The sequence below is a fragment of the Lolium perenne genome, chromosome 3 (assembly GCF_019359855.2).
Source record: "Lolium perenne isolate Kyuss_39 chromosome 3, Kyuss_2.0, whole genome shotgun sequence".
Lineage (NCBI taxonomy): Eukaryota > Viridiplantae > Streptophyta > Magnoliopsida > Poales > Poaceae > Lolium > Lolium perenne.
In genome coordinates this window covers 251,971,479-252,043,567 of record NC_067246.2, presented here as the reverse complement: position 1 = coordinate 252,043,567, position 72,089 = coordinate 251,971,479, and the positions used below count along the sequence as shown (strand labels likewise).

Here is a 72,089-nt window from a genome sequence, read left to right as displayed (position 1 = left end):
TTTATGTTGAGTCAGTTTACCTACTTCCTTCTATCTTAGAAGCAAACACTTGTGTCAACTGTGTGCATTGATTCCTACATACTTGCTTATTTGCATTCATCATATTACTTTGTGTTGACAATTATCCATGAGATATACATGTTGAAGTTGAAAGCAACTGCTGAAACTTATATCTTCCTTTGTGTTGCTTCAAAACTCTCTACTAAGAATTTATTGCCTTATGAGTTAACTCCTATGCAAGTCTTATCGATGCTTGTCTTGAAAGTACTATTCATGAAAAGTCTTTGCTATATGATTCAGTTGTTTAATCATTGTCTTTACCATTGCTTCGAATCACTTCATTCACTTCATATGCTTTAAAATAGTATTGATCAAGATTATGATAGCATGTCACTTCAGAAATTATCATTGTTATCGTTTACCTACTCGAGGGCGAGTAGGAACTAAGCTTGGGGATGCTTGATATGTCTCAAACGTATCTATAATTTCTTATGTTCCATGCTACTTTTATGATGATACTCACATGTTTTATACACACTTTATGTCATTATTATGCATTTTCCGGCACTAACCTATTGACGAGATGCCGAAGAGCCAGTTGCTGTTTTCTGCTGTTTTTTGGTTTCAGAAATCCTACAAAGGAAATATTCTCGGAATTGGACGAAATCAACGCCCAGGGTCTTATTTTTCCACGAAGCTTCCAGAAGACCGAAAGGGTTACGAAGTGGGGCGACGAGGCGCCGCCACCATAGGGCCGCGCGGCCTAAGGGGGGCCCGCGCCGCCCTATGGGGTGGGCCCCTCATCAGCCCTCCGACGCTGCCCTTCCACCTACTTAAAGCCTTCATCGCAAAACCCTCTGTACCGAGAGCCACGATACGGAAAACCTTACTGTGACGCCGTCGCTGCCAATCCCATCTCGGGGGATTCAGGAGATCACCTCCGGCACCCTGCCGGAGAGGGGAATCATCTCCCGGAGGACTCTTCATCACCATGATCGCCTCCGGATTGATGTGTGAGTAGTTCACCCTTGGACTATGGGTCCATAGCAGTAGCTAGATGGTTGTCTTCTCCTCATTGTGCTATAATGTTAGATCTTGTGAGCTACCTATCATGATCAAGATCGTCTATTTGTAATGCTACATGTTGTGTTTGTTGGGATCCGATGAATATTGAATACTATGTCAAGTTAATTATCAATCTATCATATATGTGTTGTTTATGTTCTTGCATGCTCTCCGTTGCTAGTAGAGGCTCTGGCCAAGTTGATACTCGTAACTCCAAGAGGGAGTATTTATGCTCGATAGTGGGTTCATGCCTCCATTGAATCTGGGACAGTGACATAAAGTTCTAAGGTTGTGGATGTGTTGTTGCCACTAGGGATAAAACATCGATGCTTCGTCTAAGGATATTTGTGTTGATTACATTACGCACCATACTTAATGCAATTGTCTGTTGTTTGCAACTTAATACTGGAGGGGGTGCGGATGCTAACCCGAAGGTGGACTATTTAGGCATAGATGCATGTGATGACCCATAAGTATAGGGGATCGCAACAGTCTTCGCGGGAAGTAAAACCCAATTTATTGATTCGACACAAGGGGAGACAAAGAATACTTGAAAGCCTTAACAGCGGAGTTGTCAATTCAGCTGCACCTGGAAACAGACTTGCTCGCAAGAGTTTATCAGTAGTAACAGTTTTATAGTAGTAGCAGTAGCGAAATAACAGTAGCAGAGTAACAAAGACAGCAGTAATGATTATAGTAAACAGCAGGATTAAAATACTGTAGGCACAGGGATGGATGAACGGGCGTTGCATGGATGAGAGACACTCATGTAACAATCAAAGCAGGGCATATGCAGATAATAATAAAATGGTATCCAAGTACTAATCAATCAATAGGCATGTGTTCCATATATAGTCGTACGTGCTCGCAATGAGAAACTTGCACAACATCTTTTGTCCTACCAGCCGGTGGCAGCCGGGCCTCTAGGGAATCTACTGGATATTAAGGTACTCCTTTTAATAGAGTACCGGAGCAAAGCATTAACACCCCGTGAACACATGTGATCCTCACATCACCGCCTTCCCCTCCGGTTGTCCCAATTTCTGTCACTTTGGGGCCTCGGGTTCCGGACAGCGACATGTGTATACAACTTGCAGGTAAGATCATAAACAATGAATATCTTCATGAATCAATAACATGTTCAGATCTGAGATCATGGCACTCGGGCCCTAGTGACAAGCATTAAGCATAACAAGTTGCAACAATATCATAAAAGTAACATCTACGGATACTAGGCACCATGCCCTAACAATCTTATAACTATTACATGACCAATCTCATCCAATCCCTACCATCCCCTTCAGCCTACAGCGGGGGAATTACTCACACATGGATGGGGGAAACATGGCTGGTCGATGGAGAGGCGTCGGTGGTGATGATGGCGATGATCTCCTCCAATTCCCCGTCCCGGCGAGGTGCCAGAACGGAGTTTCTGGTCCCGAGATGGAGTTTCGCGATGGTGGCGGCGTACTGGATGGTTTCTGGCGACTTCGACTTCTCCCCGTGCGTTTTTAGGTCGAGGGCGTTAAGTAGTCCAAAGGAGGGCGTCGGGGGCCAGCCGAGGCGGCCACACAATAGGGCGGCGCGCCCCCCTCCTGGGCCGCGCCGGCCTAGTGTGTGGGGGCCTCGGGCCCCCACCTGGCTTGCCCTTCTGGCTCCATCAGTATTCTGGGAAAATAGGACCTTTCGCATAAATTCCGAGGATTTTCCTGAAAGTTGGATTCTGCACAAAAACGAGACACCAGAGCAGTTCTGCTGAAAACAGCGTTAGTCCGTGTTAGTTGCATCCAAAATACACAAATTAGAGGCAAAACAATAGCAAAAGTGTTCGGGAAAGTAGATACGTTTTGGACGTATCAACTCCCCCCAAGCTTAGCTTATTGCTTGTCCTCAAGCAATTCAGTTAACAACTGAGTGCGATAAAAAGAACTTTCATGAACACATTTGCTCATATGATGTAAATATTCTCATGATATGGCAAATACTTAAACAATTCATAATAAGATACATACAAATAAAATCATCTAATAGCTATGTCAATCATGGAAAAGGTACCAACAAATTAACAATAAGCATCATGAATCATGTCTATCAGCAGGATTGCAATGTTCATAAAAGGATATGATAAAGTGGTATCTCGCTTGCCCGTATTTGTACAGCAAAACATAAATGCCCGGGCACCTTCGAAGTTCATGGAAAGACTAGAAGTAGAGATTATCAAAGATAAAAGCATCAAAGTTATACCACAAATTAATTATATTTTGAGACAAGCATATTATACTAAGAATGACAGTTGTGCTCTCAAGAAAGTGCTCAAAGAAAGGATGGTGACTCCACATAAAAGTAAAAGATTGGCCCTTCGCAGAGGGAAGCAGGGATTAACATGTGCTAGAGCTTTTCATTTTTCTAAAGATAGAAGTAAAATGGTTTTGAGAGGTGTTTGTTGTTGTCAACGAATGGTAATGGGTATTCTAACTACCTCATCAACCGGACTTCCAAGAGCGGCTCCCATGAAATTTTATTTTTGGGTGGCACTCCTTCCAACCTTGCTTTCACAAACCATGGCTAACCGAATCCTCGGGTGCCTGCCAGCAATCTCATACCATGAAGGAGTGCCTTTTTATTTTAGTTTTATTTAGATGACACTCCTCCCCAACTTTGCTTTCTCAAGCCATGGCTAACCGAATCCTCGGGTGCCGACCAACAATCACATACCATGGAGGAGTGTCTATTTGTAAATTTATGAAAGTTAATTAATTGGGGCTGGGAACCCCGTTGCCAGCTCTTTTTGCAAAATTATTGGATAAGCGGATGTGCCACTAGTCCATTGGTGAAAGTCCGTCCGGAGTAAATGACAAGATTGAAAGATAAACACCACATACTTCCTCATGAGCTATAAAACATAAACACAAATTGAGAATCATTTTGAAAGTTTTAAAGGTAGCACATGAGAATTTACTTAGAATGGTTTGAAATGCCATGCATAGGTATTTATGGTGGACACTCTGGAATAACTTGGTTTTCAGGGGTTTGGAAGCACGAGCAGCGTTCCCGCTCAGTACAAGTGAAGGCTAGCAATAGACTGGGAAGCGACAATCAAGAGAGCAGTAACTGTCATAATCATGCTTGCGGCAAAATAAATTAACAGAGGCATAAAAGTGATACAAGAACTCTGAGGTGAAGTAAATCATCGAGGCTTAATTGACTTTTGTTCAGTCATATGCATGCGTGAGCATGTGCCAAGTTGATTCAAGTGGATTATTCAGAGGAGGATACCACAATGTCATATCTATCTATGAATAAAGCAATGCAAGCAAATATTTATGACATGTTACTCATATTAATAGATTGGAGCTAATCATGAGAGATCATGAACTACTAAACTTTCTTAATTGACATATACCTCACATGAACCAACTAAGCATGCTCACATGGATGAGTATATGTACAAAAATGAAAACAAATAGAGTTCATACCAGCCTCTCACCACAGTCGGATTGTCGTAGATCGTCATTATTGCCTTTTCACTTGTGTAGCTTGAATAATATGGAATGAAAACCAAGCTCCAACCACCGAAGACCACTGAACTCATAATGAACTTTACAAAACCAAAGAAGAACAGCAAACATTTTTGGTGTTTTCGAATTAGAAACAAGATCAAAAGGAAACAAGCAAACAAAGCAAAATCTTTTTGGATTTTCTTATAGCAAACCAACGATAGCAAATAAAGCAAGATGAAAGCAAGAAACCAAAATAACAAATGGTAAAGAGAAACAACAGAAATATTTTTGGTCTTTTTGTGTTTTAGGGAAGAAAAAAAACAAAAACAAGAGAATGAAAACTAGAAGAAACACAGAAAAGCAGGATGGCAGAAATCTGCCAAAACCTGACAGCAGTACAGAGATCGATTTTTACAAAAATCTTCCATTGCTCAGTTCGAAAAGTGTTCAACTAACGAAAGTTAGATAACAACCTGGGGAACATGCACAAAAATTTGCAACTCAAAATAACATTCTGGCTGTGCGCACGAATTTTTTAGTAACAGCCCAGAATCTGTTTTCAGGCAGCACTTCCCCAAATATCATCTCCCTCTCATTAGAAAACCACTCAAAGAAACTAAACAAGTATATACAAGTATCCAGCAACCATAATATGCAAAGAATGAGTGATGCCGGTATACCTCCCCAAGCTTAGGCTTTTGCCTAAGCGGAGATCAACCCCAGCGAGGGTCAGGGTTCCACGCCGGCGAATCGTACATGGCGTGATCATAATAAGGTTCTTGTGCAGAAGAATAACGCGGAGGCTCCGTATAACCGTAATGTTGATGCAAGGAGCTCGCTGCATCGGATGACGAGTCGAGGTGTTCCTCGGCCTCCTCCGTGCCGCCTCTTGCCTGGTGGCCATCTCCCTCCAAGTACGCATTCAGTTCACCTTCTGTGACTGACCAATTCTTCCTGGAATCAAAGTTAAACAGAACAGGTGCAGGCAATCCTACTAGTTTTTCAGTTTTCATAGTTGTTCTCCAAGTTTTCTTATAAAATGTTATCTTGTAAAACAGGTTAATCAAGTTAGACGAATCAGAAACAAATTCATGTTTAATCATGGAGACTATATCAAGTTTTTCTACGGAAAGCTGAATATCAAGATGGTGAGGTTCTACACCATGCATAGCTAATAAATGAGAGGCGATGAGACCTCCGCAAATTCCTCCCCTCTCACGGTTAGTAGCAAGTCTATAGGCTATCAAAGCTCCCAAGTTATAAGTCTTATCACCTTGTAATGCAGCAGCTAGGAAAGCTAAATCTTGGATAGATAACTTACTTGAATTCTTTCTAGCAAGAACACACTTGGTGATGAAATAAGCAAAGTAACGAATAGCTGGGAATTGAATACTACTAATTTTACCACCATCCTCTAAGAAGCTTCTTCCATGACAAATCATTTTGTAGAGATTCAAGAGCTCTTGCGGCGATCCCCTCATCTTCTCGCACGATCCCCATTGCGGCACTCTAATGGCTGCACAGAAATCATTGAAAGGCAAGTTGACAGTTTTATTATAAATTTTGTACCGAACTGTGGGGTTAGATTGAGACCAATTGAATGCAAAATCCTGCAATACAGACATAGTCAGTTTCGCATATTGGCATGGTTCACCAATCTGTGCACGGAAGATTAGATCCTGAACATCTCGCAAGATTCCTGCACTTCTCATAAAATCTGTGCACGGGTAGTAAGAGCGGTATACTCCCTCCTCGCGGTAAACTCTCATGACTTGTTGCACCTCCAATTCTTGTTGATTTAGTTGATGACTATTCCACTCCATTTTCTGAAATTTTCAACAAACAATATAAAATTTGATTTGGTGACATAATTTGAGGGAAACTACCATAGGAACTTGTTAGAGTACTAAACATGCATCAAAACTAGTTTCTACCACTTAGAACAAGCATGCAAGCTCACTAAACATGTTACCTACAGCATCAAAATATTCAAGATATACTCCACTAAACAAAATTCTACTTGGATAATCGAAGGAGTCACATACCGGAGAGCAAATGTACCAAATTTCAGACAGAAATCTGGGCTGAGCAAAGAGATCGAGAAATCTTGAGCTCTTGAGCAGAAACGTGAGTGAGAGAAAATGAGTACGAGTTTTTTCGGGAGAGAGAGTGCAATGAGTGAAAGAGATGAAGAAGTGGGGCAAGGAGGGGCCCACACAACAGGGTGGCGCGCCCCCCTTGCTGGCCGCGCCGGCCTGTGGGGTGCCACCCTGGGGTGCCCCACTGGTCATCCCCAGGTGTTCCCAGGTGCATCGTCGAAAAATAGGACCAATGGTATAATTTTTGCGAATTTTTGAAAACTTTGAAAAATGCACATTTCTGGGTGTTAAATTTATTATTACTCGGCAGAAAAAGATTTTGAAATCTCTAATTAATTAAAGAACTTTGCAAAACAAAAGTGCTACAGCAAGCAAAACAAGTGGAGGAAGAAAGAAATGTTGTTTAGCTCTTCTATGCATATAAAATGTATTTGTTAACAAGGTTGATCAAGTCTTGCCACCAAATAATTTTACATGTCATAAGAAGACATAAACCTCAAATCAATCATATTACCTTATATTTTATTGATGCGGATCCAATCATAATAGTTTGATATCCTTCTTTAGGATCATATATAGGACAATCAATAACTCCCACTTGGACAGTTCTTGAATTGGAAATTGTATTAACTCCACATATTTTATCAGTCTTCTTGGGGAAATAGACAGTATGTTCCTTGTCATCAACATTAAAAGTGACTTTTCCTTTGTTGCAATCAATAACAGCCCCTGCAGTATTAAGAAAGGGTCTCCCAAGAATAATAGACATATTATCATCTTCAGGCATTTCCAACACAACAAAATCAGTTAATATCAAGCAGTTTTGAGTAACTTGAACAGGAACATCCTCACATACACCAACAGGAATAGCAGTAGATTTATCAGCCATTTGCAAAGATATATCAGTCGGTATCAACTTATCTAAATAAAGTCTCTTATAAAGAGAAAAAGGCATCACACTAACTCCCGCTCCCAAATCACATAGAGCAGTTCTAACATAATTATTCTTGATGGAACAAGGAATAGTTGGAATACCTGGGTCGCCAAGCTTCTTTGGAACCTTACCATTGAAAGAGTAATTAGCAAGCATAGTAGAAATCTCCTCATTAGGAATTTTCCTTTTGTTAGAGACAATATCTTTCATATACTTTGAATAAGGAGGCAATTTAATAGCATCAGTCAAAGGGATTTGCAAGAATAAAGGTTTGATCCAATCACAAAATTTATTATAATGTTCTTCTTCCTTTGATTTTAGTTTCATAGCAGGAAAAGGCATTTGCTTTTGAACCCAAGGTTCTCTTTCATTACCATGTTTCTCAGCAATAAAATCTTCTTTAGTGTACTTTTTATTTTTAGCATGCTTTTCAGGTTCTTCTTCAACCTCTTCTTTATCAGGAGTATCATTCTTATCATTATCTTTATCATGTTCATTACCACTTTCAGTTTCAGCATCAGAAATAGAAATACTATTAGGATCATTAACAGGTTCAGAGGATTCTACAACATTCTTATGTTTCTTTTTCTTTTTCTTAGATGGAGCACTAGTTTCTTTAGTTCGTTGAGAATCTTGTTCAACTCTTTTGGGATGTCCCTCAGGATATAGAGGATCCTGAGTAGAAACACCACCTCTAGTTGTTACTTCATAAGCATGTTTTTCTTTAGAATTATTTTCCAACAAGTCATTTTGCACTTTAGTGAGTTGATCAATTTGAGTTTGAACCATATGAAAATGTTTAACAAGCATCTTAACATCATTGGAGGTTCTCTCCACAATACCATGCAATTCACTAATAGCTCGAGAATTTTCCATTAAATAATTCTCTACTCTCATATTAAAATTATTTTGCTTAACAATATAATTATCAAACTCATCTAAGCATTATGCAGGAGGTTTTGAATACGGAATATCTTCCCTAGTAAAGCGTTGAAGAGAGTGTACCTCAATCATGGATGGAGGGGGAGTTATCTTACATAAATCTTCTATAGGAGGTAAATTCTTCACATCTTCAGGTTTAATACCCTTCTCCTTAAGAGACTTCTTAGCTTCCCTCATATCTTCATCATTTAATTTAATCATACCCCTCTTCTTCAGTATTAGTGTCGGGGTTGGTTCAGGTGTAGTCCAATCATCATGATTCCGGCCTATTTTAGCCAATAATTCTTCAGCGTCGTCTGGAGTTCTTTTCCTGAAAACACAACCAGCACAACTATCCAGGTATGCCCTAGACTCAATGGTTAGTCCACTATAGAATATATCAAGTAAATCATGCTTTTCCAAATCATGTTCAGGCCGAGCTCTAATAAGAGAGCAAAATCTCGCCCAAGCCTCAGGAAATTTCTCTCCATCTTCGTGATCAAAATTATAAATTCTCTGCAAAGCAATATGTTGAGCACTAGCAGGAAAGTATTTCCGGAAGAAAACAGCAAGCAATTCTTTTGGACTATTAATAGAATCAGGTGGCAAACTATTATACCAAGTTTTAGCATCATCCTTTAATGAGAATGGAAAGATTTTAGCAACGAAGTAAGTACGCTTCTTAACATCATCAGAAAACAAGCTACCCAGAGTAGACAGCTCAATCATGTGTTCAACAACACTTTCTTTTTCAGTACCACAAAAGGGTGTTTTCTCAACAATAGCTATATGAGATAGATCAAGAGAAAATTCATAATCCTTATCCTTAATATTTATAGGAGATGTGGCAAATTTAGGATCAGGAGACAGTTTATATCTAACAGTATGTTCTGCAAGCAACTTTTTAATTTTTCTTGCATCAGTAGTAGCATTGCATTTTTCAATAAAATCATCATCAAGTTCCACATAATCTTCATCAAGATCATCACTAGAGCATTCAACAGACTCAGGTGAATTAACAGGTGTAGCAGCATTTTCATTAGGAGTTTCAGTATTTTCAATTTTTCTAGACCTAGCAATTGTAGCATCTAGAAAAGATCCTAACGAACCATCATTATCAAGCACAGCAGAAGCATCATCAAAATTATAAGAGGAGTTTTCAGATTCAGCAGAAGTACCAGCATTTGAAGCTTGTGGTGGTGAAACAAGTTTACTTATCACAGATGGTGAATCAAGAGCAGCAGAGGTACTCAGAGTTGTACCTTTTCTTGTAGTGGATGGTAATATGGCGACCTTAGTATCGCGAGGTTTACCCATGATGGAGATTTGCAGCGAACAATATCAATCCAAGTGAACTTCCAAATAAAGCTATGCTCCCCGGCAACGGCGCAAGAAAATAGTCTTGATGACCCACAAGTATAGGGGATCGCAATAGTTTTCGCGGGAAGTAAAACCCAATTTATTGATTCGACACAAGGGGAGACAAAGAATACTTGAAAGCCTTAACAGCGGAGTTGTCAATTCAGCAGCACCTGGAAACAGACTTGCTCGCAAGAGTTTATCAGTAGTAACAGTTTTATAGTAGTAGCAGTAGCGAAATAACAGCAGCAGAGTAACAAAGACAGCAGTAGTGATTATAGTAAACAGCAGGATTAAAATACTGTAGGCACAGGGATGGATGAACGGGCGTTGTATGGATGAGAGAAACTCATGTAACAATCAAAGCAGGGCATTTGCAGATAATAATAAAATGGTATCCAAGTACTAATCAATCAATAGGCATGTGTTCCATATATAGTCGTACGTGCTCGCAATGAGAAACTTGCACAACATCTTTTGTCCTACCAGCCGGTGGCAGCCGGGCCTCTAGGGAAACTACTGGATATTAAGGTACTCCTTTTAATAGAGTACCGGAGCAAAGCATTAACACCCCGTGAACGCATGTGATCCTCACATCACCGCCTTCCCCCCCGATTGTCCCAATTTCTGTCACTTTGGGGCCTCGGGTTCCGGACAGCGACATGTGTATACAACTTGCAGGTAAGATCATAAACAATGAATATCTTCATGAATCAATAACATGTTCAGATCTGAGATCATGGCACTCGGGCCCTAGTGACAAGCATTAAGCATAACAAGTTGCAACAATATCATAAAAGTAACATCTACGGATACTAGGCACCATGCCCTAACAATCTTATGACTATTACATGACCAATCTCATCCAATCCCTACCATCCCCTTCAGCCTATAGCGGGGGAATTACTCACACATGGATGGGGGAAACATGGCTGGTCGATGGAGAGGCGTCGGTGGTGATGATGGCGATGATCTCCTCCAATTCCCCGTCCCGGCGAGGTGCCAGAGCGGAGTTTCTGGTCCCGAGACGGAGTTTCGCGATGGTGGCGGCGTACTGGATGGTTTCTGGCGACTTCGACTTCTCCCCGTGCGTTTTTAGGTCGAGGGCGTTAAGTAGTCCAAAGGAGGGCGTCGGGGGCCAGCCGAGGTGGCCACACAATAGGGCGGCGCGCCCCCCTCCTGGACCGCACCGGCCTAGTGTGTGGGGGCCTCGGGCCCCCACCTGGCTTGCCCTTCTGGCTCCGTCAGTATTCTGGGAAAATAGGACCTTTCGCATAAATTCCGAGGATTTTCCTGAAAGTTGGATTTCTGCACAAACACGAGACACCAGAGCAGTTCTGCTGAAAACAGCGTTAGTCCGTGTTAGTTGCATCCAAAATACACAAATTAGAGGCAAAACAAGAGCAAAAGTGTTCGGGAAAGTAGATACGTTTTGGACGTATCAGCATGCTGGATAGAGGTCTATGTACTTTTTCGTAATGCCCTGATTAAATCTCATAGTAATTATCATGATATATGTATGTGCATCTCTATTTGTCAATTGCCCAACTGTAATTTATTCACCCAACATGCTAGTTATCTTATCGGAGAGACACCACTAGTGAACTGTGGACCCCGGTCCATTCTTTTACATCTGAAATACAATCTACTGCAATACTTGTTCTCTACTGTTCTTCGCAAACAAACATCATCTTCCACACTATATATTTAATCCTTTGTTTACAGCAAGCCGGTGAGATTGACAACCTCACTGTTACGTTGGGGCAAAGTAGTTTGATTGTGTTGTGCAGGTTCCACGTTGGCGCCGGAATCCCTGGTGTTGCGCCGCACTACACTTCTTCACCAACAACCTTCACGTGTTCCTTGACTCCTACTGGTTCGATAACCTTGGTTTCATACTGAGGGAAAACTTGCTTCTATACGCATCACACCTTCCTCTTGGGGTTCCCAACGGACGTGTGTCAACTGCACGCATCAAGCTCTTTTTCTGGCGCCGTTGCCGGGGAGATCAAGACACGCTGCGAGGGGAGTCTCTCACATCCAATCTCTTTACTTTGTTATTGTCTTGCTTTACTTTACTTTATTTACTGCTTTGCTTGTTCTCTATAACAAAAACACAAAAAAAAATTAGTTGCTTTACTTATTGTCTTGTTTGCTATCTCCATATTAAAAACACAAGAAAAAAAATTTAGTTACTTGCATTTATTTTATTTACCTTTTGTTTATTTCATCATGTTTCCTCCTAAGTTCACTTTGAAAGACATACCGGTAGGACAAGGGTCTATCATTGGAAGAGATAATATAGAAGATTTTTCACTCATGTTAGTATAGCGGAAGATTTTGAAGATAGACACTTGGTAGAACTTGTTCCTACTTATGAAATTGCTGCCGCTTCTTTAGTACACATGTTGGAAGCTAGATTTGTTAATCTCAACCCCATAATACAACATATGTTTCTTACACTCTCTGATATGGAGGAAGGAGAAAAGAAAGATTTTGTCTTAGAAACCCTTCTTAAAGAATTTGGTGATGTAGCAAGAGAAGCTAGAAAAGTCTTTATTAAATATAAGATGCTTGGCCTTTATACCAATTTTGCTAATACCCTTGAAAAAATGGAAAAGGATAGACTAAAGTACACTAATAAAGTTAATTTTGAAGGGGAGATTAAGACATCAATACCTTGCAAGCTCTTAGGAATGTTCGAGGCACTAGAAAAGAATTATGGTTGGATTGTTCCTGAAAATTTGTTTGATGAGAATAGCAAGCCTAAGAGTAATGAAAAGGGGGCCTCTGAAACTTACATAGACAAGATACAATGCATAGATGAGAAAACTCCAAACCCCTCTGTTGATGATTCATCTCTCGATAATACTTGATTCACACTTTCTGCGCCTAGCTGAAAGGCGTTAAAGAAAAGCGCTTATGGGAGACAACCCATCATTTTACTACAGCACTTTTGTTTTATATTTGAGTCTTGGAAGTTGTTACTACTGTAGCAACCTCTCCTTATCTTTATTTTATTGCATTGTTGTGCCAAGTAAAGTCTTTGATAGTAGGGTTGATACTAGATTTGGATTGAAACATATTTCTTACTGTCACGAAATTGAGCAGCCCCGTCTGTTGGTAACTCAGAAAATTCTGCCAATTTACGTGCGTGATCCTCAGATATGTACGCAACTTTCATTCAATTTGAGCTTTTTCATCTGAGCAAGTTAAGTGCCCCAGAAAAATTCGTCTTTACGGACTGTTCTGTTTTGACAGATTCTGCCTTTTATTTCGCATTGCCTGTTTTGCTATGTTTGATGGATTTCTTTGTTCCATTAACTTTCAGTAGCTTTGTGCAATGTCCAGAAGTGTTAAGAATGATTATGTCACCTCTGAATATATGAATTTTAAATTATGCACTAACCCTCTAATGAGTTTGTTTTGAGTTTGGTGTGGAGGAAGTTTTCAAGGATCAAGAGAGGAGGATGATACAATATGATCAAGAAGAGTGAAAAGTCTAAGCTTGGGGATGCCCCCGTGGTTCATCCCTGCATATTTCAAGAAGACTCAAGCATCTAAGCTTGGGGATGCCCAAGGCATCCCCTTCTTCATCGACAACTTATCAGGTCACCTCTAGTGAAACTATATTTTTATTCAGTCACATCTTATGCACTTTACTTGGAGCGTCTGTTTGCTTTTATTTTTGTTTTGTTTGAATAAAATCTGATCCTAGCATTCTTTGTGTGGGAGAAAGACACGCTCCGCTGTTTCATATGAACACATGTGTTCTTAGTGTTACTTTTAATGTTCATGGTGAAGGTTAAAACTGCTTCGTTCATTGTCATATGGTTGGAAACGGAAAATGCTTCATGTGGTAATTGGAATATTGTCTTGAATAATTTGATACTTGGCAATTGTTGTGCTCATATAGATCATGTTTAAGCTCTTGCATCATGTACTTTGCACCTATTAATGAAGAACTACATAGAGCTTGTTGAAATTTGGTTTGCATGATTGGTCTCTCTAAGGTCTAGATATTTTCTGGTGAAGTGTTTGAACAACAAGGAAGACAGTATAGAGTCTTATAATGCTTGCAATATGTTCCTATGTAAGTTTTACTGTACCGGTTCATACTTGTGTTTGCTTCAAACAACCTTGCTAGCCAAAGCCTTGTACTGAGAGGGAATACTTCTCGTGCATCCAAAACCTTGAGCCAAAACCTATGCCATTTGTGTCCACCATACCTACCTACTACATGGTATTTTTCTGCCATTCCAAGTAAATACTTCATGTGCTACCTTTAAACAATTCAAAAGTTATTATCTCTTATTTGTGTCAATGTTTCATAGCTCATGAGGAAGTATGTGGTGTTTTATCTTTCGATCTTGTCATTTACTTCTGACAGACTTTCACCAATGGACTAGTGGCTCATCCGCTTATCCAATAATTTTGCAATGATCAGACGTTCGCCGCCGTATCATTTTCGTGCGCACCGCGGCGACGGCCAATGATCCACCGGATGCGGGAAGGATAGGAGATCGTCGAGGTAACCGGCCACGCCTGCTACGATTGACCGGGGTACGTGGAAAAGACGGAGGGATCAAAACCCTAGGTATGAATGGCGGCCGTGGGAGGGGTGGAGTCGGGCCAAGGTTGGACGCCGGATCCTTGCCGCGATCGGGCGGACAAGCAATATTCACCGGAGCAGATCTACATCTGAGATGGCTGGACTGGTGGCTACGATGAGCTGATCAAGGTACGTGAGAATGGAAAGTGACAACCGACGATGACCACCACATCGATCCATCGGATGTATACACCGACACGTACATACACCGAAACGTACATACAACGTATACCCTTTCAACGAGTACAAGGGTACACCATATACCCTTTCAACGAGTACAAGGGTACAATCGATATGGATCTTCAGAGGCTAACCTAGCCCGACCTGCTACCGCCGGCGGAAGGAGCACGTGCATAATGGTACCTTTATGCAATTGTTGGCTTGGGAGCCTATGGAAACGCCGGCCTTATAATTTTATTTCATGAATACATACACATGTCAAGAATACTGGTGCGGAAGTCTCGTAAGAGATTAGGCCATACTTTGAGCTCAAAAGAAAGAGAGATTTATGGGTGTATATAGGGATATAATATCTTAGTTTTTGTCAGAAATTTATATAGGTCAAAATACAGCGTACTTGTTATCACCAGAATTTGACCGAGTCAGAGGTGGGCCGCGATCAAGATGGACTTGAAGAATATACATGGAAGAAATACATGAATCGGCCTGTTATGCAAAGTTTGGGCTAGTTTGCCCGTGTATCTGTAATATAGTAGGATACGTGTCGGTTAGTTAGAGTTTGGCTCGTGCACGGTTGGGATTATTCCCACTTTAGAAAGTCTACGGACTATAAATATGTATCTAGGGTTTATGAAATAAACAACAATCACGTTCACCACAAATCAATCTAGGCGCATCGCCAACTCCCTTGTCTCGAGGGTTTCTTCCGGGTAAGCATCATGCTGCCTAGATCGCATCTTGCGATCTAGGCAGTACAGGTTTATTCGCTGTTCATGCGTTGCTCGTACTGAAGCCTTTTTGATGGCGAGCAACGTAGTTATCTTAGATATGTTAGGGTTAGCATTGTTCTTCGTATCATATGCTGTCGTAGTGCAACCCTTAGACATCTAGCCGCCCTTACACCTATCTTAGGTGTAGGGGCGGCACCCCGCTTGATCATTATTTAGTAGATCCGATCCGTTATGGTTGCTCCTTGTTCTTCAAGGATTAGTTTAATATCTGCATAGTTAGGCCTTACAAAGGGTTGGAGGATCCAGCGACGCGTAGGGTGTAGTTTGCTAGCCCTAGACAGGATGTTCCGGGGATCAACCTCGTGTTGGTTTTTAGGCCTTGTCTAGGATCGGCTTACGATCACCGTGCGTGACCGCGAGGCCCAATCACGAGTAGGATGATCCGATTATGCGGTGAAAACCCCAAATCGTCGTAGATCGTTTTAGCTTTATCTTGATCAAGCAGGACCACCATATATTCGTACACCTCGTGCGAATCATGGGTGGATCGGCTCCTTGAGCTGATTCACAGGACAACCTGAGAGCCGATCGAGGCTCGTATTTAATGTTTACGTGTATGCCATGCAGGAAACTAAGCGAGGCATCTCCATCACCTTCCTGACCAGGTATAGGTCAGGTGGCACGCCCTTGCGCCAGCATCAGACGTGCGTGCCGGAGTCTTTGCGGGCCGTCGCTCGGAGGGACCAGGGCCAGCCGCAGCCCTAAGTTGCTCCCGGCTCTCCTGTGTTGCCCGTCGCTGCTCGCCGGTGGGTTTCTGACCGCAACACATTCTGGCACGCCCGGTGGGACAATCTTCGACATCAACCACATCGCCATCTACATCTGAGATGGCGGACGGCACTCCAGTCACATACGAGGATCTGACCGAGGAGCTCAAGAAGAAGTATGACGAGGTCAAAGCGATCCTCGAAGCCGACCTCATCGGCTCCTTTCACAGAACCCGCTCACATGGCATCAGGTGGAAAGGGTTCTCGCCTGAAGGTGCGCTCGATGGAATAGACCTGTCCGCCCCGTCAGAAGAACGCACCTGGTCCCTGCGTCAGGAGATTAACTACATGGTGGCTCACTCGCTGCACCGCCACTCTGAGAACCTGGTGAACACTTTGGAGCGTGTTGCTCTTCGGGTGATCCAGGAGATCATGAGGCACCAGTACTCTCCGTCAGGACCAGCTCTCGGGACATACCAAGGAGAGATACCACTCCAGTCCCATCCACCGCTGCCATTCGCGTTGGCAGCACCAGAAGTGCCGAATTCACCGGCATTCGTCGTCTACAAGATCGGTGGTGACCCTAGTGACTACCAGTTCTTGCACGAGGCGCCTAAGGAGATCCCTCACGGGTACATGTGCACATACGTGCCAGACTGCGGTAACTGGGCGCTCACAAACTAGGCCGCAACAGCAGGGACTTCTGGAAAAGCAGGAGGAACTTCAGCGACAGATCTTGAGAAGCAGACGTGGCTAGCTAAGTACGCCACTCCAACAAACCTCCAGAGCTCAGCTCCTGCAGTTGGCTCAGAGATGGAAAAGCAAGCATGGCTGGCTAAGTATGCCACTCCGGCGAATCTTCAGAGTTCGACTCCAGCCGGCAGCACCGCGGATCAAATCGATACCATGCTTGAGAGACCAGTTCGGCATGGTGCCGAAAAGGAGGACAATCGGCTATTCCAAGCCGTACCCCAACGAGTACGAGTTGATCCCGCTACCACCCAAATATCGGCTCCCTGATTTCTCCAAGTTCAATGGATCAGATGGTTCCAGCTCCATCGAGCATGTGAGCCGATACTTGGCACAGCTGGGCACGATCTCAGCAGCAGATGAGCTACGTGTGAGGTTCTTCGCACAGTCCCTCACAGGATCGGCTTTCGGGTGGTACACTTCGTTGCCACCAGACTCGATCCGGACTTGGAAGCAGTTGGAAGAACAATTCCACATGCAGTATCACTCAGAGGCTTCCGAGTCTGGCCTTGCCGATCTAGCACAAATACGTCAGAAGCGTGGAGAAACTGTGGCAGAATACGTCCAGCGCTTCAGAAATCTAAGGAACCGATGTTATTCGGCTCGTGTGACTGAAAAGGAAACGATCGAGTTGGCGGTGGTGGGCCTTGCATCACAAATCAAGGATATGGCCTCCCAAGCAGACTACCCTTCAGGCGCACATGGTTCGAACTGTCGTTATATGAACAGCGCCACCGGACTTGTACCAGGACAAATTCAAGCGTGCGGTAGTCCTGGTTGAGGCAGATGAAGACGAAGGCTCTGCGGGAGATCAAGAAGTAGCAGTGGCTGAATGGACTCGGGGGGCAACCCCCGTGTCCTGCAAATGGGTTAAGCCACCAGGTCCGCCCAGAGGGTTCGATTTTGACGTGACTAAAACTGAGCAAATCTTCGACCTCTTACTCAAGGAGAAGCAGTTGAAGTTACCCGAAGGCCTCAAAATCCCCACGGTACAGGAGCTGAACGGAAAGCCATACTGCAAATGGCATAACTCGTTCTCCCATACCACCAACGACTGCAGGGTGTGGCGTCAGCAGATCCAAATGGCGATAGAACAAGGACGTCTGATTTTTAACCAGTACGCCCTGAAGGTCGACACCCACCCCTTCCCCGCCGTTAACATGGTGGAGTGCACTTACCCTGAAGGTTGCCAGCCAGGATTCTCGTTCAACGTCAACATGGTAGGACCTGGACACCACTCTGGCAAGGATGGAGACGAGGGCAGCTGCTCTCGTAGCAAGGACACAGAGGAGGCCGCTCCACGCGATCGGCTCCGTCACGATGGCAAGCGCTACATCACAGAGGGAGAAGTAAGGAATGTAAGATATCAGTGACCTCTCTCTGATCACCTCCTCAACAAGTATGTGAGTCAATATAGCCAACGCCGACGATCCAGCGACGATGATGATAGAGATCATCTGGCTAGGGACGCCAGGAGACATCGTCGGCACGATCGCGATGAGGAGGAGTACGAGCGCCGTGCCAAGGAAGAATCGAGGAAGCAAGACGACGAGGATAGGCACTGGGATTGCCCCTTCTTCAGACACTGCTGGGATTCAGGAATGAGCCGATTGCCTACAATCGGCAACTGCCCAGAATGTAGACAGAAGAGGAAGGATGCAGCTAACTGAAGGAGATATGCCCTAGAGGCAATAATAAAGTGGTTATTATTTATCTTTATGTTTATGATAAATGTTTATATATCATGCTATAATTGTATTAACCGAAACATTAGTACATGTGTGATATGTAGACAAACAAGAAGTCCCTAGTATGCCTCTTAAACTAGCTTGTTGATTAATGGATGATTAGTTTCATAATCATGAACATTGGATGTTATTAATAACAAGGTTATATCATTATATGAATGATGTAATGGACACACCCAATTAAGCGTAGCATAAGATCTCGTCATTAAGTTATTTGCTATAAGCTTTCGATACATAGTTACCTAGTCCTTATGACCATGAGATCATATAAATCACTTATACCGGAAAGGTACTTTGATTACATCAAACACCACTGCGTAAATGGGTGGCTATAAAGGTGGGATTAAGTATCCGGAAAGTATGAGTTGAAGCATATGGATCAACAGTGGGATTTGTCCATCCCGATGACGGATAGATATACTCTGGGCCCTCTCGGTGGAATGTCGTCTAATGTCTTGCAAGCATATGAATAAGTTCATAAGAGACCACATACCACGGTACGAGTAAAGAGTACTTGTCAGGAGACGAGGTTGAACAAGGTATAAAGTGATACCGAAGATCAAACCTCGGACAAGTAAAATATCGCGTGACAAAGGGAATTGGTATTATATGTGAATGGTTCATTCGATCACTAAAGTCATCGTTGAATATGTGGGAGCCATTATGGATCTCCAGATCCCGCTATTGGTTATTGGTCAGAGTGAGTACTCAACCATGTCCGCATAGTTCACGAACCGTAGGGTGACACACTTAAAGTTGGATGTTGAAATGGTAGAAATTGAATATGGAATGGAGTTCGAATATTTGTTCGGAGTCCCGGATGAGATCCCGGACATCACGAGGAGTTCCGGAATGGTCCGGAGAATAAGATTCATATATAGGATGTCATTTCATGTGAATTAAAATGTCGCGGAAGGTTCTATGGAAGGTTCTAGAAGGTTCTAGAAAAGTCCGGAAGAAACCACCAAGGAAGGTGGAGTCCACATGGGACTCCACCCCCATGGCCGGCCAACCCTAGTGGGGGAGGAGTCCCAAGTGGACTCCCCCTTAGGGGGCCGGCCACCCCCCCATATGGGAGGTGGAAATCCCACCTTTGGTGGGAGTCCTAGCTTGGCTAGGTTTCCCCACCATATGGAAGGTTTTTGGTTCGGGTCTTATTCGAAGACTTAGAGACCAACTCTTGGGGATCCACCTATATAATGAGGGGCCAAGGGGAGGGGGCCGGCCACCCCAAGACCACAAGCTGGCCGCCCCCCTTGAAGTGGCCGGCCACCCCCTCCCAAACCCTAGCCGCCCCCCTCTCCTCCATATCTCCCGCGTAGCTTAGCGAAGCTCCGCCGGACTTCTCCACCGCCACCGACACCACGCCGTCGTGCTGTCGGATTCAAGAGGAGCTACTACTTCCGCTGCCCGCTGGAACGGGGAGGTGGACGTCGTCTTCATCAACAACCGAACGTGTGACCGAGTACGGAGGTGCTGCCCGTTCGTGGCGCCGGAACCGATTGTGATCAAGATCTTCTACGCGCTTTTGCAAGCGGCAAGTGAACGTCTACCGCAGCAACAAGAGCCTCCTCTTGTAGGCTTTGGAATCTCTTCAAGGGTGAGACTCGATAATCCCCTCGTTGCTACCGTCTTCTAGATTGCATCTTGGCTTGGATTTCGTGTTCGCGGTAGGAAATTTTTTGTTTTCTATGCAACGTTATCCTACAGTGGTATCAGAGCCGTGTCTATGCATAGATGGTTGCACGAGTAGAACACAATGGTTTGTGGGCGTTGATGCTTTTGTTATCTTTAGTTGAGTACTTTGCATCTTTGTGGCATAGTGGGATGAAGCGGCTCGGGCTAACTTTACATGACCGCGTTCATGAGATTTGCTCCACGCTCGACATGCAACTTGTATTGCATAAGTGGCTTTGCGGGTGTCTGTCTCTCCTACTATAGTGAAGATTCAATTTACTCTTCTATCGACAACACTAGTATCACCGTTGTGGTTCATATTCGTAGGTAGATTGGATCTTACTCGAAAACCCTAAACCACGTAAAATATGCAAACCAAATTAGAGAACGTCTAACTTGTTTTTGCAGGGTTTGGTGATGTGATATGGCCATAATGTGATGATGACTATGTATGAGATGATCATTATTGTATTGTGGCAACCGGCAGGAGCCTTATGGTTGTCTTTAAATTTCATGTTGAGTAGTATTTCAAAGTAGTTGTAATAGTTGCTACATGGAGGACAATCATGAAGACGGCGCCATTGACCTTGGTGCTTCGCCGACGATGATGGAGATCATGCCCGTTGATGATGGAGATCATGTCCGTGCTTTGGAGATGAAGATCAAAGGCGCAAAGACAAAAGGGCCATATCATATCACATATGAACTGCATGTGATGTTAATCCTTTTATGCATCTTATTTTGCTTAGATCACGACGGTAGCATTATAAGATGATCCCTCTCACTAAAATCTCAAGATAATAAAGTGTTCATCCTTAGTAGCACCGTTGCCAAGACTTGTCGTTTCGAAGCATCTCGTGATGATCGGGTGTGATAGAATCAACAAGTGCATACAACGGGTGCAAGCCAGTTTTGCACATGCGGATACTAAGGTGGCCTTGACGAGCCTAGCATGTACAGACATGGTCTCGGAACACGTGATACCGAAAGGTAGAGCATGAATCATATGATTGATATGATGAACACTTTGAATGTTCGCCATTGAAATCACACCTTGTCTCGTGATGATCGGACTTAGGTGCGGTGGATTTGGTTCGTGTGATCACTAAGACAATGCGAGGGATATTGTTTTGAGTGGGAGTTCACCTAGTTTTTTAATTAAGTTGAATTAAAATTTGAACTCAATTTGTCATAAACTTAGTCTAAACTATTGCAAATATATGTTGTAGATATGGCGTCCTCAATCAATTTTAACCAGTTCCTAGAGAAAGAAAAGCTTAAGAGCAACGGTAGCAACTTCACCGACTGGTTCCGTCATGTGAGGATTTTCCTCAATGGCGGAAATCTGCAATATGTGCTTGATGCACCGCTAGGTGACCCTCCTGTAGAAACTGAAACCGATGAAGTAAAAGCTGTTTACGCAACTCGGAAAACTCGGTACTCTCAAGTTCAGTGTGCCATCTTATGCAGTCTGGAAGCCGATCTTCAAAAACGTTTTGAGCACCACGATCCACATGAGTTGATCAATGAGTTGAAGACTATATTTGAGACTCATGCGGCCGTGGAATGCTATGAAGCATCGAAACACTTCTTCAGCTGCATGATGGAAGAAGGCAGCTCCGTTAGTGAGCACATGCTCGCCATGACCGGGCATGCGAAGAAACTCAGTGACTTGGGAATAGTGATTCCTAATAGACTGGGGATTAATCGTGTCCTTCAATCACTGCCACCTAGTTACAAGAACTTTGTGATGAACTACAATATGCAGAACATGAACAAAGAGTTACCTGAACTCTTCTCCATGCTAAAATCTGCTGAGATTGAGATCAAGAAAGAGCACCAAGTGTTGATGGTCAACAAGACCACCAGCTTCAAGAAACAGGGCAAGTCTAAAGGCAAGAACAGGAAGAGTGGCAAGAAAGCTGCCACGCCTCCTGTGAAACCTAAGACTGGCCCTAAGCCTGATGCTGAGTGCTATTACTGCAAGGAGAAGGGACACTGGAAGCGTAATTGCTCCAAGTATTTGGCGGATCTGAAGAGCGGCCTTGTCAAGAAGAAGAAAGAAGGTATATCTGATATACATGTTATAGATGTTTATCTCACTGGTTCTCGTACTAGTACCTGGGTATTTGATACTGGTTCGGTTGCTCATATTTGTAACTCGAAACAGGAACTAAAGAATAAACGAAGACTACTGAAAGATGAAGTGACGATGCGCGTTGGAAATGGATCCAAAGTCGATGTGATCGCTGTCGGCACACTTCCTCTACATCTACCTTCGGGATTAGTTTTAAGCCTAAATAATTGTTATTTTGTACCCGCGTTGAGCATGAACATTATATCTGGATCTTGTTTAATGCAAGACGGTTATTCATTCAAGTCTGAGAATAATGGTTGTTCTATTTTTATGAATAATATCTTTTATGGTCGAGCACCTGAAAAGAATGGCTTATTTCTATTAGATCTCGATAGTAGTGATACACATATACATAACATTGATGCTAAGCGAATTAAATTGAATGATAATTCTACTTATATGTGGCACTGTCGTCTTGGTCATATTGGAGTGAAACGCATGAAGAAACTCCATACTGATGGATTACTTGAATCACTTGATTTTGAGTCACTTGATAGATGCGAAGCATGTCTAATGGGAAAAATGACTAAGACTCCATTTTCTGGAATGATGGAGCGAGCTACTGACTTATTGGAAATCATACATACCGATGTGTGCGGACCAATGAGCGTAGCATCGCGCGATGGTTATCGTTATGTTCTAACCTTCACAGATGATCTGAGTAGATATGGGTATATCTATTTCATGAAACATAAATCCGAAACTTTCGAGAAGTTTAAGGAATTCCAAAGTGAAGTAGAAAATCAACGTAACAAGAAGATCAAATTTCTACGATCTGATCGCGGAGGTGAATATCTGAGTTATGAGTTTGGCGTGCATTTAAAGAAATGCGGAATACTTTCACAATTGACACCGCCGGGAACACCACAACGTAATGGTGTGTCCGAACGTCGTAATCGAACTCTCTTAGATATGGTTCGTTCTATGATGTCTCTTACTGATTTGCCGTTATCATTTTGGAGGTATGCATTAGAGACAGCCGCATTCACTTTAAATAGAGCACCATCAAAATCCGTAGAAACGACACCGTATGAATTATGGTTTAATAAGAAACCTAAGCTGTCGTTCCTGAAAGTTTGGGGTTGCGAAGCCTATGTAAAAAAGTTACAACCGGACAAGCTAGAACCCAAAGCGGAGAAATGCATCTTCATAGGATACCCTAAGGAAACTATAGGGTACACTTTCTATCACACATCCGAAGGCAAAATCTTTGTTGCTAAGAACGGAACCTTTCTTGAGAAAGAATTTCTCACTAAAGAAGTGACTGGAAGAAAAGTAGAACTCGATGAGATTGATGAATCTATACTCGTTGATCAGAGTAGCGCAGTACCGGAAGTTGTACCAGTACCGCCTACACCGACAACAGAGGAAGCTAATGATAATGATCATGGAACTTCGAACGAGGAAACTACTGAACCTCGCAGATCGACAAGGGAACGTGCCACTCCTGATTGGTATGATCCTTGTCTAAATGTCATGATTGTGGATAACAATGATGAGGACCCTGTGACGTATGAAGAAGCGATGATGAGCCCAGATTCCAACAAATGGAAAGAAGCCATGAAATCCGAAATGGGATCCATGTATGATAATAAAGTATGGACTTTGGTAGACTTACCTGATAGCCGAAAGGCTGTTGAGAATAAATGGATCTTCAAGAGAAAAACAGATGCTGATGGTAATATTACTGTCTATAAAGCTCGACTTGTCGCAAAGGGTTTCCGACAAATTCAAGGAGTTGACTACGATGAGACTTTCTCACCTGTAGTGAAGCTAAAATCTGTGAGGATTTTGTTAGCAATAGCTGCATTTTTCAATTATGAGATTTGGCAGATGGATGTCAAAACGGCGTTCCTTAATGGAGACATTGAGGAAGAGTTGTATATGGTACAACCCAAAGGTTTTGTCGATCCTAAAAATGCTGACAAAGTATGCAAACTTCAGCGTTCAATTTATGGACTGAAGCAAGCATCAAGAAGTTGGAACCGACGCTTTGATAAGGTGATCAAAGACTTCGGGTTTATACAGTGTTATGGAGAGGCCTGTATTTACAAGAAAGTGAGTGGGAGCTCTGTAGCATTCCTGATATTATATGTAGATGACATATTATTAATTGGGAATGATATAGAACTATTAAGCAGTGTAAAGGGTTATTTGAATAATAGTTTTTCAATGAAAGACCTTGGTGAAGCATCATATATATTAGGCATCAAGATTTATAGAGATAGATCAAGACGTCTAATAGGGCTATCACAGAGTACATACCTGGACAAGATTCTAAAGAAGTTTAGAATGGACGAAAGTAAGAAAGGATTCTTACCTATGTTACTGTGCAAGGTCTTGAGTAAGACTCAAGGTCCGGCTACGGCAGAAGAAAGAGAAAGGATGAGTCGGATCCCCTATGCCTCGGCGAGAGGCTCTATCATGTATGCCATGCTATGTACAAGACCGGATATAGCACATGCTGTTAGTTTGACTAGCAGATATCAAAGTGATCCAGGAATGGAACACTGGACAGCGGTCAAGAATATCCTGAAGTACTTGAAAAGAACTAAGGATATGTTTCTTTGTTATGGAGGTGACCAAGAGCTCGTTGTAACAAGTTACACCGATGCAAGTTGGAACACTGATCCTGATGACTCTAAGTCACAATCTGGGTACGTGTTTATATTGAATGGTGCTGCAGTAAGCTGGGCTAGCTCGAAGCAGTGCACGGTGGCGAAATCCTCAACAGAATCGGAGTACATAGCGGCTTCAGAGGCTTCATCAGAAGCGGTATGGATGAAGAGATTCATTATAGAGCTCGGTGTGGTTCCTAGTGCATTGGACCCACTAGTCATATATTGTGACAACATGGGTGCCATCGCCAATGCACAAGAACCAAGGTCACACAAGAGGCTGAAGCATATCAAGCTGCGTTACCACTCGATTCGCGAGTACATCGAAGATGGAGAAGTAAAGATTTGCAAAGTACACACTGATCTGAATGTAGCAGATCCGTTGACTAAAGCTCTCCCTAGGGCAAAGCATGACCAACACCAGAATGCCATGGGTGTTAGGTATATTACAATGTAATCTAGATTATTGACTCTAGTGCAAGTGGGAGACTGAAGGAGATATGCCCTAGAGGCAATAATAAAGTGGTTATTATTTATCTTTATGTTTATGATAAATGTTTATATATCATGCTATAATTGTATTAACCGAAACATTAGTACATGTGTGATATGTAGACAAACAAGAAGTCCCTAGTATGCCTCTTAAACTAGCTTGTTGATTAATGGATGATTAGTTTCATAATCATGAACATTGGATGTTATTAATAACAAGGTTATATCATTATATGAATGATGTAATGGACACACCCAATTAAGCGTAGCATAAGATCTCGTCATTAAGTTATTTGCTATAAGCTTTCGATACATAGTTACCTAGTCCTTATGACCATGAGATCATATAAATCACTTATACCAGAAAGGTACTTTGATTACATCAAACACCACTGCGTAAATGGGTGGCTATAAAGGTGGGATTAAGTATCCGGAAAGTATGAGTTGAAGCATATGGATCAACAGTGGGATTTGTCCATCCCGATGACGGATAGATATACTCACAGGCCCTCTCGGTGGAATGTCGTCTAATGTCTTGCAAGCATATGAATAAGTTCATAAGAGACCACATACCACGGTACGAGTAAAGAGTACTTGTCAGAGACGAGGTTGAACAAGGTATAAAGTGATACCGAAGATCAAACCTCGGACAAGTAAAATATCGCGTGACAAAGGGAATTGGTATTATATGTGAATGGTTCATTCGATCACTAAAGTCATCGTTGAATATGTGGGAGCCATTATGGATCTCCAGATCCCGCTATTGGTTATTGGTCAGAGTGAGTACTCAACCATGTCCGCATAGTTCACGAACCGTAGGGTGACACACTTAAAGTTGGATGTTGAAATGGTAGAAATTGAATATGGAATGGAGTTCGAATATTTGTTCGGAGTCCCGGATGAGATCCCGGACATCACGAGGAGTTCCGGAATGGTCCGGAGAATAAGATTCATATATAGGATGTCATTTTATGTGAATTAAAATGTCGCGGAAGGTTCTATGGAAGGTTCTAGAAGGTTCTAGAAAAGTCTGGAAGAAACCACCAAGGAAGGTGGAGTCCACATGGGACTCCACCCCCATGGCCGGCCAACCCTAGTGGGGGAGGAGTCCCAAGTGGACTCCCCCTTAGGGGGCCGGCCACCCCCCATATGGGAGGTGGAAATCCCACCTTTGGTGGGAGTCCTAGCTTGGCTAGGTTTCCCCACCATATGGAAGGTTTTTGGTTCGGGTCTTATTCGAAGACTTAGAGACCAACTCTTGGGGATCCACCTATATAATGAGGGGCCAAGGGGAGGGGGCCGGCCACCCCAAGACCACAAGCTGGCCGCCCCCCTTGAAGTGGCCGGCCACCCCCTCCCAAACCCTAGCCGCCCCCCTCTCCTCCATATCTCCCGCGTAGCTTAGCGAAGCTCCGCCGGACTTCTCCACCGCCACCGACACCACGCCGTCGTGCTGTCGGATTCAAGAGGAGCTACTACTTCCGCTGCCCGCTGGAACGGGGAGGTGGACGTCGTCTTCATCAACAACCGAACGTGTGACCGAGTACGGAGGTGCTGCCCGTTCGTGGCGCCGGAACCGATCGTGATCAAGATCTTCTACGCGCTTTTGCAAGCGGCAAGTGAACGTCTACCGCAGCAACAAGAGCCTCCTCTTGTAGGCTTTGGAATCTCTTCAAGGGCGAGACTCGATAATCCCCTCGTTGCTACCGTCTTCTAGATTGCATCTTGGCTTGGATTTCGTGTTCGCGGTAGGAAAATTTTTGTTTTCTATGCAACGTTATCCTACACTAACGTGTCCGTGTTCAAACGTCTAGGGCCTCTCCCACCTCGAAGCAAGCGCGCTGAGTCCCCTCGGGTGGAAGATCTCGAGGATTTGGAAGACGATGATGAAGAAGAAGAAGACAGGTACCACCGGCCAAGGTGGTGCCCTGATGGACTCAGCCGTTCCCAAAAGCGTAGGGTTCAGCGACTGCGCGGCTTGGAGGAAGCCGAAAGGTTATACCTGCACACGCTAAGAAAGGCGCGGCCTGATCTGGCCGCGAAGATCCAACGAACCCTGGATGAAGAGGGTCGACCACAAAAAAATGGAGTGGCGCCCCAAGCAAAAGAAAGCCGATGATGAGACATCGGCTGGCACAAACATGGTGTTTATCCTTCCGACGGAGTTTAGCGCTCCAGGATTAGACGAGGCACCTGTGGCACAACTTGACTGCGGCCCACGGCCGGTTATCTTTGAGAAGCCACGAGAAAGAAGCTACAGACATCTGAAGGCCATGTACTTGCGAGGTTATATCGATGGGAGGCCTGTCAATAAGATGCTGGTGGACACCGGAGCGGCAGTCAACATTATGCCATACTCTATGCTACGTCGGTTGGGACGCTCTAGCTCGGATCTGATCAAGACCAACGTGACATTGAGCGATTTCAACGGCCAAGCGTCTGACGCATAAGGTGTTCTGAACGTGGATCTGACCGTAGGAAGGAAAACCATCCCTACGACGTTCTTCATCGTCGATAGCAAGAGCACCTATGCTGTTCTGCTAGGAAGAGATTGGATCCACGCCAACTGTTGCATTCCCTCCACGATGCACCAATGCGTAATACAGTGGGATGGAGATGAGGTAGAGGTCGTCCAGGCCGATGACTCAGCCGAGATTTCAACGGCTGGCATGAACGCTTGGGAAACAGCAGGCCAAGAGCCACTCTCAGGTATCAATTTGGACGACTGCGAGCGCATCGACGTGACGAAGGGCAGGGTTAGGTTGGTCTTATCCACCGTCCTGACCGTGTAGCAAGAACAAACTGATGAGCAAACGTGGCGAGGCCGATCCTTGGAATCGGCCCCAAAGATCTATGAAGGAACATTACAAAACCTTCATTGAGCGATTCAATATGGAGGCCGATTCCAGCAATCGGCCAAAATTATCCTCACCACATGTTCTGCTTGTGTTCAACATCGATCTACTGGGCAGCGGTTTTACGTCGGCTGATGAGTTAGGAAAAATCAACATTGGTCCTACCAGAGCCGACGTGCAAATACAGTGCCTTGGCTAAGCTACAGAGCCGATATCCGCAGTTACCTGACAGATTCGGCTCGGGGGGCATCTAATCAGATGAACATGTGCAGATGAACATGTGTGCAGTGAAATGTTGGGGGCCGATAGAAAAATCGGCCAGTAAAAAAAAATCAGCATCACGATATATAGCCGATGCACGGACATTGACTTTAGAACTAAGAAACAAAGCCGATGCACAGCCATCGACTCTAGTACAATTACACAGGATCTACCTGCTGCGTGTTCAAGACGCGGATTTTCATCAAGTCCTCTACTTCCTCGAGGGGGCAAACAATGAGAGCTTCCTCAGCTGCAATGAGCCGATTGCAGCAGTACTGTCAGAAGTCAGTTTTGGCGTGCAAGGCAGCCTCTTTCTCATTAAGCTGTTGGTGTTTCGTCTACAACATCGGCTTTCAGCGGAAGGGAGGTGATCAATGGGGGCAAGTTTGGCCTGCTCTGCATGGTGGCTGTCTCAGATTACCTGAGCTCAAAGCCCTTTGTTTGATCTGTGCATCCTCACCGCTAGTCTCGCCTTGACTGAGGCTCGGGGGGCAGCTGGTCTGGTAGATGCTCTGTTTTAGAAGCCGATTGGGATGTCATCGGCTGATCCTTCGTCGCAACCTTCTTCAAAAATGGTGAATTCTTGCAGAAGAGGATCACTGGACCTGGTGGGAGGAGTTTAAGGGTTTTCTTGAAGACTCCACGTTATCCACCAGATCTTAAAGTCATCAGTTGAAGAATCGAAGGATGGATTATGAAGGACCGATGCGCTGCTATCAGCTCATTAAGCATTGGCTAAGGGGACAAATCGGCAAAATCAGTATGAGGGGAAATCGGCTAAATTAAGCTCAAGGGAAATCGGCAAAATCAAATTGGGAGAAGTTCTTCATTGATAAGCAAGATTTCTTACATAAAGAGCTGATTGCTCTCAAAAGGAAGTACTAGGGGATACATTGCCCCATCTGCTACTACTGATCCTATGCTAAAGGTCCTATCTACGGGCCGTCGCTGCCCTCGTCGTCGCCATCGTCGCCGCTGTCGGCGCTACTCCCGGCGGGCTCGTCGTCGCTGCTCCAGCGGCCGCCGACCGAGCCTTCGTTGTCCTCGTCCTCCTCGTCAGCGTCGTCATCGTCGCTGTCGAAGTCGCTGAGGTTCCCCGGCCAGGGGCTGAAGCGCTTGGCCGGCGGTTCGTCGGAGGAGGTGTCATCCTCCTCCTCCTCCTCCTTCTCCTCCTCCTCCTCCTCCTCGGGAGAGGTGAAGTCGTCGCAGGAGAAGCGATCGTCATTTCTCTCCTCCTCCGTTTCCCCGTCGGCGAGGAAGCGGAGGTCACTTTCCCCGTCGGTCAAGGACTTGTCGTCCTCAGACCAGACGGAGAAATCATGGCTGGATTCCTCCCCGGCCTCGATGGCACGGCGGGTGTTGGCCGCATGGACCTCCTCCGGGTTCTGCTCCGGCGTCGGCTCGCGGGAAGAGGAGGACTGGGTGGAAAGATCCGATGAGGTAGAGGAGGAAGAAGACATGGTGGCGCATGAGGGCTTTTGGAGTGCTAATGCGAAGGGGATGTGGAAGTAAACTGTTTGGAGAGGTTAAATAAAAGGGGATATAGTGGAAATTCAATGCCACAGCAGTTTCCGAGGAAGTGGTGCCTAAAAAAAAACTACCAGGTCACGCGGAGAAGTTGAGAAGGCAAGGCATCATGATGAAGGATACTGCGACGGTTCTGCTCTGCCACGACATGACCCGACGAAGAAAAAGCAGAGTGATTTTGGAATTATCAATTCCAAAACCAGGGGGGCATGTGTTATCACCAGAATTTGACCGAGTCAGAGGTGGGCCGCGATCAAGATGGACTTGAAGAATATACATGGAAGAAATACATGAATCGGCCTGTTATGCAAAGTTTGGGCTACTTTGCCCGTGTATCTGTAATATAGTAGGATACGTGTCGGTTAGTTAGAGTTTGGCTCGTGCACGGTTGGGATTATTCCCACTTTAGAAAGTCTACGGACTATAAATATGTATCTAGGGTTTATGAAATAAACAACAATCACGTTCACCACAAATCAATCTAGGCGCATCGCCAACTCCCTTGTCTCGAGGGTTTCTTCTGGGTAAGCATCATGCTGCCTAGATCGCATCTTGCGATCTAGGCAGTACAGGTTTATTCGCTGTTCATGCGTTGCTCGTACTGAAGCCTTTTTGATGGCGAGCAACGTAGTTATCTTAGATGTGTTAGGGTTAGCATTGTTCTTCGTATCATATGCTGTCGTAGTGCAACCCTTAGACATCTAGCCGCCCTTACACCTATCTTAGGTGTAGGGGCGGCACCCCGCTTGATCATTATTTAGTAGATCCGATCCGTTATGGTTGCTCCTTGTTCTTCAAGGATTAGTTTAATATCTGCATAGTTAGGCCTTACAAAGGGTTGGAGGATCCAGCGACGCGTAGGGTGTAGTTTGCTAGCCCTAGACAGGATGTTCCGGGGATCAACCTCGTGTTGGTTTTTAGGCCTTGTCTAGGATCGGCTTACGATCACCGTGCGTGACCGCGAGGCCCAATCACGAGTAGGATGATCCGATTATGCGGTGAAAACCCCAAATCGTCGTAGATCGTTTTAGCTTTATCTTGATCAAGCAGGACCACCATATATTCGTACACCTCATGCGAATCATGGGTGGATCGGCTCCTTGAGCCGATTCACAGGACAACCTGAGAGCCGATCGAGGCTCGTATTTAATGTTTACGTGTATGCCATGCAGGAAACTAAGCGAGGCATCTCCATCACCTTCCTGACCAGGTATAGGTCAGGTGGCACGCCCTTGCACCAGCATCGGACGTGCGTGCGCGGGCCGTCGCTCGGAGGGACCAGGGCCAGCCGCAGCCCTAAGTTGCTCCCGGCTCTCCTGTGTTGCCCGTCGCTGCTCGCCGGTGGATTTCTGACCGCAACAGTAATGTCACTCAAAATTTCTACTGTATCTTCGGAATGTGTATATGTAGGTATGTATTTAATTTCAGATTTTTTGAAGTCTCACAAATACTGTTTTTATTTTTATAAAATCGGGAGCACTGGTGCTCATGTGCCAAAAGCACTTTCCGCTTGTTAGCCATCAAATTAGTAAGATTAGAGAATTAGAAAAAATGATTAAATAACATTGACCTATGATGAGACATTGAATTAGGTACTATGTGAATTAAGTCGACCTACAATTTGAAATATTATACAACTTTACAGGACATGGGGCTAACAAAGTTCAATGTACATCCGTCCATGCGACCTTCCACGAAAATCCAGAAGTCCTTTCTGGATTAAACGGTGCAATAATACAAACACCAAGCGCCAATACAAAAACGATACTTGCATTTCTTATGTAAATTCTACCACCAAGTGGCCAAGGATTCTCCTCTATCCAGTACTAGATGCTAAAGAAACATTAATTAATCAAATTTGCCGTCATACTAAACGTTTAGCCACCGATGATCGATCCTTCAAGTTGCTATATATCAAAAGGTCAATCCGAACAACATGCCAACATGGATCCTCTTTTGTTGCGTGTGACCAAGTGGCACATTACTTTAGCTCATTGCATATTTTGAAAATTGAGAGGGAAGGACATCATTAGGTGATCTCCAAATTACGCAAGTCCATATATTCCATATGATAATTAAAATACATGATGAATGGCTTAGCCCAGTGGTTGGGGTCGCAGTGGCGCACCCTATCGACCGGAGTTCGATTCCTATTAGGGATGAAGTTTTTTTGATAATTAAAATACACAAAATATTCTGGAATTATTCGTTCTCGGCTTCTCATAGCTAAAAACATACCGGAATCTTCTATGGATATTAACACTGATCAATGGCTGATGAATGAGAATTAGCAAAACCTTCTACAAAAGAAATGTATGTAACGCCTCCAAAAAAAGTTGATGTTCATGTATTCATGTGACACTCTTGTAGTCTTGTGGATAGCTTACCAGTTACCACCCTGGTAGATTTTTGGTAAACTAACCACCCCTTGTCCTTTTGCTTTCACTCTCCATACCACCCATTCATTATAAACAACTACTGTACCAAGTGACTCTAAACTATTTCGTCAGTCTGGACCTTTCGAGGTCTTAAAAAAAAAAAACAGTTACTACCCTGGTAGATTTTTGGTAAACTAACCACTCCGGCCTTGTCCTTTTGCTTTCACTCTCCATACCGTCGATTTTGATAAAATTGACCTATTTTTGGTAACAACGCACAAAATAACCTGTCCCAGAAAAGATTTCACGATTTGACCCTTTTTCTTGGCGCCGCACCGGACGGAGCCAAGCTCCATACCATAACGCCACCGGTGAAGGCGCCATGGTCGCACGACGCCGCGCCTAATGGCGTCATGCGTGCACGACGCCGCGGCTGGTGGCGCTATGCCCCCCGAGTTAAAACAACGCGAGCCCCTCTCGTACCCCTTCGTCCAGAGATTCCAGAGACAGAGACGCGGGCAAGCATGGCGCCGCCGCACCCGCCTCTCTCCCCATCCCTCAAATCCCTACTCTAAAGCCTCCAATCCTTCTCTCTCTTTGGTGGATCTACTTCCCCTCCGAAATCTGAAGGTATTCCCCATCGATTTTCCTCCGAATTTATGGTTTAAGGCAAGGTTTGGCCGGTTTTGGGTAACCCTAGTTCATCCCCAAATTAAGTAGATTTTCCATCGATTTTCCTCCGAGATTTCATGGCTTGACATGTGTGACAACCTTGTGGTTATTAGGGGTTAGTAGATCTGTGAGGTATTGTTAGGTTGGTAATGTTGGATTATAAATCTTGCCTACCATGTTTCCCTCAAATATTTGTATTAGCAATGAAATAGAATTGTTCACATATGTAGGATGGAAATATAATTGTTCTTATTCTCAATGTGTTCTTATTGTTATGAAATAGTTATACCGGTTTTTTCTTATAATATGTAGTAACTTGTTTATATTTGCTCACATATGTAGGATGGAACCGGAATCTATCCTAGATGACCATTATGACAAATGGCACCGCGGAAGGATTATGGCGGAGAAAGGGGAGGTTTTGAAATGGTTGCACTTGAGGTGCCATGAGGTCCATGGCAAGAAGATGCCATATGACGAGCGATACACACAATATATCAAGAAGACCGGACTTCTCCCTTTCGTGCACCTTGTGTCCCGGTCGACGCCGCATATGAACCCATGCGCGATCACGGCACTAGTTGATCGATGGAGACCGGAGACACATAGTTTCCACTTGCCTTGTGGGGAGATGACAGTGACTCTGCAAGATGTTTCCATGATCTTGGCACTTCCTATCAAAGGGGAGCCTGTGTGTCGTAACACATCTTCTGATGGATGGCGTGAAGCGATGAGGGATCTCATTGGGAACGCGCCGACGAGGGAGAAGATGTCTGCTGGTGCTCCTTATTCTTGGATCCAAAGGAACTTCAAGAAGTGCCCCGAGGGCGCCGAGGACGAGGTGGTTGAGATGTATGCTCGGGCGTACTTGTGGTATGTTGTGAGTAGGGTTCTTTTCTCAGACGGCACTGGATCGAATGCCTCCTTCATGTGGCTCCAGCTATTTGCGGGTTGGGAACATAATCTCAGTTGGGGAACAGCTGCACTCGCTTACTTGTACCGACAGGTAATAATTTGTACCACCTGGATTGTTGTCTTTCTTCGCTACATTGTTCATTACTTGTATCCTGGATTGTTGTCTTTATTCGCTATATACATATTGTTTTTGAATGTGCAGTTGGACGACGCGTGTTGCAAAACAGGAAAAGGAGCAAGTATTGGTGGTTGTATGCTTCTATTGTCCATATGGTCGTGGTTGCGCTTGCCAGTTGGCCGTCCCATTGAGATGCGCCGGAATGATTGGAATGATCATAGAGACCCTTTACGTTTTCCTACCGCGGCGTACATATGGGACAATACTGAACCTTTCCATGGTGAATCTAAGGAATGCTACATGAGGTACATCAGCCAACTCGACGCTCTTACCCCGGAGAAGGTAATAACTTGATTGGTCTTTATTTCAATTTGCTTTCCACCACATGGCTCAACCAACCTGAGGCTTGTATATTGTTTAGGCTGAACCCGAAGTGTCTAGAAGAAGCACACCTTTGGCGGATGACTTGTCCGTTGATATGCTTTTATGCAGTTGAGTACCATCTACCAGATCGGGTGATGAGACAGTTTGGTTTGTTCCAAGAGACCCCGCCGCCATGGAAGGACACTAGAATAGAGTTGCACGCGTGAGTCCTTCATACATAACATATTCATGACCTACTGAATATACTGCTGAATATACTGCTGACTATGAATTATAACTTTCAGGTTGGACAAAATAAGGCAGAAGAAGGAGAAGAATTGGCCCATCCGTCACAGGCACTACATCAACAAGTTCAAGGCCATCATCAGGAAGATTGAGGACCCCAAAACTGTTCCGGTTCCTATGCAACCATTCGATAGCGAAGCATTCAGCCGGTATCTTTTCTGGCTAGGTAGTGTGTCTCGTTTGTACATAAAGCCGCCGGCTTTTGCACCCGAGGACGTAGGAGACGGAACATATCCGGATGACGAGGACATGGCCAAGTTGGATTATAACAGACGCACAAGAGAGGGTAGAAACCCTGACCCCACACGTGAACTCCGATTTGTGGTAAGTATTTAATGCATTTGTACTTCTTATGGTGAAGAGAGGAAGCATGATAACTTGATTATTTTGGTAGCGTGAGGAGGTATCTAGAGTATTGAGCGATGCTGAGTTAGCATTGCAATCCGGGACCGAGTCCACCCTTCGAGTTTTCGCTGAGGTACGAGTGAGATAATTTTGTTTCCATGCATGCATGTTTCTCCAAATGTTCTAACATTACAACCCTCCAATCACAGCGCACGAAGAATTGGGCCCGTGGCTTATGTGCTTTGCTTGGTTGCCGTACCATCGAGGCCGCCTCACCGACGAGGCGAACTCCCACTTCAAGCTATGAGGATGAGGATGAGGATGAGGGCGGCGGTGACGATGAGGTCGATGGTGATGGCGAGGATGATGAGGGTGGGGATGAGGATGAGGATGAGGGTGGCGATGAAGATGAGGATGAGGGTGGAGGTGATGGAGAGGATGATGAGGGTGAGGATGAGGGCGAGGAAGAGGTATTGACACTCCTTTTTGCTCGTGGCTTATGTGCACTATAGTTGAGGCTTAACATGATGACTTGCCTTTATGTTGTGTAGGAAGAACTTGGTGCAAAACAACACGATGAGATTGGCATGTCCCAACTTCTTGATGCACCGGCTCCTAGTCAACGGTTGAAGCGGCATAAACCGAGAGAGCCATACACTCCGGATGAATGGAACAAGAAGAAGGCACTTGAGGAGGAGCGGGCACGGAAGGCGGAGCGTGCACGCAAGGCACATGAGGGCGAGGATGACGACGGTCCTAGAAGGAGGAGGAAGAACGAGTACCGTATGAAGGCGAACGCGGACCGCCCTTCGGCCAAAAGAGGGAAGGGGAGGGACTGATCAATTGTGCCTCTTGTTGAACTTGTGTGTCCAGTTGACCTCTTGTTGAACTTGTGTGTCTAGTTGAACTCTTGTTGATCAATTATGTGTCTTGTTAAACTTGTGTATCCATTGTCATGTTCGAAATCATGTCATGTTATAATTTCTGTCAAGTTGAACTATTGTTTTTTGCTGTCTAAGTACTGGTTAAACTGACCTTGCTGTCTTACAAAGGAAACAGACCATGGCTCCATGGCTCGCGGAGCCAAGCTCCAAAGCATGGCGCCATGGCTGGCAGAGCCATGCTCCAAAGCATGGCGCCGTCGGTAGGGGCGTTATGCGGCATGGCGCCGTATGCAGGGGCGTTAAGGAAGCTTGGCGCCGTCAGTCGCCGCATGGCGCCGTCGGTTCCTGCATGTGATGGTGAGTTCGCGGCTGAAAAAATTTCCAAGGACCTTGGCTCCATGCAGGGCGGAGCCATGCTCCAAAGCACGGCGCCATGGCCCGCGGAGCCATGCTCCAAGTCATAAGCTCGTGCCCACTTCGACCTCTCTGTCATGTTCCTTCTGAGAAACTCCTTGCCCCCATCGTTGGTTAGACCATACAATCTGTTGTACAACTTAGTAAAATGTCGAGCGGTGAAAGCGAAACAACAATCTTGTAGATCGTCTGCAAGCTCTTTGTTCCCACATGCTCTGTAGAAGTTGGACACGAAATGCCTGGAGCACCATCGATGGTGCACACGAGCGCACCCTGGAATGTCCTTCTCAACTGCGTTGAGTATCCCTTGATGGCGATCTGAGATGACGCAAACCTCTCTGGTCGGTTCAATAACCTTTTTCCTCACTAGGTGCATGAACCATTCCCAATTGTCATTGTTCTCCACAGTTACCAAAGCAAAAGCCAAAGGCAACAATTGGTTCGCAGCGTCATGAGCTATGGCAACCAACATTGTGCCCTTGAACCTCCCGGTCAAAAATGTGCCATCAATGGATATAACCGGCCTGCAATGCTTGAATGCCCTTATGCTTGGCCCGAATGCCCAAAATGCACGGCCAAATACTCGGACACTTTCACCTTTCATAGTCCTAGTCTTTGTTCCAAGAGGCTCCACCACATGATATGTTCCCGGGTTTCTTGCCGCCATAGCTCCCAACAACCTAGGGAGGCGGTTATATGCTTCTTCCCAATCACCATACAAAATCTTAAATGCCGCTTGCTTGGCCTTCCACGCCTTCCCATACTTCACCTTGTAACCAAATAGTTCATTTATCAAGTCTATCACCCCCTTAATTGTATATGTAGGGAGTGACCTTATGTTATTGGCAACTCTATAAGCAATGAAAGCGGAGGACAATTGACGGTGATCATCCGCAACTGTGGTATCACGGATATCCTTGCCACTGCATGTATGCATAGATTGGCAAGTTACAATGCTCCATTGTGGCCCTCCTCTGAATGGTCTTGCACGCACAACCCACGAACATCCTTTGTCCTCACACTTGACTGTGTAGCGCACCTTAGCATCCGAGTGAACCACCTTGTACGGTCGATGGTACTTAACCGCGTAGTCCTTGATCCACATTTGAAATTCCAACAAGCTTTGAAATTTCACTCCGGGATTAATCCCATACTTTTTGGGTTTCCTATCCTTTTTAGCGGATACCCTTGGTTCAAGCACTCTACTAATACCACCATCAACTATAGCCTTATTCGCAAGGCTAAGATCTCGGAACAATGATGGGCGATGAGCACGGCCTACCACCTTCTTGTGAGCTGCGGCTTCTTTAACCGTTAGCCCATCCTCATCAACATCTTCGTCGGGCCCTTCATCCTCCGAGTCTGATGCATGAGATCGCAAATAAGGGAGGTCATGGTCCATGTCCTCCTCTATGCAATTTGCCTCCACGTCACCGACTTCATTCTCACGGAGCCCATGCTCCGCTTCATCGCCCTCGTAGTCACCACCCTCCGTTTCCTCCTCTTCATATTGGTCATTACGAACCAGGCTCATTGGAGGTTGGCTCATTGGAGGTTGGCTCATTCGAGTGTCGTACACATCGGCACTACGATGCTCAGACGGCTCATCGCGAGCACATGGGGAAGCATGCCGGTTCAAGTCGATGCTCAACCGAGCAACAAACTTCCTTGTGGCAAATAACTCGAGAGACTTATCTTGGGAACCCTCCACAATCTCCTTGTATGCACTCCAATTCAACTCCGAGTCAACGGGCATTATCTTCAACAGATTGTGATGTCCAAACCCGGCATTATACCTTCCAATCAATTCACATGCATCACTTGGCTCCATCCACTTCAAATCGAATCGAATTCTTTCAACAACCTCGGCGTAGGTAGGACTAGTGGTGAATACCATAACTACCTCCTTTGGGTCAACGCACTCGGCATTCCCTTTCAAAAAAGCCGCTTTGTCCATATGATGAACATTCACAATTCTTGCCATCTAAAAAAATGACAACAATCCAAATGCATCAAGACCTTTCATAACCCTAACCCTAAGCACCAATTTGAACACCTAATGTTTCATAGTCATCAAACCAAGAACCATTGGCCAGAGTTTCATTATGCAAGATCTAGGGTTTCATTACTTGAGAAAAAAAGCACCAAATCCACAAAATTAATTGGACCAAAAGGGGGAGAATAGGAGAGATTACCTCTTGGGCCTAAAGGGAGTCGAAATCCACCAAGAAACGCCACAGATCTGAGAGATTTGATGAAGAACTTAGGTGGGGAAGTGAGAGAGAGACGAACCACTGGTGGGGGTCGGGCTTAGGAGGTGGAAGAAAACGTTTTGAAGATAAGGACAGCGCAGATGCGGGCCCGAGGGTTATTTCCGCCAAACAGGCATGGCTCCATTGCGGGCGGAGCCATGCTACAAAGCACGACGCCGTCTGGGACGGAGCCAAGCTTCCTACTGGCGGGTCCCACCACGGCCGCTGGAAGCCACGTCAGCGTGGCCATAGCGCCACCGGCAGCGGCGTCGTGGTAGCATAACGCCGTCCGCAATGGCGTTATGGTATGGAGTTTGGCTCCGTCTGGTGCGGAGCCAAGCAAAAGGGTCAATTCGTGAAATCTTTTCTGGGACAGGTTATTTTGTGCGTTGTTACCAGAAATAGGTCAGTTTTGTCAAAATACTGCTCCATACCACCCATTCATTATAAAGTAAACAACAACTGTACCAAGTAACCCTAAACTATTTCGTCAACTTGCTTACCCAATACAAAATAAGGAAAGCATGCAAGTGTAACTAAACTCCCAGAGAGAATTAACTAGTAGGAGTTTTTAACTCACAACCATCCACCTCTTGTTTTCTCCCTTTTGACATATATATAACACACATCCAAGCCTAGAACTTCCTAACCCACGCTTCTGAATTTCTTCCCTAGGGAGAGAACATAACTCAAAGCACCGAGCTAGCTTTTGGCTCTCTGCAATGCCGTATACAGCAGTACGGCCGTCACCGCAGCAACACAGCCGAATCGGCGGCGCCAGCCGCAAGGCCTTGGTGGCGCACGGCGCGGCCGTGCCGGGCGAGGTGGCGCGGTACCACGAGCACGCTGCCGGCGCGGGGCAGTGCTGCTCGGCCGTGGTGCAGGCGATCGCGGCGCCCGCGGAGGCGGTGTGGTCGGTGGTGCGGCGCTTCGACCGGCCGCAGGCGTACAAGCACTTCATCAAGAGCTGCCGCCTCGTGGACGGCGACGGCGGCGCGGTAGGGTCGGTGCGGGAGGTGCGCGTGGTGTCCGGCATGCCTGGGACTTGCAGCCGCGAGCGCCTCGAGATCCTGGACGACGAGCGGCGCGTGCTGAGCTTCCGCATCGTCGGCGGCGAGCACCGGCTCGCCAACTACCGGTCCGTGACCACCGTGAACGAGGTGGCGTCGACGGTGGCCGGGGCGCCGCTCGTGACCCTGGTGGTCGAGTCGTACGTGGTGGACGTGCCGCCGGGGAACACGAGCGAGGAGACGCGCATGTTCGTGGACACCATCGTGCGGTGCAACCTCCAGTCGCTGGCGCGCATGGCCGAGGAACTCGCGCTGGCAGTGCCGCTGGCCGTCAGTTGATACCCCGCACGCTCCGGCTGGCCAGGAAGGTACCTTGCATGTACGGTTGGGGTGGAATGTTTGCGCCCTGAGCCTTAGTAGTGCTATGCGATTTTTACTGTTTTGGCTTTGTGCAACTCATGTTAACTTAGGTGGTGTAATGTGCAGTTAATTTACTGATTCGACTACATATTACTGGAACATTTAATTACTGGAACTTTGCTTATTGCATTATTCAGACCGTATACCTATACAAATTAACGAAGAAGGGCACCGAGTGTTTTCCTCACGACAGTTACATAGCGGCGAACCAGGGTTTCTCCCTAGCCATCATCATCTACTCGTCTATGTCCTCTCCGGACGGGAATCGGCGGGTCCCCGCCTCCTCTTCTTGACACTCCAGCGGCGGGGGGAGGTTGGAACCTCAAACCTATGCTCGGTGTTGTAGGTGTTGTAGTAAGGTCATTAAAGTTGGAACCTCAAACGGCAGCTAACACTATAGTGGCTATGGTGGTGTTGTACATGAAAAGAGTAAGGTATTACTCGCCTTCCCGTCCACCTCGTCGGCGGCGATCTTGCCGGTGGTGTTGAGGAGGATGGAAAATTATCCGTACGCTGCTCCCATAGAGTGGTAGATCTCGTTCAGTCTACGCGTGTTACAAGTTCAGTGTCATATAGATCCAGATGTTCTTTTAAAAGATGTAGTGTACCTATACGTCTAACATCTAACTGACAAACAGATGAGGGAGTACTCGATTACGTATAACCTTCGCGCCAATACGATGGCTTGCGTGCAGCACCTTAACTCGAAGCAAATGAACCCACACACACAAAACTCATCCATCTGCATCTCCTAACATCATCCGCATTGCTGTATTTTTACTTGGTCGATCTTTGCCGACGCGCAGTTTTACCCAACAGCCACTCACGCGTAGAAACGCTCCTGTAGACGAACGATACGTCGACAGTGACCGACGGGAAATTATATTAAACAGACCACAACTAGCCTGCATGCGCCTCACCTAGACTCCCTTCAAAGTCTACCATTCTCTCAAATCAATCTTGAGAAATCTCGCGATCGAGCCCCACTTGCACCGCGGGAATACATTTCAAATAGACAAGTGTTCAACAAAGTTTACGATCGAGAAGCTTTCAAGGAAAAAGCTGCACGAAAAAACAGGGGCCGGCCGTCCCCCTTGTACGGTCCGGAATACCCATCGAGATAAGCAGTACCACCTCGCCGTGCATATGGGTCTAGTCTCAGGGCAAGTTGCCTAAAGATACTCCATGGTGCGAGCTTTTTGTTTGAGCAAGTTGCTCGTTTTTCTTCTGCAAGTCTTGCGTACGTACGTAGAATCTGGCCGAGCTGGGTTCTCCGGCCTCGAGCATTCCATCTAGAATGTAGAATCTGGTCGAGCTAACTAACGTATGTCAATGTCCCCGGTTTCTGGTGGTTGGCTAATCCAGTGGCGTCTGTAGCACTACAACAACCTCAATTCTGCACTACAAGATACATAAGTCTGATTTACTAGTTAATTCTCGCTAGAATAACCCCAATATGTGCAAGCTATATTTATTTTTCGCCACCGTGGTCGACATAAATTTAGAGAAGTCGCATCGATCAAGCAATTAAGAACCAGTAAAAGAACGTGCGACGGGTGTGGGAACGAAGGAAAGGGTCGCCGTGTATATGGATTATCTCACGAGTTTTGACGTGATGCTTTGTCGACCATTTTGCTAGTGGCTAGCGGATCAATATGCATGGATGTAAAGAAGAAAATAATCATACACTAGTAGTACCTTGTAAATAAATAGAAAAGGATGGACGTGATGCGTATAAAAGTGAACAGGACGTTGGAGCTAGGCGAGTGCCGACTGCCATGGCATGGTAATTGTGTGGTAGAGGATGCATGCACACCGACCAGTCACGGTGTGGCTTCTTTGTGTCAGTATCACACACTATGAGATACTGATTGGATGACTGGGATGCGACTGCGTTGTGACTGCGTTGTAGATGGTGTCCGTCAAAGCACCTCCGGACAAGCCCCATGGAAAACGTCCGAATTAGCCGTTCCCCCCGAGCCAATCTCGTCGTTGGCACCCAACAACCAAAAGGCGTCAACGCCCGCACGCGCTGGTGCGACCATGGAGATGGCGCTAGCTCCCGCACGCAAGCGAAACGGGGGTGGGAGGATTTCATCACCTCCTAGTGGGACCACCCCCTTATTTCTACCCCCTCCTCTCACTGGCGATTTCAAAACCACAATTTCCCCCCTTCCAACACTCTTCTCTGGTCGACAAGCAAGGTAAGTAGGCGGTGTCGGCGGCAGGGCGACTCCGACCACTTCATCGAACTCTCCACTCCTTCGTCCACGTCCAGCGATGACTGTGAGTAACATTACCATGACTTCTCCTCCACCTCCATGTGATTAGGGTTAGATCTCTGACCGCTTTAGCTTAGATTTGTCATTGATGTATACTTGTAGGTTTGATTCGTGGTTGTACATTGTTAAATCTTTGATCATTTACCTCAATGAGCATGGTTTGTCTTGTTTTATTATGTTGGTTGCCTAGATTGTGCAAAGGTAGTCTCGTATGATATCTCCTATTTTCATCTTCCTTTCCAAAATTGCCACTGGCTCAGCTTGAAACTCGCCTTCTGGTCCCGTAAGAGGTAGTTGTTTCTATGCCTTGATCTAGTTCTATGTAGGCCTATGATCTTGTATTACGTCGATTGTACCATCGTTTAATTAGTTTGTACATTCTTGGTAAATGTAGGACTCGTTGTGCCAGGATTTCGTTAGCCAGGATCTTGTTCCCTTTGAGGACTCGCAGATCCCTTCCCTTGTCGATGATTCACAGACCGTGTGAATGTGGAGGTGCCTCAGAGTTCTGAGCAGCCTCAACATTCTCAGCTCGGACAAATGTCGCAGAGTAGTGTGCATATCCTTGTTAGCAACATGACATCAAAGGTTGCCATGAACCTTGCTAAGGCAAGGAAGGCGCATGAGCTCCATGACGCTCGGGAAGCGCGCAAAGCCCACGGTACACAGATAAAGGGCACCATGAAGTGGCTGCCATTCCAGTAATCATTTGTGCTAGAGAAGATATGTGATATCATGAGAGCCGGCATCCGTACTGACGAAGGGTTCAAGGAGGTCCACCTCACTGCTGTTTCCAAGGCTCTCTTCGAGCATTGTGGAGCCAAGGTGACTTCTACTCAAGTGTACAACCACCTAAGGAAGTGGAGGACGAGTTGGGTCCATATTAGCAAGCTCAGAGATCTGAACCGTGCTCAATGGGATGAGGACGGCTGCAACATCATGTTACAGGCTGGCCACTACTAGGGACACATCACGGTTAACACATATGTTACATCTAACTGTTTTGCACTTGTCATTTGCTCATCTTGGGCCACTTCTAACACTCTTCTTTGTCGTCCTTCTTTAGGATCACCTCAAGGACGTCGAGTTCCTCAACAAGCCGATCCACAACTACCATGAGATGCACACCATCTTTGTTGGTGGTATCGCCACAGGCAAGTTTTCCATGGGCTCCAATGAGCCCCTTGGCACGCCTTCACCTCCACCGAAGGAGGGAGTTGACACGTAGGAGTCGATACCATCATCATCGATGGCCCGGACAAGGCTAACACTGACCAAGCACCCGGAGGCAAGAGGAAGAGGAGTGGGATGGCCGATGATGAGCTCTAGGCCTTCAGCAACATGACTGAAGCCGTCAAGGACGTCGCTAAGGCAGTCAGAGACAACAAGCCAACCAACATCCACCCAGACCTCTACCAGGTCGTCATGGCCGTTGTTGAGTTCTCCCAGGAGGCACTCATGGTGGCTCTAAGCCACCTTGTTGACCACAATGCCCGGGGAACCAACTTTGTTGGCATGGGGGACATCCACAGGTCCATGTGGCTTAGGACCTACCTGTCCAAGCACTACTACAATCTGTAGTGGTGCCCTAGGGCACTGTGCAGGTGGGGATGCATGCTTGCTTGCTCCTAATGGTTGATGATGATGAACTTGTGATACATATTTTGGTGGTAGCTAGGGGTTAAAAAAGTCTTATGGCATGCATGACGAGCTGGTACATACTAACCCATCATGTGATGAACACTTTGCGGTGGTAGGATGACACCCACTTTTGTTGTGGTACTAGGATAACACCTTAGTGCTAGGATGAACTTGTGATCCACTTTTGGTAATGATCATACATGATCCCTTAGCTTATTAAATTGTTGTCTTGCTTGGATGATCTTGTTGAGCTTGTCATTTGCTTCTATCATGTACTCACCTCTGTTTTTTTATGTTCAATGTTAGTGTTACATGGTGTTCAGGGGCCGGGAGGCAGCCAAGAGTGTACAGTTCTTGGAGGATCTGCGAGGCTCAGGTCAATAGTTTCTCCCACAACAACTATATAGGGCATGAGACTAGAGAGGAGGCAAAGGAGGAGTTCAACCAAATCTTGGTTGATGAGATAATGGCTTTTCAAGGTGTGGTTGTTGAAGCACTCCCTGCTGCTCAAGGTATGGCTCTTTAAGCTATGCATGTTAAAGGTATGCATGTGCAAGCTATGCCTCTTCAAGCTATGACTTCAGACTAGGTTTAGAGATCTCATCATCGTTGTACTTCTGGTGGTGATTGCCAATGTGGTGTTATTCTGATAGCTACGTCGGTGTATGATCGCATGTTCTGGTAACCTCACCAAAGTTTGAATGGGGTAACCATAAGAACACTCAGCTGGTTAACCAAAATCCTTGTCTTTTCATCTCACGCGCACTAAATCGAGTTTGCAGGCAATCAAACAAAAGGGCCAAAGTTGTCTAAAAAATGCAGCCAAATCTCTTGTGGGCAACCAAACGAAGTGGAGAACATGGTTTTTGGCCCGTTCCACTCGATCAAGGCCCCCTGGCCCCCGGGAGCCCAATAAGGACTGCAACCTACCAATCCCTCCCTATGTCTTTCCCCCCTAAATTTATTGTTCAAATGCAGGGATATTGGATGGAAAAGTGGTTTTTGATGTGCTTCCTGTGATAAGTGTTGTTTTTTCTATTCCGAACTAGTGCGTTTTTTTTCAAAAGAATGTTTATTTTTTTTAGGAAAATATAATTATTTGTTGGAAAGAAGCAATCCCCACGTTCACTAATATAATATGTTTTAATAAACTAAATTAATTCACCAAAACGTTTAATGAACAAATGAAACAACATTTCTTGTTGTCAGCTATACTTGTGTTCTTTGCGATGATTCCATCCAAGAAACCATGTGTTGTTTCATTGCAAGTTTGCCAAGCTATGCTTGCAGTATCTTTTCCCCCACTCGTACATTTCACAACAATATACACATTAATTTGGAGTGTGTTGAGCATCTCAAAACGAGACTCCATAAGTCATTTTCATGGAGATTGGGATTACAGGCTCCCGGGCAACTTTTTTTTTTAAGGAAAACGATAGGGGAAACATCTACATTTATTTTTAAATAATAAGAACTTAAATCCTCGTACCTGAAGACTTGAACCTAGATGTCGTACATCCACTTCCCTAATCAAGTGAGCTAGGCTCACTTTTGGCGCTGAGCAATTTGGAGACATATGTAAAGCTAAAGCTTTCCAAAAAGAGGAACTTGATCAAATAACAGGAAGACTATGTGGACTTTGCCACATGGATTGATAGTTTACATACAAAACTCCTTTTATATAATGTTTAACTTTAGCATTTTTGGTGTAATGCTCTTGAACATCTGCAAATTACCTTTAAACCCAAAGATATATAAATATATGTAGTAGAGATGCTACTGTTTTCCTTCCAAAAAGGAAAAAAAAGTGTAATTGTTTTATAGTTCATAGAAGTGTGCTAGACTTTATAAGCACTAGTTTCGAATGTGGCCACATACAAAACCAAGTATTTTCAAACGGTTTGTCTTCACAGCCTTGCTCACTCACGCATGTAAAATGCATACATGAATTTTATAGTTTATTGTCACTTATTCCAATATATTTGCATGTATACAATGTTATAGCCATCTTTTTACATTGGTTTTTGAGGTTTTACCAATGATCCCTATACAATGTTATATTGTCAATGTTTATTACTCCTTGATGCATGACTTTGAGCACAAATACATCCCAAAATATAAGGCACACATTTTCCTGCATGGTCCTTGATGCATGACTTTGAGCACAAATACATACCAAATTATATGGATTCGGAATGTATAGATCGATGGTATTGTTGTGTTCATCTTGCAAATTCTTTCATTTCATATACATTTTTACCAATTTGTAGACATATTATGAGGAAAAAATCATGGTCAAAGTTATAAGTTGTTGACCAGCAAGATCTAAGTGTGCCTTATATTTTAGGACAAAGAGAGTATTTGGAATTGGGAATTCCATTACCAACTCTCTAGAATTTTAAACATCCAAAGATTTCATACTCATCATTAGGTGTGAGCATTATTAGTACTCCCGCCATTCCAAAAAAAGCTTCTCAACTTTTTCTAGATACGGATGCATCAGTAGCTAAAATATGTCTATATACATCTGTATCTAGATAAAATTGAGAAGCTTTTTTTTAGAAACGGAGGGAGTATGAAAGATCACAATATGAACACACTTTTCGAGAATAAATATTGACACTACAATGAACCCGGAGTCAAAGTCTATAGTAATATGCAAAATTTAATTGAAATGGTAATGAGTACAAATTGGTAATGCACAGTGGCCACATGTAAAAATATAACTTGGCTCAAAGGGTAGTGGATAAACAAGAAGAATTCATGCTTAGTGTGTGAAAGGCTAACCAAGGGAGAAGGTGATCACCAGAAGCATTCAACTTTGCTCAGTAGGATAGTCCAATTCACCGGGTGAAAACACAAATTATGTAACTTATAAATTAAGTTCAATGAAACCTATCACTTAATCAGAAACTTGCAAGCACTTTCTACTCTATAATAAAATCAATACACACATGAGTAGAACAATTACACTTTAAACTTTGCAAATGTTTTTCCCTTCCCACACATTTTATTTATTATACAAATTTTAATTCATTAGTTGAAGGAGTTAGCAAGTGTAAACACACTACTAGTAGGCCCATAGGTAAAGATGCAATTCAAAACAAAAGAAAAGCAGAAAGACACAAAAGGCGCTCCAAGCGTATAAACTTTCTCATAGTGCTAAAAAAATAGAATTTGAAGATTTGCAAACCGATATTTGTGTTGGTTTAGAGGGATGATTTGGGAACCCCTAATCTTATGGTTTCAATCATTGGTGTATGGATATTGATTTGGTTTGGCTTCATCCCCTTTGGAAAAACTTCACTACATAAACTTCTCCCTCTCTTTTCTGTTGGATTAGTGGCATAAAGATAGATATCATGCCATTTATAAGACTTCCAAATAAATTTGGTTTGTCATATCTAGAGAATTATTTAAATATCCAATAACTTAAGTTGTCAAAGGATTCAAAAGTAATACTCAATAAACTCAAATAAGTTACTTAAACAGTTAAAGGAAAAAATCTATCCAAAACAACATTTGTTGTACTGTAAGATAATTTTTGAAACATCACTTAGAAAAATCAGAAACATACTAAAATTTACAAGCATGCAGAGAACTTTTTGACAAACATGTGATAAAAAACAGACTGATATGAGCTTCTGAAATTTTGTAGAATTTTTAGAGTAGGCACCAAGATGCAAAAAAATAAAATCGCAAGCAATTGTTTCCATCTTTAATATCCAAGTGGGTTAAACTTGAAAATTTATTTTACTCAACTAAAATTACAAAGACTCAGCTCAAACAAACATAAAAACATGTAGCAAAGACTCAATCAAAAAGGAAACCGGGTTGCCACCCACACAACCTTTATATGCATATATAGGCTTCATAACTTTTTATTTTAGGAGGTGATTGTATATTAGGACCAATAATTGATTCTAATTTCTCCCTAAGCGTTTCATCACCAAATACCAAGGTTCCATGGTGTGCTCACATCAATCATTGTAATAGTCAAAGTTGAACATGATATAGAGTAACACAAAGCATATAACATGCAACATCAAATTTTAACTTTCTTCCTATGCATTCACATTTTATATGTGAATAAATGACAGTAAATAGAGGTAGGATAATGCATGTAAATAGTATGAACTTTTAAATGATTTGTTGTTGGGAAATAAAGAGGGCACTTATCACCTCTTCTTTCATAGTAGTTGCAAGTATTGGAGCAAATTCAATAATATCACCACTAGAATGATGTAACTTCAAAAAATTTGATATATAAAGAGGACCGTTAAATGTATCATGAGCATGCTTTCCACTTTAAAAATAGTTATCAATCTTAACATCATAGTTAGAGAATGAATGAAGCCTACTCAAATATCAATCAACAAAGGCATATTTCTCCTCTATGGTAAAGTTAGGAGAATTCAAGAATAATATCGGACTCTCATGGATGAGAGTTTTATCACAAATAAAAAATTATCTCTTTTATTCTCTCATTAATTAATAAAAATTGGTGTAAATGGAGGATTATCAACAAGCATAGGACCATCATCAAGAGTTGTCATAAAGCATATCTACGTACATAATATTCCTTATTTTCATCAATCATTTTACTACTAGCTATATTGTAGAACGATAGAGAGATATGCGGAATATGTTGGATGTTGTATTGAGCCTCTCGGGCGAGTATATATAGTGGTACAGACTTGGGAGCCAAGAAGGCTATCCTAGAGATTAGGCAGGAGATGATTACAAATCATATACTGCCAAATGAACATATATCAAATATATCTCTAACACTCTCCCGCAGTCGTAGCGGTAGTGACGTGAACAATTGAAGCGTCGCGGACGGTCAGACTGGAGAGAAGCCGAAGGTAGGAACCAACGGGCTGACACTCCCCCGCAGTCGTAGCGTGAGCGTCGTGGACGAAGTTGCATCGCGAATGCTTGGACTGTAGAAGAAGCTGAGGTGCTCATGCGAGGTGATAGCCCTTTGTACCGATGTCGAGGCAGCCGAGAGCGTGGGTGCTGCAACCTTGGTCAAGGGAGCCGCGTGAGGGATTGCCGTGGTCGATGTCGTGGCCTGGGGCCGGTGTCGATGTAGCCGCAGGCGAGGTGGTGTGCGAGGAGTGATGGGATTCGTAGCATAGAAAACAAAAAATTTCCTACCGCAAGAACGAAAACCAAGCCAAGATGCAATCTAGTAGACGGTAGAAACGAGGGGATCACGAGACTAACCCTTGAAGATGTCCAAAGCCTACGAGATTAGATCTCGTTGTTGCAGAAGATGATCACTTGCCGCTTTCAAAAGCGCGTAGAAGATCTTGACGGTGCCACAATCGGGCAGCACCTCCGTATTTAGTCACACGTTCGGTGTTGATGAAGACGATGTCCTTCTCCCCGTTCCAGCGGGCAGCGGAAGTAGTAGATCCTCCTCGGAATCCCGGCAGCACGACGGTGTGGTGGCGGTGGTGGTGGAGAACTCCGGCAGGGCTTCGCCTATGCGCTGCGGGAGTATTATGTGGAGGAGGAGAGGCTAGGGTTTGGGGAGAGGGGGACTTGGGCGCCGACCTCAAGGGGTGCGGCCAAGTTGGAGGATTGAGTGGCCGACCCCCTCCCCTTGCTCCTCTTTTTATAGGTGGAAACCCCCAAGAGTTGTAGTCCAAGTCTTCGAATAAGACCCCAACACAAAACTTGCCATAAGGACGAAACCTACTCAAGATGGGACTCCTACTCAAGGTGGGACTCCCACCTTTCCTTGGGGGGGGGGGGGGGGGGGGTGGCCGGCCACCATGGTGGAGTCCACCTGGGACTCCTCCCCCTTAGGGTTGGCCGGCCATGCTAGGTGGAGTCCACCTGGGACTCCACTTTCCACGGTGATTTCTTCCGGACTTTTCTAGAACCTTCTAGAACCTTCCATAAATGCATTGGATCATTTTCAGGTTTGGCAAATGACTTCCTATACATGAATCTTATTCTCCGGACCATTCCGGAACTCCTCGTGATGTCCTGGATCCCATCCGAGACTCCGAACAAAACTTCGAACTCCATTCCAAATTCCATATCTACTTAAACGACATCAAACCTTAAGTGTGTCACCCTACGGTTCGCGAACTATGCAGACATGGTTGAGACTTCTCTCTGACCAATAACCAATAGCGGGATCTGGAGATCCATAATGGCTCCCACATATTCAACGATGACTTAGTGATCGAATGAACCATTTACATACGATATTGATTCCCTTTGTCACGCGATATTTTACTTGTCCGAGGTTTGATCATCGGTATCTCTATACCTCGTTCAACCTCGTCTCCGACAAGTACTCTTTACTCGTACCGTGGTATGTGGTCTCTTATGAACCATTCATATGCTTGCAAGCTAATTAGACGACATTCCACCGAGAGGGCCCAGAGTATATCTATCCGTCATCAGGATGGACAAATCCCACTCTTGATCCATATGCCTCAACTCACACTTTCCGAATACTTAATCCCACCTTTATAACCACCATTTACGCAGTGGCGTTTGATGTAATCAAAGTACCCTTCCGGTATAAGTGATTTACATGATCTCATGGTCGAAGGACTAGGTAACTATGTATCGAAAGCGAATAGCAAACTGAACTTAATGACGTGATCTTATGCTACGCTTATTTGGGTGTGTGTCCATTATATCATTCACTCAATGACATAACCTTGTTATTAATAACATCCAATGTTCATGATCACGAAACCATGATCATCTATTAATCAATAAGCTAGTTATACAAGAGTTTTACTAGGGACTCCTTGTTGTTTACATAACACACATGTATCAATGTTTCGGTAAATACAATTTTAGCATGGTATGCAAACATTATCATAAACACAAAGATATATTATAATAACCATTTTATTATTGCCTCTTGGGCATATCTCCAACAAGGAGAGTGACGGAGACGCGCCGATGCAGTCGTGGAGATGGTCGATGCCGAAGTCGATGCAGTCTGAGCCGTCGAGGATGAAGTGCAACCATAGTTTTGCCAGAACCAGGCGCACGTCGGGGACGAGGGCATACTCTGGTTTTGCCAGAACCGAGTACGCATAGAAGAACTCGGCAGTGACGCGGTTGAGGTAGTCGTAGAGGCGATGCCGATGAAGACGTTGTCAAAGCCGATGAAGACGAGGCGTCGGTCCGAGCTTGCCAGGCCCGGGGACGCGTCGGGGATAAAGGCACGTACTGGTATTGCCAGTACCGGGCATGCGGGGTGATACGTCTCCAACGTATCTATAATTTCTTATGTAATTCCATGCTAGTTTCATGACAATACCTACATGTTTTATTCACACTTTATAATGTTTTTATGCATTTTCTGGGACTAACCTATTAACAAGATGCCACAGTGCCAGTTCCTGTTTTCTGCTGTTTTTGATTTCAGAAAAGCTAGTTTACAAATATTCTCGGAATTGGACGAAACAAAAGCTCACGGCCCTATTTTCCACGGAGTGTTCCAGAAGCCCGAAGAAGAGTCGAGGAAGGCCAGCAGGGGGCCCACACCATAGGGCGGCGTGGGGGGCCCCACTTCCGCGCCATGACGTGGGGAGGGAGCCCCCTGGCTCCCCCGACGCTGCCCCTTCGCCTATTTATTTCTTCGTCCCCGAAAACCCTAACACGGAGAGCCAAAAATACCAGAACAGTTCCAGAGACGCCGCCACCGTCAACCCTAACTCGGGGGGTTCAGGAGATCTCCTCTGGCACCCTGCCGGAGAGGGGAATCATCACCGGAGGGGCTCTACATCACCATGCCCGCCTCCGGACTGATGCGTGAGTAGTTCATCCTTGGACTACGGGTCCATAGCAGTAGCTAGATGGTTGTCTTCTCCTATTGTGCCATCATGTTTAGATCTTGTGAGCTGCCTATCATGATCAAGATCATCTATTTGTAATGCTACATGTTGTGTTTGTTGGGATCCGATGAATATGGAATACTATGTCAAGTTGATTATTGATCTATCATATATGTGTTGTTTATGATCTTGCATGCTCTCCGTTGCTAGTAGAGGCTCTGGCCAAGTTGATACTTGTGACTCCAAGAGGGGGTATTTATGCTAGATAGTGGGTTCATGTCTCCATTTAATCTGGGGGAGTGACAGCAACCCCTAAAGTTGTGGATGTGCTGTTGCCACTAGGGATAAGACATCAATGCTTTGTCTAAGGATATTTGTATTGTTTACATTACGCACAGTACTTAATGCAATTGTCTGTTGCTTGCAACTTAATACTGAAAGGGTGCGGATGCTAACCCGAAGGTGGACTTTTTAGGCATAGATGCATGCTGGATGACGGTCTATGTTCTTTGTCGTAATGCCCTAAGTAAATCTCATAGTAGTCATCATGATATGTATGTGCATTGTTATGCCCTCTCTATTTGTCAATTGCCCAACTGTAATTTGTTTACCCAACATGTTATTTATCTTATTGGAGAGACACCACTAGTGAACTGTGGACCCCGGTCCATTCTTTTACATCTGAAATACAACCTACTGCAATCATTGTTCTCTTTTGTTTTCTGCAAGCAAACATTATTTTCCACACCATACGTTTAATCCTTTATTTTCAGCAAGCCGGTGAGATTGACAACCTCACTGTTAAGTTGGGGAAAAGTAGTTTGATTGTGTTGTGCAGGTTCCACGTTGGCACCAGAATCCCTGGTGTTGCGCCGCACTACACTCCTTCACCAACAACCTTCACGTGGTCTTCATCTCCTACTGGTTCGATAACCTTGGTTTCTTACTGAGGGAAAACTCGCTGTTGTACTCATCATATCTTCCTCTTGGGGTTCCCAACGGACGTGTGCTTTACCGTCACAAGCAGCTACTTTTCTGGCGCCGTTGCCGGGGAGATCAAGACACGCTACAAGGGGAGTCTCTCACACCCAATCTCTTTACTTTGTTTATTGTCTTGCTTTATTTTATTTTATGTCTTGTTTGCTTTCTTTATCTCAAAAACACAAAAAACATTAGTTACTCGCATTTACTTTATTTATCGGTTTACCCTTGTTTATTTCATCATGCTTCTCCCTAAGTTCACTTTGAAAGAGATATCGGTAGGGAGTGGGTCTATCATTGGAAGAGATAATATAGAAGAATTTTTCAATCATGTTAGTAAGGTTGAAGATTTTGAAGATAGATCCTTGGTGGAACTTGCTCCTAATTATGAAATTGCTACTGCCTCTTTAGTGCACATGTTGGAAGCTAGATTTGTTAATCTTAATCCTATAATGCAACATATGTTTCTTACACTCCGTGATATGGAAGAAGGAGAGAAGAAAGATTTTGTTTCTTACACTCCGTGATATGGAAGCTAGGAAAGTCTTTATTCAACATAAGATGCTTGGCTTTTATATCAATGTTGCAAATACCCTTGAAAGGATGGAAAAAGATAGGCTAAAGTACACTAATGAAGCCAATTGTGAGGGGGAGACTAAAGTACCAATACCTTATAAGCTCATAGGAATGCATGAGGTACTAGAAAAGAATTTTGATTGGATTGTTCCTGAAAATTTATTTGAGGAGGATAGTGAGCCTAAAAGTAATGAAAGAGGAGCTTCTGAAACTTACATAGATAATATACAATGCATCGTTGATAAAACTCCCAACTCCTCTGTTAATGCTTCTTCTCTTGATGTTACTTGATTTTCACTTTCTGCGCCTAGCTGAAAGGAGTTAAAGAAAAGCGCTTATGGGAGACAACCCATTATTTTATTTCTGCAATTTTTGTTTTATATTTGAGTCAAGGTGCTTGTTACTACTGTAGCAATACATTTGTATCTTTATTTTCTTGCATTGTTGTGCCAAGTAAAGTCTTTGATAAAAAGTTGATACTAGATTTGGATTTCTGCGCAGAAATAGATTTTTAGCTGTCACGAATTTGAGCTTTTCTCTCTGTACAAAAACCATAAAATCCTAAAAAAAATCATGAGTAATCCTCAGATATGTACGCAACTTTCATTCAACTACAGCCTTTCCATCTGAGCATGTTAAGTGCCTCGAAAAAATTCGTCTTTACGGACTGTTCTGTTTTTGATAGATTCTTCCTTTATTTCGCATTGCCTCTTTTACTGTGTTTGAGTGGATTTATTTGCTCCATTAAATTTTAGTAGCCTTGGGTAATATCCAGAAGTGTTGGGAATGATTGTGTCCTTGCTAAACATGTGAATTTTTGATTATGCACTAACCCTCTAATGAGATTGCTTTGAGTTTGATGTGAAGGAAGTTTTCAAGGATCAAGAGAGGAGGATGATATAATATGATCAAGAAGAGTGAAAAGTTTAAGCTTGGGGATGCCCCCGTGGTTCATCCCTGCATATTTCAAAAAGACTCAAGCGTCTAAGCTTGGGGATGCCAAAGGCATCCCCTTCTTCATCAAACTTATCATGTCACCTCTAGTGAAACTATATTTTAATTCTGTCACATCTTATGTGCTTTACTTGGAGCGTCTGTGTGCTTTTATTTTCGTTTGTTATTTTAAGTTTTCTTAATAAATCGGATCCTAGCATTCTTGTGTGGGAGAGAGACACGCTCCGCTTTTTCATTTGAACACTTGTGTTCTTCGTTTTATTTTTCATGTTCATGGCGAAAGCTGAAAGCTGCAGCACTTATTGTCATTTTGTTGGAAACTGAAAATGCTTCATGTGATAATTGGTATATTGTCTTGAATAATTTGATACTTGGCAATTGTTTTGAGCTCTCAAGTAGATCATGTTTAAGCTCTTGCATCATGTAGTTTAAACTTATTAGTGGAGAACTACCGTAGAGCTTGTTGAAATTTGGTTTGCATGATTGGTCTCTCTAAGGTCTAGATATTTTCTGGTAAAAGTGTTTGAGCAACAAGGAACACAGTGTAGAGTCTTATAATGCTTGCAATATGTTCTTATGTAAGTTTTGCTGTACCGGTTTATACCTGTGTTTGCTTCAAACAACCTTGCTAGCCAAAGCCTTGTACTGAGAGGGAATGCTTCTCGTGCATTCAAAACCTTGAGCCAAAACCTATGCCATTTGTGTCCACCATAACTACCTACTATGTGGTATTTTTCTGCCATTCCAAATAAAATACTTCATGTTCTACCTTTAAACAATTCAAAACTTTATTACTCCTTATTTGTGTCAATGTTTTATAGCTCATGAGGAAGTATGTGGTGTTTTATCTTTCAATCTTGTTGGGCAGACTTTCACCAATGGACCAGTGGCATATACATCCGCTTATCCAATAATTTTGCAAAAAGAGCTGGCAACGGGGTGCCCAGCCCCAATTAATTAAATTTCATTAATAATTCTCTTCACATGTTTTGCCCTGATTTATCAGTAAGCAACTTAATTTTGCAATAGACACTCCTCCATGGTATGTGAAATGTTGGAAGGCACCCGAGGATTCGGTTAGCCATGGCTTGTGAAAGCAAAAGGTTGGGAGGAGTGTCATCTATAAATAAAACTAAAATATATGTGTAAACAAAAGAGAAGAGGGATGATCTACCTTGCTGGTAGAGATAACGTCCTTCATGGGAGCCGCTCTTTGAATGTCTGTTTGACAAGGGGGTTAGAGTGCCCACTACCATTCGTTGACAACAACAAACACCTCTCAAAACTTTATTTTTATGCTCTCTTTATGATTTCAAAACTTAAAAAGCTCTAGCACATGATTTAATCCCTGCTTCCCTCTGCGAAGGGTCTTTCTTTTACTTTATGTTGAGTCATTTTACCTACTTCTTTCTATCTTAGAAGCAAACACTTGTGTCAACTGTGTGCACTGATTCTTACATGCTTGCTTATTGCACTTATTATATTACTTTGTGTTGACAATTATCCATGAGATATGCATGTTGAAAGTTGAAAGCAATTGCTGAAACTTAAATCTTCCTTTGTGTTGCTTCAAAACCTCTTATTAAGAATCTATTGCTTTATGAGTTAACTCTTATGCAAGACTTTTTGATGCTTGTCTTGAAAGTACTATTCATGAAAAGTTTTTGCTATATGATTCAGTTGTTTAGTCATTATCTTTTTGTTACCAAACTATAGACCATTGCTTTGGGTCACTTCATTCATCTCATATGCTTTACAATAGTATTGATCAAGATTATGTTGGTAGCATGTCACTTGAGAAATTATTCTTTTTATCGTTTACCTACTCGAGGGCGAGTAGGAACTAAGCTTGGGGATGCTTGATACGTCTCCAACGTATCTATAATTTCTTATGTTCCATGCTAGTTTTATGACAATACCTACATGTTTTATTCACACTTTATAATGTTTTTATGCATTTTCTGGGACTAACCTATTAACAAGATGCCACAGTGCCAGTTCCTGTTTTCTGCTGTTTTTAATTTCAGAAAAGCTAGTTTACAAATATTCTCGGAATTGGACGAAACAAAAGCCCACGGCCCTATTTTCCACTGAGTGTTCCAGAAGACCGAAGAAGAGTCGAGGAAGGCCAGCAGGGGGCCCACACCATAGGGCGGCGCGGGGGGCCTCACTGCCGCGCCGTGACGTGGGGAGGGAGCCCCCTGGCTCCCCCGACGCTGCCCCTTCGCCTATTTATTCCTTCGTCCCCGAAAACCCTAACACGGAGAGCCAAAAATACCAGAACAGTTCCATAGACGCCGCCGCCGTCAACCCTAACTCGAGGGGTTCAGGAGATCTCCTCCGGCACCCTGCCGGAGAGGGGAATCATCACCGGAGGGGCTCTACATCACCATGCCCGCCTCCGCACTGATGCGTGAGTAGTTCATCCTTGGACTACGGGTCCATAGCAGTAGCTAGATGGTTGTCTTCTCCTATTGTGCCATCATGTTTAGATCTTGTGAGCTGCCTATCATGATCAAGATCATCTATTTGTAATGCTACATGTTGTGTTTGTTGGGATCCGATGAATATGGAATACTATGTCAAGTTGATTATTGATCTATCATATATGTGTTGTTTATGATCTTGCATGCTCTCCGTTGCTAGTAGAGGCTCTGGCCAAGTTGATACTTGTGACTCCAAGAGGGGGTATTTATGCTAGATAGTGGGTTCATGTCTCCATTGAATCTGGGGGAGTGACAGCAACCCCTAAGGTTGTGGATGTGCTGTTGCCACTAGGGATAAAACATCAATGCTTTGTCTAAGGATATTTGTATTATTTACATTACGCACAATACTTAATGCAATTGTCTGTTGCTTGCAACTTAATACTGGAAGGGGTGCGGATGCTAACCCGAAGGTGGACTTTTTGGGCATAGATGCATGCTGGATGGCGGTCTATGTTCTTTGTCGTAATGCCCTAAGTAAATCTCATAGTAGTCATCATGATATGTATGTGCATTGTTATGCCCTCTCTATTTGTCAATTGCCCAACTGTAATTTGTTTACCCAACATGTTATTTATCTTATTGGAGAGACACCACTAGTGAACTGTGGACCCCGGTCCATTCTTTTACATCTGAAATACAACCTACTGCAATCATTGTTCTCTTTTGTTTTCTGCAAGCAAACATTATTTTCCACACCATACGTTTAATCCTTTGTTTTCAGCAAGCCGGTGAGATTGACAACCTCACTGTTAAGTTGGGGCAAAGTAGTTTGATTGTGTTGTGCAGGTTCCACGTTGGCACCGGAATCCCTGGTGTTGCGCCGCACTACACTCCTTCACCAACAACCTTCACGTGGTCTTCATCTCCTACTGGTTCGATAACCTTGGTTTCTTACTGAGGGAAAACTCGCTGTTGTACTCACCATACCTTCCTCTTGGGGTTCCCAATGGACGTGTGCTTTACCGTCACAAGCACGGGGGCAGGGAACAGTACAAAGTGCGCGCCATGTCGGAGTAGATTAGCAGAGGAGGTCTCGGCGACGGGTGTCGGAGTAGAGGAGCAGGTGGTGTAGTCGGGGAAGAGGCGAGGACGCTATCGGCAAAGCTGTAGTGTACGAAGACGTAGAAGGCGGCTAACCCAACGGTGACCTGATGGGCGTTGCGGTGGTCGGCAAGCCCAGCGCGACCTGGAGTGGTTGGCGAGCCCAGGGGTGACCTGGGGTGGAGATGCGTGGCGGTACACGAAGTAGGCGAGCAAGACCCGGCGGCGTGATGAAGACCACACGCGGACGGAGGCGGCCCGCACCGAAGGGGCGACGCTGTGGTGGTCTCGGACGTCGATGCGCGGGGGACGGCGAAGGTGACCGCGTGCGGCGATGCCACGGCTCGAGGGGCCAGCGTAGCTGCAGGGCGCGAGTCGATGCAGCGGCGGGAGACCACCAGCGACATACACGCCTCGGAAGGCGCGTCGAAAGCCGGTAGCATGGACCAAAGGCGGCGGTGCTGCGGCCCGAAGGGGTGACTCAGCGGCAACCCGATGCTCGATCGGTGGTAGGCGCGTGCTCGGGGACGTTCTTGGCGTAGATGTGCGCGGGGTCGGTTGATCAGACCGATGGCGGCGCTACACGTGCCATGACATGGATGACGCGCCGCAGATCGGAGTCGTTGGCGATGTTGTCTGTGATGTCCTAGGCGATGACGGCGAAGACGAACCGGCGATGGAGACCGTGCATGCGATGGCGGCCGGCTGCGACGCAAACGATTTCTCGTGTGCATCGCGTGCAGCCGTGCCCCACGGTAGATGGAGGCGGGCCGGCCGCGGCAGCCTACCAAGGCAGGCGCAACATCCAGCTAGCGAGTCGACCGCGGTGGCCAGCGTAGGGCGGATGATGGAGGAGAGCCGGTGCAAAGTCAACGCCGAGGTTGGAGTGGCGCGTGATGACAACGGCGGTGGGCGACTCAATCCGATCTATGATCGGCAAAACCAAAAAAGAGAACGCCGGTTGAGCGACCGGCGGACAAAAATAAAACCGATCTAAAGATCGAAAAAAATACTCGAGGGCAGCGGATCAACGGATCAGCGGACGAACCCTCATACGGGTTGCGCGGCCCCCGGATTAGATCATGGAGATCGACCTGTTGGAGATATGCCCAAGACACAATAATAAAGTGGTTATTATAATATATCTTTGTGTTTATGATAAATGTTTGCATACCATGCTATAATTGTATTAACCGAAACATTGATACATGTGTGTTATGTAAACAACAAGGAGTCCCTAGTAAGCCTCTTGTATAACTAGCTTGTTGATTAATAGATGGTCATGGTTTCGTGATCATGAACATTGGATGTTATTAATAACAAGGTTATGTCATTGAATGAATGATATAATGGACACACACCCAAACGACCGTAGCATAGGATCAAGTCATTAAGTTCAACTTGCTATAAGCTTTCGATACATAGTTACTTAGTCCTTCGACCATGAGATCATGTAAATCACTTATACCGGAAGAATGCTTTGATTACATCAAACACCATTGCGTAAATGGGTGGTTATAAAGATGGGATTAAGTATTCGGAAAGTGTGAGTTGAGGCATATGGATCAAGAGTGGGATTTGTCCATCCCGATGATGGATAGATATACTCTGGGCCCTCTCGGTGGAATGTCGTCTGATTAGCTTGCAAGCATGTGACTAGGTCACAAGAGATGACATACCACGGTACAAGTAAAGAGTACTTGTCGGTAACAAGGTTGAACAAGGTATGAAGATACCGATGATCGAACCTCGGACAAGTAAAGTATCGCGTGACAAAGGGAATCGGTATCGTATGTAAATGGTTCAATCGATCACTAAGTTATCGTTGAATGTGTGGGAGCCATTATGGATCTCCAGATCCCGCTATTGGTTATTGGTCGGAGAGGACTCTCAACCATGTCTGCATAGTTCACGAACCGTAGGGTGACACACTTAAGGTTTGATGTCGTTTTAAGTAGATATGGAATATGGAATGGAGTTTGAATGTTGTTCGGAGTCTCGGATGGGATCCAGGACATCACGAGGAGTTCCGAAATGGTCTGGAGAATAAGATTCATATATAGGAAGTCACTTTCCAAGTTTGGAAATGATCTGGTGCATTTATGGAAGGTGCTAGAATGTTCTAGAACCTTCCGGAAGAAATCACCATGGAAGGTGGAGTCCCGGTTGGACTCCACCAACCCTAGCTGACCACCCTAAGGGGAAGGTGGAGTCCATGGTGGACTCCACCACCATGGCCGGCCAGTGAGGGAAGGAAAGGGAGGAGTCCCACTCCCCCTAGGTTTCACCCTTTGGTAAGTTTTTGAGTTGGACTCTTATTCGAATCTTTGGGCTAACCCTTGGGGTTCCACCTATATAATGAGGGAGAGAGGGAGGGGCCGGCCACCACTTGAGCCGCACCACCCAAGGCCGGTGCCCCAAGTGCCCCCTCTCCCCAAACCCTAGTCGCTCCCTCCTCCCACTTCTCTCGTAGTGCTTAGGCGAAGCCCTGCCGGAGATCTCCACGACGTCGTGCTGTCAGGATTCCGAGGAGGATCTACTACATCCGCTGCCCACTGGAACGGGGAGAAGGACGTCGTCATCAACACCGAACGTGTGACCGAGTACAGAGGTGATGCCCGACTGTGGCACCGTCAAGATCTTCTATGCGCTTTCAAAAGCGGCAAGTGATCGACTACAGCAACAACGAGATCTAATCTCGTAGGCTTTGGAATCTTCGAGGGTTAGTCTCATCTTCATCTCGTTGCTACAATCTACTAGATTAGATCTTGGCTTGTTATTCGTTTTTGCGGTAGGAATTTTTTTGTTTTCTATGCTATGAATCCCATCACGACCTCCCCGGGGGTGGCGTGGAAGCTGGGCGGCGGCTAGGTTAGGATCGGCGCCGCTCTGATACGATGTAGAACGATAGAGAGATATGCAGAATATGTTGGATGTTGTATTGAGCCTCTCGGGCGAGTATATATAGTGGTACAGACTTGGGAGCCAAGAAGGCTATCCTAGAGATTAGGCAGGAGATGATTATAAATCATATACTACCAAATACACATATACCAAATATCTCTCTAACATATATCATTAGTAGGCACATGTAAGGGAGAATTATAAGATTCATTAACACAACATGATATCACATATGAAAAATGAGTGTAGAGGTAAAGAGTTGCTATCATCTTTAGATGGTGAAAGTGGGGATTGCCACACGTCCCCAAATTTAGACCTTCATTTCCTTTTTATATTCTCCTCTTCTTTTTGGGAGGGGGGAGGGGGGGGGGGGGGGGGGGGGCATGGCCATCCCAAGCTTATGTTTTTATTATCTTCGTCTTGCAAAGCATTAGTGCTTTCCATGGCACTTTCAAATTAATTTATTTTATTCAAAGCATTAGTGCCAAAAGAGATATTCAAGCTTTTAATGTGCATAAGTCATGAATCATCGATAATCTTAGCATATCAGAACTTATTTATGTTTTTTCAGATTTTTATGGTGATGTTTTTGTATAGGGTAATGGTAGATGCAAAATTGATATAGTAAACTAAAATGCAAAACTCAAAGATAAAAGAGACTTACAAGCTTAGATGATTGCAACGTATGCAACAAGCTCAAAATAACATTAGTGCAAACAACAATAAAAGCCTTACCTCTAGGCTCCCAAAAAGTGCTTGGTAAAGCCCAAGTCTAGGGAATCGATGGTAAGCCCAAGTAATATTTCCTCAATTTTTTTTGGTAAGTTATAATATTCCAGAAAGTCCGGACACAACGGTCCTTCCTGTCCTACTTTTGCCTCAAGTTAACGTTTACCTGATTTTTTTTACTTACTGCATGCTTGGTTAAGTGTTTAGAGTCATAGTTAGGGCGTGGTACAGCAATTGTAATATGGTCACCGATCAAAATCAGATACGGAATAGCGTGATCTGAAAAGATTAGCCAGCTTTCCTATGCGTTCATGGCCTTTGAAGCTTCGTCGTGCGGTTATGCCTGTCCTGGGTGTGCGCGTCAGGGTGAATCTGTCGCTCTGACTAGTGCTGTCCTTGCAGCGTACATGTCGCGGTCCGAAATAACCGGATGAAATTGCCGTGCATACTCTACAGGGCTACTGGCCAAATGATGTGTCCTTGCATCGTACATGATCGAGACAACCTGAAATAACATAATGGTCGATCATCGACCCGGGCTGTGAATTGTGCATCGGGATAATGAAGATAAATTTTCCAGCAGTTCGTTGGCGCTCAAGCCGACACCTGTATTGTATCTTCAGCTATTGTTTGAAGCGGCGCCACGCCTCTACTCGCGCAATGCTCCAAACCGCTCTCGTTTCCTTTCAAGTTGATTCCGCTTCGTCGGTCACGGACTAGCAGGCATTCAGAGAGTACCGTGTTGGCCTTTTGTTTGTGTCAAGAGCGGTGGACAGGCGGATCGTACCGAGCACCGGCGAGATGGCGCGACGGCGCCGGCGGTAGAGGGAGACAGCGGCTGTGCCCTTGGCGGGCTCGTATGCGTGACTGGCGGCAGCGGCTTCATCGGCTCCTGGCTCGTCCGCCTCCTCCTCGACCGCGGTTACACCGTCCATGCCACCGTCAAGAACATCCGTAACATGATCCCCTCTCCAGGCCATCTTCACGGTCACGGACCGAATCGATTTCGAGTGTTTTTTTAACTTGTTGCTCTTGCAGAGGACGAGGGGGAGACGAAGCACCTGCAAGCTCTGGACGGCGCGGACACACGGCTCCGGCTGTTCCAGATGGACCTCCTCGACCCTGCTTCCATCAGGCCGGCGGTCGAGGGCGCCCACGGCGTCTTCCACCTGGCCAGCCCTGTGATCCTGCAGCCCGCACAAGATCCCGAGGCAATTCGATCTTTGACACTTGAAAACTTTATATTTCCATGGCACAGCCTGAATATAGGTAGTACTATATAAGCTAACTGATTCTGGTGGTGGCACAGAAGGAGCTGCTGCAGCCAGCGGTTGAGGGCACGCGCAACGTCCTCCGTGCCGCGAAAGACTGCGGCGTCAATCGTGTTGTGCTGGTGTCTTCGCAGACTGCCATGGTGCCGAATCCTGACTGGCCTGCCGACAAGGTCATCGATGACGACTCCTGGGCCGACGTTGAGATCCTCAAGAAACTTGAGGTAGATAGATGATGCCAACACTCGAAGGATCCTGTTTACGCAGTACTGACAGTAGTTCTGAAGATAAGCACTTATTCTGAATTCCTCTGTTCCGAGTGCAGCTTTGGTACAACGTATCTAAAACGCTGGCGGAGAAGGCTGCATGGGACTTCGCCGGAGAGGAAGGGTTGCCGCTGGTGGTGCTGAATCCATCGTTGGTGCTGGGCCCAACCTTGACCCCAGCAGCCACTCCTAGTCAACGTCTGCTGATGCAGCTCCTGGGAGGTCGGTCGTTTGCAACGTTCAGGGTTTTGCAGCTCTATAGCAATTCTGCACTTCATCGTCTGTTGAGTTGCAAGTTGCAACACAGACAAGCTTATTTATAGTTTCTGAGAGTGCAAAGTGTAAACTACGTACTGTATCCAGGCCAGAAGCTTGACATGGAACCCTACTACATTGGCTGCGTTGATGTTAGAGATGTGGCACAGTCTCTCCTTGTGCTCTACGAGAACCCATCGGCGCAGGGACGCCACTTGTGCCTGGAGTCCACTGAGCGTCTCGTCGATTTCATCGATAAACTTGCCAATCTTTACCCTGAATTCCCGCTTCACAGGTATTGACAACATCAATCAACTCTCCACCAGGCATTCAAATGAAGTGTTCTTGTTTTGCTAATCTCTCCCCTTCCCATCAGGATCAAGGAGGACAAACAAGTCTGGGTCGTGAGGTCCAAGGTTGGCTCCCAGAAATTGATTGATTTGGGCGTTCGCTTCACTCCATTTGAGAAAACTGTTAGGGACACGGTGGACTGCTTGAGGAGCAAAGGATTAATCTAGCCTGTGAAGAAGTATATACTTCTGTGTAGGCCACGTTTGAGAACTGTTGCTGGAAAGGTTTTGTGCTGAATAAACTGCCACGGTGCATAAACATGTGGATAGACATGTACTATGCTGTATCCACCATGATCAATAATGTATATTTTTTTTCCATTGTCTGTTTGAATAGTTCCCTACTTCAACTGAAAAGTGAAAGGGGAAAGAAAACAAGGAATCAAAGCATCATCATAAAGCAACAACTTGAAAAGCTAAAAACAAGTAGTGACAAAAAGGAGATCTGATCTTTCTTGGGCCATCCCTTTGGCATGCATCTTCTTTACTTTGTTTAGCTTAATAAAAAAAAGTGGATCATCACCTTCTAATTCGTAGGTAGGGCGCTGAAATTAAGAGTTTCTTGCATCCTAAGAGCATCTCCACTCGTTGGCGCTCCCCACGCCCAAATCCGGCGAAAGTTTCGTCCGGATTGGAGGAAAATTAGGCCTGGGGAGCGCCGAAGTTCCAGCCGTCCCCCCGGCAGGACACCCCCAACTTGGGGCATTTGACATATTTCAATCAAATTCGACATAAAATTTAACAAGTTCGGTGAACAAGATTCAGAAAATTGCTGAAACAAATTCGGCGAAAATCAGTACAATGTTTAACAAGTGCTGAAACAAATGAAGCACACAATTTCACAAGTTTTGAAACAAATAAATAAAGATAGACTAGTTGGCGTCGGCGTTGGCGTTGCCTCGGAGCGTCCATATGTGCTCCACCAGATCATCTTGCAGCTGTTGATGCATTGTAGAGTCTCGGATCTCCTGGCGCATAGCAATGAAGACGGCCCATGATGTCGGCACCTGGTGATTAGGCTGTGCAAGAGGTCCCTCTCTCTCATATGGTGCTTGTTGCTCAGCCAGAGGAACCGGATGTTTTCGCTCATTTTCAATAATCATATTATGTAGGCACACACATCAGTTCATCACCTCCCACATCTGATCTTTGGACCAAGTCATAGCGGGGAACCGGACGACAGCAAATCTCTGCTGGAGGACACCAAATGCACGCTCGACGTCTTTTCGGCAAGCTTCTTGTTTCTTCACAAACTCGCAAAGTTTGGGGGTGTTAGGTTTCGAGATAGTCTTCACAAATGTTGCCCACTTTGGATAGATACCGTCTGCAAGGTAGTATCCTTTGTTGTAGTGCCGACCATTTATCACATAGTTCACCGGGGGAGCATGACCCTCAACAAGCTTGGAAAAGATCGGGGAGCAGTTTAGGACGTTGATGTCATTGTTGGATCCAGACATACCAAAAAAAGAGTGCCAAATCCAGAGATCATGGGTAGTCACTGTTTCAAGTATCACAGTGCAGCCGCTTTTGTGACCCTTGTACATTCCCTGCCACGCAAACGGACAGTTCTTCCATTTCCAATGCATGCAGTCAATGCTTCCAAGCATCCCTGGAAAACCCCTAGCTTCATTTGTTGCAAGGATCCTCTGAGTGTCTTCGACAGTGGGTGATCTCAAGTAAAAGTCCCCGAACACTGCTATGATGGCTCTGTAGAACCGGTAGAAACAATTAAGGGCGGCGGACTCCGCCATCCGAAGATAGTCATCTGCACCATCACCGGGAGCTCCATACGCCAGCATCCTCATAGCCACTGTGCACTTCTGCAGTGACGAAAATCCAACCAAACCAGTGCAATCCGCCTTGCATCTGAAGTAGGGGTCAAAGTCTCGGATGACATACACAATTTGCAGAAATAGCTTTCTGCTCATCCTGAAACGACGCCGGAAAACACTCTCACCGTGCAATGGATTGTCGGCGAAGTAGTCGGCGTACAACATGCAGTAGCCCTCCATTCGTTCTCTCGGCTTGCACTTCCGGCGACCTGGTGCCGACCCACCACGTCGACCAGTTGCCAGTCCGGCGTACATGCTTGACAAGCAACCGATGATCATCATGTGCTCCTGGTCTTGGGTGGCGGCTGCCATCTCTTCTCGCATAAGCTCGACGAACATCTGCTCCTCCTCTTCGTCCGAGTCCATGGACGGCGAGGCAAATGGACGAACACCTAACGAGCGTGGTCGAGGCAACCCGAGCCGCGAGCGACGAGGAGTAGGCCAAAGTCGGAAAACAGGCCGGCATAGGAGCAGCCAGATAGGCCTTCGTCGAAACACGGCGGAATATAGGCAGGTGGAGAAGGAGGGCCGGCGGAATCTGGGCAACAAGCCGGCGGGGTGGTGCCGGCGGCGAGAGAGATACGAGGGGTGGGGGAGATTTTGAGCGAGGTGGCGGTGGGGTTCGTGTGTCGAGTCGCCGACAGATCGGGCCCTTCCCCGCTTTTCACTCGTCCGGAGTCCCCGATAGATCCCCGGGGGACCGGGGATGGCGTGGGCTCGCCGGATGGATGAAGGGCCAAATCCGGACGAAAACGAGGAACCGGGGGCGCGACTGGGCCGAATTTCGCCGTCCGGATGGAAAAAAACGTCGTTCGGGGGCCTCGTCAGGGAGACGAGTGGAGATGCTCTAAGTATAAGAAAACTTAGGAGAGCGAATTCCAATATTTACCTACATTATGTCATTTTTAGGCTAACTATCCCATTTAGCATTTCGATCCTAATTACCTCATTTGGTAGAATGTTACCCACTTTTACCCATTCTAAGATGCCCTGGGAGTCATGTACAAGTAGCATGTCATGGGTACGGTTTTTCTCCGTATAGGAAGTGGCATAACACACATTGGATCCATATGTGGTCTTTTCTCCAGTGCAGCCGTTTGAAAATAGTAGCACAAAATTTATTCAACCGGATGGAGCTAGCGTTTTGATAACAGAATATGTTGTTGATGCACCGCCTCTCCATGGTAGTAGCTTTCTTTAGATGATTGATACATGTACATGTATCAACATGTGGTATCCATGACTGTAATACGGTGTAACAACACTGGCACTTTGCAATAAGTTAATAAGCCCTATATGCATCTTCTTTTTTCAAAAAAAGGAAACAATCAACATAAGGCAAGAAAAACCAGGACCAAGCACACCGGTGTACCCAGTGGCCTCCCTAATAACTTTTTTCCAAAGGTGCTAACTAGAATAACAACTTGTGAAATATGACAATTAATGTAAAAATGGCAAACTAGAGTAAAAAAAAAAGGAATTCACTCAACCTAAATATGTGGGGGGGGGGGGGGGGGGTTCATCATTCAGATATTATGGATTCCTGCTAGATATCGGAACACAATATTTTTATATATAGTCACTTGAAAGAAACATAGAAATTGAGCAATAAAAATAGATTGTAGAGAGAGTGCATTGGACTCAATGTTTGCAAAATCGGCCGAGATACCGACTTATCGTGAATCGGATGGTAACCGATAAGATTTTGGCATATCGGTTGATTTATTGCAGTGCCGATATTTCAGAGGATTTTCAGTCCAATCACCGATATTTTGGCCGATTTTCGCTGAAATTTTGTTAAAATTTCGTCTAGTAGTTGATATTTCCGTCCTACAATCTTGTAGAACTGCGCATTAGCTCAAATTTTTCAGTTTTTGTTAATTCAAATGCAAGGGGTCAAGGTAATACTTCTATTCAATGGTTCAATATTATTTTTACATAGCATATCATAGAAAATTTAGTGCCAAAATTTAGGATTTTTTTTAATAAAATAAGCCGATAAATGAGTGAGAGAGTAAAATGGATTAATCGGCCGATAGGCGATTAATCTCCATTTTAAGTCCGACCTTCTTAAACATTGATTGGACTTAAATGTTAAAACAAAGTAGGATAAGCTTCAGTGACTGACAAGGTATCGACTTGTCAATGCCTACAGATTGTAGACTAGGGTTTTCAGGGAAGTAAAGGGCAAGTAGATCTCGAAGGTTCAGCCGGAAAAGTACTCGACTGCTATGAAATTAGGGTTATGTTGATAATGAAATCGATCCTCTCTTTGTCCCTCGAATCCCCCTTATATAGGAGGCGGAGTCGAGGGTTTCGTGATGTACAAGTTACAAAGTCCGGGAGACTCTTTGAGTTCGTCCCGTAATAGTTACAAATTAATATTCCTAATACAACTCTATCTTTCCAAAACTATCTCTCGACTGGGCTTCTGGGCTTCATAAACTTTGGGTCGTGGGCCTTCAGTAAACCCCGGGTACCATCTTCGACAGGCCCATTGGGGATGCCTATATCAGTAGCCCCCGAGATTTTGCTTGAATCGAAGAATTAGGAAAAATCTCCATCTTTACAATTATCATATAACTTCTTCGACTCAACAAATAATTTTTATAAAATAGTCGTATATTGTACAGGGATAACGGTAATTGGGGCTGGTTCATCTGACGGATCAGGTACCAGTTAACTGGTCTTGTGGCAATCCGCAAAAACCTACTTCAAGATCACGTCCCTGGACATGATCTCGGGATATTGGCGTAATTCGACATGTGCCGCTTAAGGTCTTACCAGATGCCGAATTCCAGTCATGTTTTATCGGGTACCTAATGCGTCCGTTAGGATTTTTTCGTATCTGCTGATACGGAAAAAGTAGCAAAGCGCCGTCAGAGGCGGTGCCACGCCGCGCAGGACAGATCCTGGGGACTTACCTTCGCAAAGTTTTGAGGCATTCAGAGATTAATTCGCGACTGAGGCGCTCTGAGAATATATTGTCGAGTACCTTTTTCGGCTGCTGGAATAACACATTTATTCGAGTCAACGGATGACTTGTATATTTTTATTTTGTCCTCCCGATGGGAGTATATGAAGAGTTATTTGTATAACTCAAAATATGCTCACCATGCCTTCTTTAATTTCATCGGGCACGCGAACAGTGTTCCCGATGGGAGCCGAGGCTACAGCCAAGTGCTTGTACTTGGTTGTAGACTCACCTTTTTAGCATCTTTGTCGCTATATTGTCATCTTTTCGAACTCTCCCATATTTATTGGGTGCGCGACCAGCACTCCCGATGGGAGTAGCCCCCGAGACTACAGTTGAGTATTTATACTTGGTTGTAGGCTCAACTTGCTTTACTGTTGAATAACTCTATATTTTATCATCCGCGCCATCCTCTTATCAGAAGGATAAATAATACTTCTGATAAGAGTAGCCCCCGAGCATATGAACAAATACTTGTATTTGATCATAGGCTCTCGCCTTTTCTTTGTTGCAATACTCGAAACTTCCGTGTCGACATTCTTGATGAAACTACATGAAGTTCTCTTTCAGTAACGTTGTTGTTGATAACGGTTGTAGACGAACGTTTATCTTTCTGAATCTAGTCCTTGACCAAACCTCTATAAAAAGTAGCCCCCGGGCATTTGAACAAAAACTTGTATTTGATCAAAGGCTCCCAAAATTATCATTAATCCTTCTCTGTCACCAATCCTCATAGCACCGCAGTCAAAGTTTCCTTTAGAATGACATCAGTGCTAACGACAGCCACGACCGCTGTACCGGGAAGACGCGAATTCTGTCCTGTCACTCACCTGTGGACCCGAAACTCCGTGACTTTTGACACGTTACGCAAGTGGGGGACACACGTCCTCCGTTTTTTCTGGCTCGCGCGTTGTAGCGTCTGTCCAGTTCCATCACAGTAAAAAGACTTTTTTACACATGGAAACACGTGCAGGGCATCAAGCCCATTCTTTCACCATCCAACGGTAGCCCACTATAAATAACCTTCTCCTTCCTCCTGTTATCCTCTTCGCCGCGCCGCGCTCCTGCTTTCTCTCTTTCCCAAAATCCGCCATTGCTGCTGAAAAGCTCCTGCGCTCTCCCTCATCCTCCATATTTCCAGTGCTCACGTTGATGCCGCCGCGGTCGAAGCTCACGAAGCACACCAGCCCAGAGACTAGTATGGCGACGGAGAACCTGGAGATCTCTGAATGGGAGAGATCTAAGATCTCAAACCAAGACATCAACCTGCTGAAGAAGCTCGGGTTGACGAAGAAAGAAGAATCGCTGATCTTTCCCAGCGAGGAAAGCTTCCCTACGCCCCCATTGAATATCGGGTAACTTTCGTTGACCATCTCATCCGCGGTCTTTCCCCTCCTATCCATGAATTCCTTCGTGGATTACTTTTTGTTTACGGGCTACAGCTGCATCAGCTGACCCCCAATTCGATCCTCCACGTATCTATCTTTATCACCCTCTGTGAGTGTTTCCTCGGGACCCATCCAAATTGGGCCTTGTGGAAACATATTTTCTGCATCCGCCGCAATAGCTCCCACAACATCGCTTATTATATAGGTGGCGTTGTTATCTGTGTCCGTCCTGACGTTGATTATTTTGACGTCAAATTCCCCGACTTCGTCCAAGGGTGGCACTGGAAATGGCTGTACATCCGCGAGGAGTATCTTGACTCCCAGGAGTACAACATCGCGCCTTTTAACGGTAGCGCCAAAATCCTTCGGCGCCGATCCTGGGATGCGGAAGTGATGGCGCGTGATGCACACGTCCGTTGGGAACCCCAAGAGGAAGGTGTGATGCGCACAGCAGTAAGTTTTCCCTCAGAAAGAAACCAAGGTTATCGAACCAGTAGGAGATGAAGGCCACGTGAAGGTTGTTGGTGGAGGAGTGTAGTGCGGCGCAACACCAGGGATTCCGGCGCCAACGTGGAACCTGCACAACACAATCACAATACTTTGCCCCAACTTAACAGTGAGGTTGTCAATCTCACCGGCTTGCTGTAAACAACGGATTAAACGTATGGTGTGGAGAATGATGTTTGTTTGCGAAGAACAACAGAGAACAGAGATTGCAGTAGGTTGTATTTCAGATGTAAAAGAATGGACCGGGGTCCACAGTTCACTAGTGGTGTCTCTCCAATAAGATAAATAGCATGTTGGGTGAATAAATTACAGTTGGGCAATTGACAAATAGAGAGGGCATAACAATCACTACTAGAAAACAACTTATCAGTGGCGCACCACTTTTGGCTATCAGTGGCGCACTAGTGGTGCGCCACTAATATCACGCCACTGCTAACTTTTAGCAGTGGCGCATCATTAGTGCGCCATTGGTATGGCACATAGTAGTGGCGCACCACATATAGCATCAACGTGCGCCACAGATACAAAGCTAGTGGTGCGCCACTAGGGTCCTAAAAGGTGCGCCACTACTAGTATGAGAAAAAAACAAAAAAAAACACTGGCTCGTACAGCTCATCCTGTCTCATTTCTATCGGGGGAAGAAAACAAAAAATATTCAACATTTATTATTACACAACCAAAATTACAACCAGTATCTAACTTTGCAACTAAATCCCTAAAAGAAAAACAAAAAAGCAATCAAGTCCCTGCTCTACAGGGACGGCGTCGACGGCCGCTGATGGAGGTGAAGTGGCCCCGCGGTCCCGCGCCGTCGTCGGCCGCGCGGTGCGCCGTCTGCCGACGCGGTGGTCCTCGATTTGGCCCGCGCGCCGTCGTTGATGAAGAGGCGCCGCCGGGCCGCGGTGGCGGGAAGAGGAGGCGGACTGGTCCTCCTCGTGCTGGTCAACCGCGCTCGTGGCCGGGAAGAGGAGGCGGAGAGGAGGGGTCCGGCCGAGCGCTTCCTCCACTACCTCGACAAGCGCCTCGATCCGGACCTGCTCGTGGGGAGCGCGGCCGCAACCTGCGCACACCGGTCGAGCTTGGCCGCCGCGCGAGTGGGAGAAGGGCGGCGCCGGACATGTACGGACAGGTGTCGACGGTGCCGGGGTCGGCGACCACCGCGTAGGCCATGGGCGCCGCGGGCAGCAGCGGCGCGTCGGGGCCCCGCACCATCCCCGCGGGCGGGCGCGCGGGGGCAGCCCGCCCGGCAGCACCAGCCGCTTCGACAGCTTGAGCCCGTCCTCAACCACGCGCGCGAAGTCCTCCATGGGGCGCCGCCGCCTAGGGTTTCGATGAGATGGGGGGCGTTTGATCTGCGTCGATGTGGGGCGCGGGGAGGAGGCGATGGGCGGTGCGGCGGCGAGGCGGGCGATGGATTGATTAATTTGGCGGGGGCGGGCTCCTGTCCATGCCGAGCGGCAGCGGCGAAGTGCCGTCGTGGCGGTGGGGAGAGAAAGAAGAGGGTGTGGTGGGGAAAAAA

The 72,089-nt window shown here is 45.2% G+C and overlaps 3 protein-coding genes across 3 annotated transcripts; all 3 read left to right on the top strand.

Moving 5' to 3' along the window:
* Positions 1-34,756: 34,756 nt before the first annotated feature.
* LOC127340098 (uncharacterized) lies at positions 34,757-36,169 on the top strand. The gene is made up of 5 exons (XM_071827497.1): positions 34,757-34,902; positions 34,985-35,309; positions 35,380-35,463; positions 35,540-35,800; positions 35,882-36,169. Exons 1-5 carry the CDS (start codon positions 34,778-34,780, stop codon positions 36,167-36,169), a joined length of 1,083 nt encoding a protein of 360 aa, XP_071683598.1. The 5' UTR covers positions 34,757-34,777.
* Positions 36,170-39,485: 3,316 nt separating this feature from the next.
* Positions 39,486-40,497, top strand: LOC127344735 (abscisic acid receptor PYL4). The gene has a single exon (XM_071828444.1). The coding sequence runs from the start codon at positions 39,603-39,605 to the stop codon at positions 40,227-40,229; it is 627 nt and encodes a 208-aa protein (XP_071684545.1). The 5' UTR covers positions 39,486-39,602; the 3' UTR covers positions 40,230-40,497.
* A 21,925-nt stretch (positions 40,498-62,422) lies between these two features.
* On the top strand, positions 62,423-64,190 carry LOC127340096 (phenylacetaldehyde reductase; the record flags this gene model as incomplete). Its single annotated transcript, XM_051365875.1, has 6 exons — positions 62,423-62,681; positions 62,766-62,938; positions 63,037-63,222; positions 63,324-63,486; positions 63,628-63,814; positions 63,896-64,190. Coding segments are annotated over 6 exons (1,110 nt in total), but the record flags the coding sequence as incomplete, so codon positions are not given.
* Between the last annotated feature and the right edge of the window lie 7,899 nt (positions 64,191-72,089).

Bases quoted from the DNA above. Each gene is read 5' to 3' on its own strand.
- LOC127344735 (XM_071828444.1), top strand. From the start codon at position 39,603: ATGCCGTATACAGCAGTACGGCCGTCACCGCAGCAACACAGCCGAATC.
- LOC127340098 (XM_071827497.1), top strand. From the start codon at position 34,778: ATGACTTGTCCGTTGATATGCTTTTATGCAGTTGAGTACCATCTACCA. The intron at 35,310-35,379 runs GTAAGTATTTAA...TTATTTTGGTAG, and splicing joins CACGTGAACTCCGATTTGTG to CGTGAGGAGGTATCTAGAGT. The intron at 35,801-35,881 runs GTATTGACACTC...TATGTTGTGTAG, and splicing joins AGGATGAGGGCGAGGAAGAG to GAAGAACTTGGTGCAAAACA.